Here is a 71,078-nt window from a genome sequence, read left to right as displayed (position 1 = left end):
ATATGTGTATATATAACATTTTATATATATATATATTTTTTTAACAGCCCTAATCTTCTCTTCCCCACTCTACACACAAACACACGTGCACCAACTCATGATCATTGACAGGTTAATTACAGAGGCCCAACTAATGTCCCACATGTATGAATGGCTCTCCAATCACCTCGCTTGTGACCACCTTACTAATACTCTCCCCAGCTCTCCAGCTCTCCTGCACCAGAGACATCAAATCGTCCCGGGCAGATGGCACCACCTGGTGGCCATTACAGGAAATCCTGACCGCACACCTCTGCACTACCTCCTCTCTCGCCATTCTTCCCTCTTCTTCCAACTTCAGGGCTCAGTTAATTCTATAGTTGAGGTGATCTCCAGTTTATACACATGCACTCCCTTTCATCTCTCCTCCAACTTGCCTCAAGTCTTCCTCTACTGCTGCTAAATAGCTTAAAGAACTGTAGATTTAAGTCTACATGTGAAAATGGAAAGAAACAAATCTTAAAGTGGATAGACAAAAATTAGATCTAATAAAGAAGCAATGCATCATATTAACAAATATTTCAGAGACTAAGAAAAGCAAAAAGCTATATAATAGGAAGAGATGTTCTGTTTCATTGGTCATCAAATAAACACAAATAAAACGAAATGCCATTTTTGCCTATCAAATTAAAATACTTTAAAAAGGTAATACTTATAGTTAACAAGTGAGACAAGACACCCACAAACGAGTGAGAGAGAAAGCACAGCCATATAAGTCCAACACTTACAGAAAGCAACCTGACAGTATGTAGGAAATGCAGCCTAAACAATAGGTACAGAGCTTGACCCAATTATTCTTCTTTTCATAGAAATATATACCCCAGAGAATTTATCAAGACTGTACACAAACGTTTATGCACAAATATGTTCATTGAAGCTGTGTTTATGATGGGATAAACTGGAAAAACTCTAAATGGCCATTTGCAAAAATGCTTGAGTAAATTGAGGCATAAACATAGGATATAATGCAGCTACTAAAAATAATTACATTGATTTTAATATAGGGATAGGTTCTTGATATAATATTAAGTATAAAAAGAGATAAAAGATTTACTGTATGATTTTAAAAACTACCTATGTGTGCACAGAAAACAGACTGGAAGAAAACATAGCCAAATGCTGAAAGTGGGTATCTCTAGGTGGTACGATTCTAAACAATCTTTATTTTATTTTCTAAATGATCCACAACAGCTTTTATTATCTTCATAAGAAAAAATACTGAAACATAAGTTATCCATATAGCATCCTTAAAGTTACCCCCAAATTTCCCTCCGAGTGTGTGATGGCAGAAAAAACAAAGCCTCTAGAGCCGTGGGTCTCCACAGCGGGTCTGATTTTGACCCTCAGAGGACATTTGACAATGTCTGGAGATGTTTTCTTTCTTCTCTTTTTTTTGTTGAGACAGAGTTTCGCTCGTTGCCCAGGCTGGAGTGTAATGGTGCAATCTCGGCTCACCGCAACCTCTGCCTCCCGGGTTCAAGTGATTCTCCTGCCTCAGCCTCCCTAGTAGCTGGGATTACAGGCATGCACCACCACAACCGGCTTATTTTGTATTTTTAGTAGAGACAGAGTTTCTCCCTGTTGGTCAGGCTGGTCTCTGAACTCCCATCCTCAGGTGATCCGCCCGCCTCAGCCTCCCAAAGTGCTGGGATTACAGGCATGAGCCACCGCACCTGGCCTGGAGACATCTTCTGTTGTCACAAATGGGGGAAATGCCACTGGCATCTAGTGGGTAGAGGCCAGGGATACAGCCACCACAGAGAATTATCTGACCCACATCTAAATGGTACCGAGGGTGTAAACCCTGCTCTGACTTGAATCCAGGTTCTATGCCCCTTCTGTTCCATCTTGGCATGTTGCTCACCTGCTCTAAACCTCAACTTTCCCTTGTAAAATAGAATCATCTGCATATGATTTCTAAGGGCAAAATACAATACATAAAGTGTTTGGCACACAGTAGATACAAAATAAATATTTGCTTCCTTCTCCTCCAACACTATTACTCAATTTTGTATTTCCTTTTGCTAGATATAGCAAACTTTTGCAGTTATAGAAAGAATATATTCTACCCTTTAAATTATATCTCAATTATCCATTCCAAATATAATTGTGGAGTCAGTCAGGTAAGCTTTGCTGTGCTCTTCCCAGATTCTAGAGCTTTAATATCAGATTGATACCATGAAAAAATTAAATTACTGGCTGTACAATATTGATTACCAAAAACTCATGAAGGCAAATCTTAAGTACTAGGGGTAATCGAGGTGAAAAGCTGATCTCCTTTTGGGGTCTGCCCTGCAGTCAGAAGGGCTGACTCTGGAGAGCACCTGAGAGGGGTGCAGGGCACCAAAGGACAGGAGCAGGGATATCATGCGTGCATCTCTCATTACTCACCAAAGCTACATGTGAATGACCTAGGCTCATGTAGTCATCTGGGTTAGTTGAATCATTTTCCTTGGCTGAATGAGCTCTATTAATAGATCTAAGGTAGGCTCACTCTTTCTGCTTCTCCATCAGAATAGTGCTGGATACCTGATACCTTTGGGTAGACTGGAGAGAGGCTGATGGTCATTCACACAGTCTCCTTGATGTCCAAACCGAATGAGGGAGGTGATCTGACCTGCCTGGGAGCATGGACACATTGAGGCAGTGTCAGAAGATGGCCTGGGTGGGTAGGCAGGCTGCAGGAGGGAGCTCTGTAGGTACTGATAACTCTCTCATCAGAGTCACTGACCTGGCAAGCTGAGAGCAAGCTGACCACTCCCTGCCTGCAGGTACATCTCGCCTGTCCACAGCCCAGACCCCTAGGCACCAAAACTCTGACCGTAAAAAAAGCCAGAGGTCCTTACCAGGCTCCAGTGTGCTCTATACAGACCTAGTTAAATGATAGACGACTGCCAAAAATTCTATTCACTGACCACACAGGGAAAAAATAATCCTTCCAATATTAGTATTATGTATCATTTACTGTCAGAATAACTGCTCTTTCCTCTCCTTCCTTTGCAAACATTTTCAGACCATAGCACCTGCATTGTTGCCAAGTTTTTGCACACTTCAGTGACCAAGGGCTATTCAGAGTCTGGACAAATTCAGCAAATAATTCCTCCCATCATCTGCTGAGGATTTTTTTTTTTTTTAAAGGAAAGCAAGCAAGATACAGAGAAGGGACCCGCTGGTTCAATTCAGGAGCCAGGCGTCTTAGGTAGCTCACAGCAAAGGGATTCTTCCCAGCAGGCCCATCCATTCCTGCTGCTCCAGAGGAAAACGTTAGTCACTCACATCTTGTCAAAACCGTGCAGGGCTTGTTGACACAGGCCTGCTGAGCTGTCATACCAGAAAGATGGCATCAGGAAGGTCCCCTGGCCTTCTGCAGGGCAGGCTAGCCTCCTGGCCTGGCTGTTTCCTCAGCCATAACCTCTGTCTCATGCAAAGAAAAACTTGAACAGGCCACTGGGGGAACTGACCAGTAGTGCCAGGAGCCTGCCACAGATCCCTTCTGGCAAGGCCTATTGCTATGGTCATTTTAGGCCCTGGATAAGTATCACTCTGTCTTGGTCGGACCAAAAGCCAGCAGGAAAGTTTTCCTCCTGCCACTCACTGCACTGCCACCCACTGGGCACCTGGGATCGTCTAACTTGCCATGAGAAGTCCGTGTCTGACACTCTGGGAGCTTATAATCAAATATGTCCAAGTGAACAATCACCTGGAAAAGATGGAGCTCCCAGAGGAAAGATCCATTTCACAGATGATCCGGCACATGCTGTGCAGTGCGAGTGCAGGGGCACATTTCTCCTATTATCTCTCTGACAGTTTTTTTGGTTTTTTTTGTTTGTTTTTTTTTGAGACAGAGTCTCGCTCTGTTGCCCAGGCTGGAGTGTAGTGGCGCCATCTCGGCTCACTACCAGCTCCGCCTCCCAGGTTCTCGCCATTCTCCTGCCTTAGCCTCCCAAGTAGCTGGGACTACAGGTGCCCGCCACCATGCCCAGCTAATTTTTTGTATTTTTAGTAGAGACGGGGTTTCACCGTGTTAGCCAGGATGGTCTCAATCTCCTGACCTCGGGATCCACCCTCCTCGGCCTCCCAAAGTGCTGGGATTACGGGCATAAGCCACCACGCCCGGCCCTCTCTGACAGTTGTTAAGTGCTGAGTGACTGAAGAAATACCTACCTTCATCTCCAGAGATCCCCGTGGTGTTGGTGCCATCTGTGCATGTATTTGACCAATACAAAGGGAAATATCCAACCCACCGTCCCATCCAATGCCACTGCTACTACCCCTGCCGCCATCGAGGGTATCGCTAGATTTGGGGCAGCCTATTTATCTGCAAGGACAGAGAAGTGTTACAGAACATTCTGTGGGCAAGGTGCAGAAGGGAGGCTGGAGCTTCTCAGGTGAGCTTAGGGCCCTGAGTAATATAGACCATGTGCCACTGTGCCCAGATGCTCTTTAAGCAGAAAAACTTGGCGACAGCCTTAAATGCATCCAGCCTTCCCTTCCACCCTCGCTTCCCCATAACCACCCTCCACTCAACACATACTGGTTAAAAAGTATGTTTCTTTTCACTTCTTACTGCCTGAAGCTGAATCTTTATCATCTACATCCTACCCGTCCTCAAGGAAGTCTAGTTCAAGTTTGATCTGTGATGTCTTCTCTGGGGGCCAATGCCTTATCCCCCTCCTGAACTCCAGTAGTGACTGCCTGATCCACATATAGGGTTCTCAGCTTCTATCTAGTAGGTTGCAGCTGTGCATTTTAAGTTTGATGTCCCTTTCATCCACCTAGACTTCAAATTCCTTAAACAAGGGCTGTGAGTCATGATAAGAGATGATGGACAGGCCCAGATACTCCTCTTTGCCATTCCCTGGATATCAGTTTGTATCACATCCTTTTAGCCAGCCCACCTCACTGGGGTGCGGCACTGCATGAAAACACTTCGTTACTCCTAATCTTTGTTGTGTTTGGTTATTCTTACACCTCTGGATGCCTCTAGACTCGAGTACCAATGGAACATGCTGTAAGGGAGTGGGAAGTAAGGGGAAAAGCAGTCTAATTCTGTTCCATCCCTGATTTTCTGTAAACACGCTCAATTCCTCTGGTCAGAGTTTAACCTTCACTGGAAAGGTTAAAAGAAGATAGTGCCTGATGGAGATCCTACATAAATAAGTCAGATGCATGTTTATGGGTTTTGAAACATATCAGGGCCACAGTTCCTGGCATGTAGTAGGCACTCAGTAATTACTCATTGAGTAAATAAAAGTAGAAATGTATTAGATAATATTTTGATAGGCTATTTGGTTCAAGGAAGTGTACCGATCATGGGCTGCCAGAGACACCCACAAGAGGACAGTGTGTTCTCAAACCACGGAGAGCAAGCTTTTCAATTCTGCACACCTTTCTTCCACTGACATCTGTTATATCCACATGGACAGGTTTCACTTTTGGTTTGGCAGCTGAATCATAGTCTCCTTCACTTTAAACCTGCTTCTATAACCTATTTCATGGCAGAATACAACACCTGTAAAGTCACAAGGGCAAGAATGGAACAGAGCAAATTTCAGTATGAAAAGGTTACTATTTATGAGCTTTTAGAAAGCATCCATCCTCATTACAGTCACATGTTTCTCACGCCTAAGGTCAACACCAATACAGAGCAGAGCACTTAAGGCCAGGTGGGAAACTGACTCTGGCAAAGTTTAACATGCAACTACTGGGGGCAGTTTTCTGAGGCCACGTGAAGGAAACTTAAAATTGAAAGATATGACTATCTTCCAACCCCAAAGCCACTTACACCTGGAAATATATATATATATACAGGAGGATGAAAGAATTAAGGACCACGAGAATGATGCTTTGCACCTGTGTACCATTTTATGCTTTCCAAAATACGTTTATATATATTATTTAATTTGACTGCCCTATCAAACCTGTGAGATGGACTGGACAGTTTATCTCCATTTTTAGATTGGGAAGCTAAACTTTGCGGAACTGAAGGGACTTGTTCAGTGCCACGCAGCTGGTCTGAGCTAGGACTAGAACCCCTGGGCATCCTGCCTCAGTGCTCTTCCTGCTATGCTGTACAAACCAAGTCCCCCCAGCCTCCACTGCCAGTGCCCCTTCCTCTACTAACATCACACAGCACACCATGGTCAAAAGTGCATGCTCAGTTATATTTGCGGTGCGAAATTGTGGTCTGCTAAACCCTTCCAGCCGCCTTCAACAGTTCTCTTTACGAACTGTGGTGCCCAAGGTATTTGCACCAATTGGTTCCAAGAAGGCAGTTTGTCAGAACATTTGCTTCCAGAAGCAGCACGTCTCTGAAACACCATCCACCCAAATCCACATGTGGTTTACCACGACTCCCAGCACATTATAGTTTCTCAGCTAAATATCACAGGATTGTACTAGTCTACCAGGATAGAAGACAGCTGGTTGGGGAGATGCATTTAAACCTAACACAGCTGTCCTGCCAACAGGACATTTAACTCGTAAAGCTTAAGTAGTGTGATGGCGGGCAATGTTAAACATTTTTAACCTTTTTAAAGGCTGTATCAAATGAGACAGAATATAGAAAAGTATTTCTGCAAACCATAAAATATATAAAATTTAGTTACCACAATTCCACTTCCTACATGTGCCTGATCCACTTTGTCAATTACCTGTGGGAAATTGTTGATTGTGGCTTCCCTGGTGACTCAGCACGCTTCCTGTTGCCTCCCTCTTTTTCCAGATGACATGAAACAAGGTCCCAGCTTGAACACTCTGAGTTTTGAACAGATATGTCTGAGAGGACATCTGCCAGAAGCCTATTTGCATGAGGAACTTAGAAACCTCCAGGAGAAAGCTCAGACTGAAGGAAAGAGGAGTCGGCTTGCCAACTGCAAGGCACCAGACAATAAATAATGCCTTAGTGGTCAATAGAAAGGTTGGGATTTTTTAGAACCTATGGTTCCCAGTGCTTAGCTTTGTCTCCATGTCCAACACCCCCATGTGAATCCTACAGAAAGTTGTGGGGCAGAGGGGCAAAAAAAATAAAGCTATGTTTCCCTAAAAAATCTCTAGTATTTAGGGATGTCAAGGCACACTGTCTTGGTCCATTCAGGCTGCTGTAAAAAATACTTTAGACCAAGTGATTCGCAAACAGCTGAAATTTATTGCTCACAGTTGTGGGGCTGGGAAGTCCAAGATTAAAGTGCCTGTAGATTCTGTGTCTGGTGAGGGCCTGCTCCTCACAGTGGCTCCGTCTCCTGTGTTCTCCCACGGTGGAAAGGGCAAATGAGCTTCCTCTGGCCTCTTTCATAAGGGCATGGATCCCATTTGTAAGGGTGAAGCCCTCAAGGCCTAATCACCCCCAAAGACCCTATCTTTTAATACTATTGCAGTGGGGATTAGGCATCAACATATGAATCTGGGGGAGACACAAACATTCAGACCATAGCATACACTGAGGGGATTTCCCGTTGCCCTCCCAAGTCAGGACCCACTACAACAGAACACCCTGAGGCTGCATAGCTTGGGGGCACCCACCAGCTGTAATGGGAGACAATCATAGCTGAAGGGCATGGTGGTGCCGAACTTACGGGGACAAGGGGAGGAAAAGGGGAAAATGGGTAACTGTCCCACGGAAGTGAACCAATTCATTTTGCTCAGGATCATATATGGTGTTTGCTCTATGATCTCCAGAAATTTTTTTTTTTTTTTTCCAGACAGAGTCTCGCTCTGTTGCCCAGGCTGGAGTGCAGTGGCACGATCTCGGCTCACTGCAAGCTCACCTCCTGGGTTCACGCCATTCTCCTGCCTCAGCCTCCCGAGTAGCTGTGACTACAGGCGCCCACCACCACGCCCAGCTAATTTTTTGTATTGTTAGTAGAGACGGGGTTTCACCGTGTTAGCCAGGATGGTCTCGATCTCCTGACCCTGTGATCCGCCCGCCTCGGCCTCCCAAAGTGCTGGGATTACAGGCATGAGCTACCATGCCCGGCAATCTCCAGAAATATTTAAAGCACTTTCCAGGAAATTGCAGTCCTAAGTGACCAAGTGTGAGAAATGCCGGTGACTTTTAGGTTATTACCGTCAAAATGCTCCAGATATATTTACATGTTGCGAAGGCTGGATAATCTTGACTGGAATAACACGAGTCCCACTTGCTGGTGTCTCAGAGGTCAATGGCAATTTCAAGAGAGCAAATATGGCAAGGTTGTTTCAACAAATATTTAGTGGGTGTTATTTGCCTGGCCTTGTCTAGGCACTACAGACACAAAAAGCGAGGCAGATACTGTGTGCGCATTTGCAAATCTCATAGTCTAGTGAGGAAGGCAAGCCCTTCCTCATCATCAATGCCAATTCACAATGAGGCTAAAGAAGCAAATACAAAGAAGTATCAACAATGAGCCCAGGAGTGAGGATCATCCTTAAGGATAAACCTTGTGGTCAAGGTTTAACCCTTTCTGCATCTGTACAGTACCTATAATCAACTAGATCAACTAGCCAAAGAAGCAGTGTGATGTGCTGGACAGACAGAAGAGGAAAACACCAGGGTCCAGCTCAGGCTCTGATCCCACAAATACTAGCTGGGCTATGGATGGAATGTATGTGTTCCTCTTAAAATTTACATGTTGAAGCCTAATCCCCAATGTGATGGTAATAAAAGAGGCCCCAGAGAGCTCTCTCATCTCTTCTGCCATGTGAATACAATGAAAGACAGCCACCTATGAATCAGGAAGCAGTCTCTCCCCAGGCACGGAATCTGCCAGCACCTTGGTTTTGACTTCCCAGCCTCCAGAACTGTGAAATAAACCTTTGTTATTTAAGCCACCTAGTCTGTGGAATTTTTGTTATAGCAGCCTGAACAGACCAGAAGACAAGCTGTATCCCTAGATAAGTCTCATCTCTGAGTTTCTTTTTCCATATTTGTAAAAGGGGGCAAGGAATACTCACCCTCCTTGCCTGCCTCCAGTAAGTGATTGTGAGGGTAAGCATGACACTGTGCATGAAGACAATTTGAGACCCAGACTCTATTAGAGAGATTCAAAAGCAAAATACCATATTTATGTGGATTATAATAATTTTCCTTAGAAAATGGGGGCTTGATGACAACTCTGTTAATTTTATTCCCCAACACCCTATTAATTTCATGTGTCAGACTGCCTAAGTTATAGTACCCAGTTGTGTGATCATAAGCCAACACTAGATTTTTCTGTGAAGGTATTAAAGTGAGTAATATTTAAATCAGTGAACTTTAAGAAAAGCAGATTACTCTCTATAATATGGGTGGACTTCATCTAATCAGTTGAAGACCTTAAGAGAAAAGACTGAGGTCCTCTGAAAAGGAAATAATTCGGCCTCTGGACTGTCTTCAGACTCAAAATAATCAACTCTTGCCCAAGTCTCCAGTCTGTCTTACAAATTTTCAACTTGCCAGCCCCCACATTTATATGAGCCAACTCTTTAAAATAACTGTCTGTCTCTCTATACATTCTAATGGTTCTGTTTGTCTGTTTCTCTAGAGAACCCAGGATTTACATCTGGTTCTAGTGACTTCCATGAAAATACACTGGGGCTCAGACTTACCCAGGCTCCAACCCATATAGAAGTGAATATTTCACAAGGATTATTCTACAGTCAGACAACTGGCAGAGCAATTAGTAGTTGCCATACAGCAAACTTAATTTCAGGAGTTGTTATCTAGTTTTCTGTGTCCCTCTTTGACATTCTAAGATAGTCACATTTTATTTAAGGAATGGACTAAAGATCTCACTCGTGATTGAAAATTCACAAAATTCAAGAACAATCCTAATTGAGGATGATGACAAATTCTACCGATCACTGTTTAGAATTACTAAGCCTACTACTTTGAAACTGTGATTCTTGACAAATTGTTATTTGGGGAAGATTCACATTATTTCACATTTTGTGCATGCAATAAGACTGTGCTAATTTTTTACATTGTACTGTTTCAAAGACACATGAAGTGTTCACATAAAATTCCCCAACACCCTATTAAGATTATTTTCTATTTTTGTTCTAGGTTTATGCTTCACTAAAACATTTATTACTATTAAACAAGATATAAAATAGACAAAGATGACACTTTAGATCTTTTGATCTACAAGACATCTAGGAGTTATAAAAAGTAAATATTAAAAGTTTATACTATAACTAGTAAATAACTAATAGTTATAGCTGTAAAAGTTAAAAATAGTGCTGTCCAAAATTTTAAAACATCAAAAGACATATCAGTGAGGTGTATAAATGTATAAGCTGGCAAAGAAAAGAGATTTGGGAGACTGCATTTCATTCTTGTATTCTTATTTTAATTGAGAAGGTGGCTAGAATTAGTACAGTGCTTGCAAACACCTGAGGCCAAAACCTCCAAAGCTCTGTATCCCAGCACACCTTTGCCACTTTCCTTTTTCCCCAGTGGAGGAAGGAAAGACCTAAGACACAGGCCAACACCTGTGCTCCAGTCCTCATCCTCTCCCACCTCCTCAGTTGCTGCTCCCCATTCCACATCTTCAACTCTCCCTCTCTGCTGGTTCTTAGCAATTAGCACTTCAGCAAGTTCAATTTCTCACATCCTAAAACAACCTTAACAGAAATCGTCCTCAGCTCTAAATCATTCACCCTTCCCCCAATCCTCCCACAGCTATTACTCATCTCCCCTTTACCTGACATTCTGGGAACACATTTATACGTTGCATTTCTTCCTTGTTTATCCCCTCAATGCCCTGCAGGTATGGTGGGCCCCCACTACTCCCCAGAGCCGGCTCTGCCCAAAGCCCCCACAAAGCAGTAACTTCTGTGTTGCTAGCTCCAGTGAACACCTGACACCCAGTGGTTTTTACTATTTCATGTGACCTCTCTGCTGATCCTGACAGTGGTAACCACTGCCCCTTCTCAGAACACTATTTCCTTGTTTTCATTACACTCTATCTTTCTGGTTCTTCTCCTTTCTGGCCGATTTATCCCATTTTCCTTTGTGGATTCTTCTTCATCTACCTGGCCTTTGTCTTAGGTGCCCTGTTGTTCTCAATACCCACCCAGGGTGACCCCATCCACCCCTACAGTATCAGCCACCACTAACACGGGGATGACTCTGAAACCCTTCCTTCTCCCAGACTTCTCTCCTGTGCCATATACATCTAAGTGCCTTCTGGATACCCAGGACACTGTAAACACACACAAACATGTCATCGTGTTCATCTTTCCTATCCTTTTCCCCTCCCAAAAAGAACCTCCCCCTGTTTCTTTTGAATTTCTCATTACTATCCATGCAATTGCTCAACAGAGAAAAACTGAAAATCATCCAGAGACTTTAAGGATTGAAGTTCAAGGTGGACAAAATGCAACCCCAAAGGCATGGGCCCATTGGGGGGTCCCAGTCCATTCATAGATGGCCTACGAACCCAATGTTCTCATTGGTTCCTCCAGGGTGAGGATAACCTAGAAACAGATTTTAGTCAAGACACATAAGAGTCAGCTGCACTGCTTTCTCCAACTGCAGAGAGAGACTAGCCAGAAACCGAGTGTCCCCTACAGTTCAAGGTTTGCTTCACCCCGCCATCCTCAAATGGGAAGCAACTGTTGCCACCCTGTGGCAAAGCGGAGGCACTGAAGCTCCTTTACCAAGGCCAAAGCTTGGCAGAGTAGAGGCTCCTAGGATCTGCCTCTTCAAGTAGCCTATCATCCACAGGACTCTTTCTCCACTTGATATTTATTAAGAAAATAACCTTGGGTCTCTATTTCTAAGTGAAAAATTTGAAGTCCAACAGTCAGTGTTATAAAAAAGAACGTATTTTATTTTATTTTTCTGAGACAGAGTTTCGCTCTTGTTGCCCACGCTGGAGTGCAATGGGCGATCTTGGCTCACTGCAATCTCTGCCTTTAGGGTTCCAGTGATTCTCCTGCCTCAGCCTCTCGAGTAGCTGGGATTACAGGCACGTGCCACCACGCCCAGCTAATTTTTTGTATTTTTAGTAGAAACGGGGTTTCACCATGTTAGCCAGGCTGGTCTCGAACTTCTGACCTCAGGTGATCCGCCCACCTTGGCCTCCCAAAGTGCTGGGATTACAGGCATGAGCCATCGCGCCCGGCAGAACGTGGGTATTTTAATGTTTGGCAATATGGATTTAAAATTACTCAGAGCCATCAAATGCTAATGTTTATACATTTCTATGTTAATGGCTAGATACCTGGTGTTATCACAGTGCTAGATAGCTGGTGGCCTAGAACTGTGGGGAAAATGAACAGCTGGCACTGAGAAGCCCATCATTTACCTGAAGCTGTTAATGTTCTGAAAACAAAAGCACATTTTCTGGTTGGATTCATCCAAGGCCATCCAAGGCCATCATCAGTGTCAGCTGGCACAACCAGTTCTAACTCCCAAGAGCTCCCATCTCACAGCACATGGTTCTCCGAATCAGTCCCCTGGACAGTTGGTGGCTTTATTTGTTTCTGGGGATAATACAACAACAGTAGCCATTTAGCTATGTCTTGGAGAGCAGTGAGCAACCGTGGGCTTGGGAGAAGATGGTTACTGCTGAAATATATGGTGCACAGAAGCATATCTGAACTGTATTGCTAACTGATGAGTAATCAAAAATAAGACTGGGGCGCCGGGCATGGTGGCTCATGCCTGTAATCCCAGTACTTTGGGAGGCCGAGATGGGCGGATCACGAGGTCAGGAGATCGAGACCATCCTGGCTAACATGGTGAAACCCCGTCTCTACTAAAAATACGAAAAAAAAATTAGCCGGGTGTGGTGGCGGGCACCTGCAGTCCCAGCTACTCGCAAGGCTGAGGCAGGAGAATGGCATGAACCTGGGAGGGCAGAGCTTGCAGTGAGCTGAGATCCCGCCACTGCACTCCAGCCTGGGTGAAAGAGCAAGACTCCGTCTCAAAAAATAAATAAATAAATAAGATTGGGGTAAGCCATTAAAGACTGAAAACATGTTGTTGATAATCCACAAAGTGAGAGGAGGAAGGCCTGCAATTCAGTTACTAATGGCACCCAATGATTGCATGTAAGAGTGGGCTGGAAACCCCATTTTATTTTATTTTTATTTTTCAAACACCAACTCGAACCAGACAAGCCCATTTTATTTGGGCCCATTTTATTTGAGAGAACTAGGCTTAGAAAGTTGCCAAGATTACACATAGCTAGAAAATAGTACGGCTACGGGTTAACCCGAGTTCTCTGCCATAAACATACACACTCTTTTTTTCATGTAATGCCAAGTAGGTCCCTGTTTGTCTTTGTGTTTTTATTTGCTTTGGACTAAGAATTTACACATTTGAAAGATGCTCCTTACCAAGCTGTTTTTAAGGCGCCCATGGAGAAGTTAAACATAACCCCCAATCCTCTCTGGATGTTTTGGCAAATGCTTCTACCCCAGTGACCACTTAAAGCTGTTAACGACCAGGAGGCTGGCTACCAGGGTTCAGGAATCTTCCAAAATAAACTTCTAGTCTAGTTGGCCCTCTGCTGGTTTAGTCCCAGGACTGCAAAAAGTCCTTCTAGCTCCTTGGTAGGCGCTGTACAAAGGGCACAAACCTTGCACCATGGTGATCACAGTCATAGTCAATTCTAGATAACAGACATTTTTGCTCACCACATTATCACTAAGCTCATGGCAAGAACTTCTAGGCAGAGATTTTTAAAAACACAGAATAGAAATGGAATATTTTCCTTGAACTAAAAGGCAGAAAGTCTTGACAGATCCAGATGTAAAACAGTATTTACATACTTATTGCCATTAGGTATATTTATTTCCCCCTGATATTATACATTAATTCCTCAAATATTTACTGAATGCTTACTATGTGCCTGGAATATAATGCAGTTAATAAGCAGATATAGCCTCATGGAGCTTACATTCCAGTGGAGAGATAAACAATAAGCAAGAAAACAAACAATGATTATAAATGACAAAAAATGCTATGGAGCTTTAAAAAAAAAAAGGCTGGACACGGCGGCTCACGCCTGTAATCCCAGCACTTTGGGAGGCCAAGGCGGGAGGATCATGAGGTCAGGAGATGGAGACCATCCTGGCTAACACGGTGAAACCCCGTCTCTACTAAAAACACAAAAAATTAGCCGGGCGTGGTGGCGGGCGCCTGCAGTCCCAGCTACTGGGGAGGCTGGGGCAGGAGAATGGCGAGAACCCGGGAGGCGGAGCTTGCAGTGAGCCGAGATCGCGCCATTGCACTCCAGCCTGGGGGACAGAGCGAGACTCTGTTTAAAAAAAAAAAAAAAGGAGACTGCAACAGAGAATGTAGGGGGGTGCTACTCAGGCAGGGCAGTCAGGCAGCCCTCTCTGAGTGGGTGACTTTGAAACTCGCTACACAAGGAATGGGAGGAACAGCCTGTGTTGATAGCCTTGAGGTGGGAAGAGGCCGGTGTGACTCAGGGCCAGAATGCGTGGAACAAAGTAGGGAGTACGATTGACTGGAGCTGTGGATCCTCGTAGGTCATGGCAAGAAGGGTTATTTTTATTCAGGGTACGATAGGAAGCGACCAATGGAATTGTAACTACGGAGATGACACTAATATGGTTTAAACTTTTCAAGTTTAACTCCTGAAAAAAGTTTAACTCCTGTTCTTCCTGTGAAGAACAATCGAAAAGGGATCAAGAATAGAAGCAGGAAGATGAGTTAGGAGGCGATTTCAAAACTCCATGCCGGACATGATGGTATCTTGGACCAGGGTGTTTGGAGTAGAGCTAGAGAGAAGCAGACAGGCAAATTGCACATGGATTTTAGAGATAAAAATGAAATAAATTACTTAAAATTGAGGCATGAAGTGTGATGGAGAAAATCAAGGGTTACTGTAGGTATTTAGTTTGCATATATGGCTAAGCAGGGGCACTACTCATTTAGACAGAAAAGACTGATATAAACAGGTTGGGGAAGGTGGTGGTTTGAGAAATCAGGATCGAAACCTGGAAATTTAGCAATTAGTGTAAGCCTATGGATATGCAAGAAAGAAATGTGGGCTGAAATACAAACACCGGAGTCACCAGCCAAGAAATGGATTGAGAGTCAAGAGAATGAATGAGATCAAGTAGATAGAGAATTGAGGGAAATAAGAGAAGTGGACCCAGCACTGAGCCCTGGAGAACTTAACTTTTAAAGGCCGCCAGAGAAACCTATAAACGAAACTAACAAATGGGTAAAGAAAAAAAGGAAAAAAGGAAAGCCCAATACTTATTTGTTTATTTAAGGACTACATTTCCTCGCCCTGCTACTTTGCTGTTCACGTTTATTCCCTCAGTACCTAAAACAGTGCCTGGCACTCAATAAATACTAGTTGGTTTGATGAATGAGCGATGAGAACAGTGGGCTACAATGGACCAGGAGAGAATGAGAGGTGAAGAAGTACAATTGGCATGTGAGGAAAGGCTGTGAAAGGCAGCTGTGAAAGGTTGCTGTGAAAGGCAGCAGAAAATTGGAACAGTAACTAGAAGGGATATGGAATCAAAGAAGATATGTTTTTTTAATGGGATATATGATACCTCACTGACCTAACATTAATTTATACTGATACTATATTCCTATACTAAAAGGCCAATTTATAATTCTATATTTGAGAGCAAATATACACATTTGTTAAGATCCATTGATCATACAATTAATTTATTTAAGTAGACAAGATAGATATTTGTCTTCTATGTACCATGTGTTGGGCAGTGAACAACTCTGCCTGCAAGGAACTTAATTAACATCCAGTAATTATCTAAAGTGATGATGATGATGATTTGTTTAGAAATTATTTCATCGTAGCACAGTTATCCATGCTAAAACTTTATTTTTGCTTCTCTGGACTGGAACATTACCTGCTTACAAGTAAGTGAATTTAAATCCTACCCCTAAGCTAAACAGAAGGTTATAGGAATTAAGTAACTTGCCCAAGGTCACATTAGTAATAAATGATGAAGCTGGCATTCAAATTCGGGTGTCTCTGACAATGGTTTGTGCTCATAAGCACCATGTTAAGTGTATTTGAAATTCACACCAGAATACAGTATTACTATAAAATATGATAATATATTACATGTATTCTTTCTGTAACAATTAAAAATAAACTTTCCCAACTTGGTTCTTCACAATAAAATCCTAAAATCAATGTTGGAAGGGTATGGAAGATACTCCATGTGTCTGTCAGAGGGAATTAGCATCAGGGAGTGTGAGCAAAGATAATGCAAATAAATGGATGAGGTGAAACAATAACTAACTCACATGAATAAATGATCAGACCACCCAACAAATTCAATGCCAAGGTCCCAGACTGGGAAAAACCCAGGCTTTTTATTTTGTTGTTTTTGCCCCAAGTATCTTTGGACTATTTTCTTTGTTAGTTTTCATCCTAGCTATAGTATACAATTCTAGGAAGACTCCCAAGATTCCCACCTGCTGGGAATATAATGAGATATCAGTCCCTTGTTATCCGAAAAAGGTCATGGAGTCACTCCCAGGATCATATTACATTATAATTAGAAGTCTAAAGAGATATTCTCCTTCCAGCTATGAGAAGGCATATGGCTTACAACCTGAGGCGGCCTCTAAGAGCTGAGAGGGGCTTTGGTTGGCTGACAGCCAGCAAGAGAAAGGGAACTCAGTCCTACAATATAATTCAAATGGAATTCTGCCAACAGCCTTAACGAGCTTGGAAGAGGACGCAAGCTGCAGCCAAGACAACACCTCTGGTCAGCACCTGAACGCTAATCTGCACCAAACTCCTGAGCAGTGGAAAACTCAAATAATAAATGAATGCTGTGTGAAGCTGCTAAATTTGTGGTAATTTGTTATACAGTAATAGAAAACTAAAATTCAAGTCAGTATTCATCCCTTCCACAGCACTCATAGGGGAGACTTAAGATTGCTATGTTAGGCTGGGTGTGGTGGCTCACGCCTGTGATCCCAGCACTCTGGGAGGCCGAGGTGGGCGGATCATGAGGTCAGATCGAGACCATCCTGGCTAACACAGTGAAACCCCGTCTCTACCAAAAATACAAAAAATTAGCCGGGCGTGGTGGCGGGTGCCTGTAAACAGCTACTCAGGAGGCTGAGGCAGGAGAATGGTGTGAACCCGGGAGGCAGAGCTTGCAGCGAGCCAAGATTGCACCACTGCACTCCAGCCTGGGTGACAGAGTGAGACTCTGTCTCAAAAAGAAGAAAAAAAAAATTGCTATGTTAAGCACATTATTCCAAGGGTAATAAGGGAAACAGAGTTTTTAATTCTGAATTGTCCTAATCCATGATCTTTCATGTCTCCATGCCTTTTTTTTTTTAGTTTTTGTGGGTACATAATAGTTGTACCTCCATGCCTTTACACTTATGGTTCCCTGATGAACTCTTACTCAAACTTCAAAACCCAGGTCAAATGTTGCTTCTTCAAAGCAGCATTTCCTTATAGCCACCCCATCCACTCCTAAGCAGACTAAATTACTCCTGTTTGCTTCCACGGCGGCAGCTTGTGTGTACATCTATCAAAACACCTGCTGGGATGCACTGTCATAACTTTTGATGTGTGTCCCCACTTCCCTCTCCACTCAGACTGTGAATCTTTAGGGCAGAGCTACACCAGTCTCCTGCCTAGTGCCTGGTATATAGTGGGTACTAAATAGTTGGATACTGGAGGGAATGGAGTCTCTGGATAAAGAGGCTTTTGATGCCCCGGGAGTGGCTCTTTCTTTTCCAGCACAGCTGATCAGGCCTCAGGTGTTAGTGGAAACTCAGAGAGCTCCATGACAACAGCTTAGGTGAATAACCAAGCAATTCCTGCCTTAAAAAGGTAGATATTTATTGTTTGTCTCAAAAGAGCTGGCCTGAAATATATAGGTGTGCTTGAAGTAACGGTGACAGATGCTGAGAAGGACTGAGATTCTCCCTAAAAGGGATGACAGGAAGCTCTGTCGGATTTGTTCTAATTCAAGCCATGTGCTAGGTTTGCATGCTTGCCGATTCAACGCATTTGTGTTAATCCACTCCTGAAATCAAATGTCAACCTAAACAGACTACAATCTCACCGAATTAGTTTTACTCAATGGCTTAAAACTATGGGTAACAAAACAGAAATAAGAATCATCTATCAACAATATTCATGGCATTCACAGAACCCTAGGGCAGATAGCATTTTTAGAAAATCACAGACTCAGGCAAAATAGTGCATAATCAATCTGTAGGGAACAAACAGCATTTGGTTGGGATGCTTTTAGAGATAATTCTCATTTTCCTTCGGACCCACTCCATGGGCAGATCCTTGAACTATAAGGAAATGCTCCCTTGCATTTAACTGAAATTAACCATGCAACTTCTTTAGGATTCTGCCTTAGTGGAGAAGGAGATCATTAGAATCAGAGGATAAAAAGCAAAGCATGGAAATAAGGAATCTGTCTAACGCTGCATCACCAGCTCATAGAAGCTAGATTCTCTTTATAAACAAATCATTAAACAACAAACAAATGAGGTACTGCTTTCTAATACAAGTATTATGACCACGTTGCCAGAAACTTGGAAAACTTCAGGGGGAAAATGGTCTTGCCACCTTAAAACGATTTAATTATTCTTAATTTATTATTTAATAAAATTGTTATATTTTTAAATATTTTCAAAAGCTTTCACGTAAACTCTTAATGTCAGTACCTCTTTTGTCTCCTCTTGGGTATACTGGAGTCATTCCTAGGAATCAAGTCAGATCCTGTAGGTTCTACATTTTGAAGCTCTTTTACAAGTACTGGCTGGCATTGACTCAAAAGGCAGCTATCTGATGACACAATTTCCTGAAGATCAGCAGTGAGGAGAAAACATCATGTCTGGGTTCTAATCTTTCTTTAGTGATAACACTAGATGCTCCTTCATTCATTCAACAAACATTAATTGAGCACCTGTTATGTACCAGACATTGTGCTAGGTGCTAGGGCTACAGCTATGAATTAGATAGATAAGGTCCCTGCTCTCACAGGACTTATAGTCTCATGTGGGTGTGTATATGTAAGTATGTAGACACTGTGTAGAAGAAGAAAGGGAAAACCATGAGAAAGTAGAGTCTCTTAAAAATTAGCTTCCTCCTCTGAAAAAAAATAGGATAATAAAGGCATCTACTTATAAGGTTGTTATGAGAAGTGTGCAAATATATTATTTAAAATGCTAACGGAAACTTCAAACCATCAGAACACAGTAAATACCTTCAATGCTCTGGGGGCCCACAAGATTCATGGCCTGGTGAGCTGGATATTCCACTCGGGGCCTGGCAATGCCCAATTGCTCCATAACACCATGAAGCAGCCTCTGGATATCTGCTTCTGAGACCCGGTCAGGGGTCCGGGGGCTGTAAGCAAATGCTGGAGTCCATCCAGATGCCAGCCAAAACAGTAGGCCAGATAGCATGGTAGAGACCATCCTGGAGACCATTGTCAACCTGCAGATAAAAGACCAAATGTATACTGATAGGCTACAATCGGCAATTGTGATAATACAATTATAATGATGCAACCACTCCAGGTTGTGGTTCGAGGACCACCCAGAAAGGGGTTGTAACAAAGAATCCTTAGGAGGTTGCTTTTGTCTTAAGTTTCCATGCTAGGCAGAGCATCATTGCAGAAAGGTATTAAACAAAACAGTTGCAGGTATCCAATTCCCTCTGTTTGCATTCTTGAGAAAGCTAGGCTGGAATGGCGGTTCTCACTCATAATTTTTATCCTCCTTGTAGCTCCCTGAAAGTTCTGCATTACTCCTAACTTCATCACTCTCTCCCTCTCTTACTAAAACAAATAAACCAAACTTGCTTACATTTTGAGAAAGAGATACTGGCATCTTGGGTTTTCCCAGTCTCTGGGAATAAAAGTCTAACAGGAGGGAGTCAGGAAGACACAAATCAAGAAGCTCAGGAAGGTTGGGAGTGGTGGCAGGGAAACATTTCAGTTTAGCAAACATCCAATACATTTGCGATCCTGAAAGGAAGGAAAATGTTCCTTAGATCCCGCCCTGCGATCTGCTGGGGTAGTTTGAGGTTTGTTTGCTCAGCCACATGCTGAGTGATCGTGGGCAAGTCCCTCAGTTTCCTCCTCTGCAAAACGGAGATAATTAAAGCATTTACCTTTTAGGGTTGTTGTGAGGGTGTGTGCAAATACATGTTAAAGAGTGTTTAGGACAATGCCAGGCACAGAATGAGCCCCTATATTGCTATTATTATGTTGCTAACATTGCCTTAACAGTTCTGGAGGTTAGAATTTGGGGAGGCAGTGGTGGTGAGAGGGAGTAAACTAGCCTGGGGGTGGGAGGGTCCACCTGTCCTAAATGTTGGTTTCTATGGGTATGTCTGCAAAACAAGTGAACATTATCCTTGCAGCTTACCCCACAGCTGCTTAACGTGTTTGGATGCATGCTTCAGGCAGCGGCCTTGCAAACCCTCTTTTTTTTTTGAGACGGAGTTTCATTCTTGTTGCCCAGGCTGGAGTGCAGTGGCGCCATCTCGACTCACTGCAACCTCCACCTCCCGGGTTCAAGTGATTCTCCTGCCTCAGCCTCCCGAGTGGCTGGAATTACAGGCGCCCACAACCAAACCCGGCTAATTTTTGTATTTTTAATAGAGGCAGGGTTTCACCATATTGGTCAGGCTGGTCTCGAACTCCTGACCTCTGGTGATCCACCCCCTCCCCTCAGCCTCCCAAAGCGCTAGGATTACAGGCGTGAGCCACCATGACCGGCGCAAACCCTTCTAATCATTCTTCTACTGAGGATGGGGGATGGAGAGGTGGGAGGAGGCAAAATCGTGCATTTCCTTTACTGAAACAAAAATTTTTATACTCTCCAATTTCTTTTTCTGCAAGGAAAAGGCCTTTTCTAGCCACTAGATATAAAACCTCGCTCTCCAAAGAGCTGAGAGTAGCTGTTTAACAGCAAAATCTGCAATTCTGATGGAAAAGGCTGGAGGCAGGCACGAGGCTCTCCATCTCCATCTTTCCCTTGTCCACTCTGAATGCAGGATGTCATCCCAGCAAACGCCGCTCTGATTTGATGAACTACACAATCTCCTCCCTCAGTACTCCCTTCCCCTTACTGATAGCCAAACATTCTAATCCCCTACGCATCCTTTGTCTGACCCCAGCCTCCACCTCAAGGATTTTAGCAGGACGCCCTCCCCCAACTGGCAATACCAAATCTCGGATTGGCGGAAGGCGGCCGCGCCGACATCAAAACTGTACTCACCGAGGGGCAGCCCGAGGAGCCTACTGCGGTATGGGCCTTGGTGGGGGTCAGGCCAGGAGCGGGCGAACTGGAGAGCTAGTACGTCACCCTCCTCCGCAACTTAGCTCCGCCCCGGCCCCTCCTCCAGCAGGTGGAAGTTGCCTCGCCAGGACTCCCCAGACTGCATCCCAGATAAGTGTGCCTCTCACCAGGAGCCGCACAGCTCTTCAAGCCCCACATTCTGCATACAAACCTCTTGACTATGACATTTCCTAGAGACCCTCTTCAGCTCCATCGACCTCTTTGGAAGTCATTCACCTCCTTTCTCAGTCTCAATTACAACGTGCCAGATCACCACTACAGCACACCTTTAATTTTGTCAACTTCTAGAATATGTTTTTTGTTTTTGTGTCTAAAGTCTTTCAGCTTCAAGAGGGAAGAGGCAATGAATGGTAGAGAGACAAAAGATGAAGTCCTAAGAACTTTTAATGGTGGCTATGATAAGGTATACCCTGCTCTGAGGGGCCTCTTACTAATCAGGAAAACTATGGGGATATTTAATACAAGAAGCCAGAAACTTCCATTAAAGTGATAAACTTGAAAATCTGTAGAAATATCAGCTCTGAGTGTTATTTCTAAACTTCCACACAAACCATCAAGTAAAATTCCACTTTGGCCTGAAGAGAAACCATACTCCCAGCATACTGTAGAAGTATGTCCAGGTAGTCCCAGATTCTTAAATAAGGGTTTATGGAGCACCTACTATGTGCAATCTTGAACACTGAAATTTATTCAAATACTAAAATCAAAATGTAAAGCCATACAATAAATATGGCACTACAAATTTGATCAAGATGGAGGATGAGTAAAGAACCTGGGGGTCTCAAAACAAGTAACCTGATGAGGTTAGAATCCAGATCTATTTATCTTAGCTCTAGAGAGCAAATCCATTATCATCTACAGCAATTTTTATGCAATGAATAGAGGCTGGCAAAATTCATTTATGAGACACATGGCCTTTCATTTTGAAGCCAAGCCTCTTTCCCAGTACTTTTTCTTCCACGGATGCTCATCTGCTTCTTGCTTCTTGTTTCAATGCATGCTAAATCAACAGGATAAACACTATCCATTAAATGGCTCTAGGCTCACTGGCCATGCTGGAGTTAGTATTTATTATTGATGCACAGAGACTTTTTTCAATTCTGAGTTTTACTTTAGCTTTGTTCATTGTTATCTTCATTTTGTGGTTGAAAAAAATGAAGTCACTACAATTTACTGCTTTTGTGTTAAATTTAACTGAAATACATCAAAATGCCTATGCTTCATTTGAAATTTGGTGTTTCAAAAATAAAACTTCATATATATTTAAGAGATCACAGAGGTTAGGTGCAGTGGCTCACGCCCGTAATCCCAGCACTTTGGGAGGCCAAGGTGGGAGGATCACAAGGTCAGGAGTTCGAGATCAGTCTGGCCAACATGGTGAAACCCCGTATCTACTAAAACTACAAAAATTAGCCGGGCGTGGTGGTGCATGCCTGTAGTCCCAACTACTCGGGAGGCTGAGGCAGAAGAATCGCTTGAACTCGGGAGATGGAGGTTGCAGTGAGCTAAGATTGTGCCACTGCACTCCAGCCTGGACGACAGAGTGAGACTCCGTCTCAAAAAAAAAAAAAAAAAAAAAGAAAACAAAAAACAAACTAACTAAAAAAGATCACAAAATTAAGGTTTAAATTCTGCCACAATTAAGAAAAACATGACTATTAAAATCCTACATTAAGTTCTTAGTGATCATATTATAGAATGTGGCCGTGCAGTCTACTAAGTTCCATGTATTAAGTTGTTATTAGATAACCAAATTAATATTAGATCTTTATTTACATTTATAAGACAGTGAGAAGAACCCATGAGGTTACTGCACATGTCCAGACACTTTCATATCATTTCCTCAAATATCCCATGAAGTTAGCAACATTATCTCTATTTTGTATAAGAAAAAATAAAAACACATTAAATCAAGTTTAAAACAAAACTTTTCTGGCTCTCTAGTTACCGTACCTTCAAGCTAGTCACCTTCACATTCCTGTAATACTCTGTATTGCAGCTTTCAGCTAACAAAAATAGGAGTCACATGTGGTAGTTTTTAAAACAGACATGTTTCATTATTGATTCATCTCTCAGAAAAGCCAGTTCAGGTAGTATGTACAGTTAAACCCCTAGGACTTCTTACTGAATTAGTCTTCAAATTCAACATTTCATCCTTCCCTTGATGGATATAAAAAGACGTTAATGCATTTTTAAAATTTAAAAATTGTTTAAAGCAGACAACATATATCTGGGTATATGAATATTTTGTCTCTACTTACAATTAGAAATGCCATAAACATCTACAAACCTATTTGATATCAAATAAACAAAGTAGAACCTAGCCAAGCAAACATCTGATGATTTGAAATTCCTCGTACATACTTATGCTGTAAGTCTGGTTGCTCCGAGTGGCATGAATGCTGCTCTAATCTGCTCCAACATCTAAACATGACATTCTAACAACCAATCTGAAAAACTACCTTTAGTGGTTGATTCTGTCTGCTTATTCCTTCCTCTACAACCTAGAGAATATGTTCGTTGTTCATAATACTCTTTCCTCAAAGATGTGTAATTTGTAATAATTTAAAATATAAATTTAGACAGATTTACTTGACAATTTGGTGCATGTTCTAAATGGCACTTTGAATTTCATGTGAGCCTTAGTCAAGTCATTTTCCAGAGAGTTATCTTTAATGTCTATGCTAAATAAATAACATTTACACACAGGACAAAATCATCATAGGTTTTTATCCAAGTAAAAAAGGTAAAGAGGTGCATCTACTATTTCAAATTCCAAAATCGAGCATCTACATATAAGAAATCACCTTGGTTAATTTTTTTCAAGATTATCCCTCTTTAAATAATTGCCAAATCTATATTGGACAGAACAGACACAAACGTGTTTGTGCAAATTATCTTTAAAAACATAGTATGGCTTAAAAGTTATCAATTATTTCCACATCATAATATATGAACATATTTTAGTCATTATTCCGCCTTAACCATTGTTCTTAGTTCGAGTGAACACATGGTACACCTATTGGCACTATAAATGAAATTACTCCGCCCCAAATAAAAATAGAGTTTTAGGATGCTATTGAAGGAAATTAATTTCTAGGAATTTTGGCAAGGACAATAAACATTAATATAATTCCAGACATAAGATTTGCAGAGTTTATCTCTACCCTTTATATGCTAGAAATTTATTTATTTTAGAAACCTTATCTGACTTGGAGGAAATAGGCACAACTTGCTCCATTCTTTCTATCACACAAAAATATCATGTCATTTTCAAAAATTAACTTCTTATAAATCCAGTAAACAATTTCTTTAGAAAGGTAAAGTCTAGCCAGGCGTGGTGGCTCATGCCTGTAATCCCAGCACTTTGGGAGGCTGAGGCGGGCGGATCACAAGGTCAGGAGATCGAGACCATCCTGGCTAACACGGTGAAACCGTCTCTACTAAAAATACAAAAAATTAGCTGGGCGTGGTGGCGGGCACCTGTAGTCCCAGCTACTCGGGAGGCTGAGGCAGGAAAATGGCATGAACCCAGGAAGTGGAGCTTGCAGTGAGATTGCGCCACTGCACTCCAGCCTGGACGACAGAGTCAGAAAGGTAAAGTCTAACCTCTGCTTTAAGAGATCACAATAAAATTAAAGTTTAAAAATTGCCATCATTAAGAAAAACAAAGAAGTAATTTGTACAAATAAAAATCTAAGTTGCTTGTACAGTGAAAAAAATGAAATATTTTCAATAGAGCAAATCTATTGCTTAACAATCATCCTGAGCTACAAACTAACATGTAGATCATCCTGCAAGTCATACCAATTGCTCACTTTATTTACATTAATGACAAGTATAACATTTACCAATTACAAATCTACAGGTTTACTTGTTGGTAGTAATTGAGTTTTTCCGATAGGATGTTTTGGAGAACCTTTGTACCAGGCCCTTCCTCTTTCTGATGGTCTCCTAAGGACCCTGTTATTTATCCCAGAGGAAATGCCCATATTGTTATTTACAACTGGTTTTACTATATCATGATTAGTCAGATCATCCAAGGGAACCTTAACTTGGCCATCAGATAACATCTTCTGTTTATAAACTGTAGTAGACCTAAGAGAAGCATTCACTGAATCTGGGTGCTTCCTCATCTTTAAGAAAGATTTCGAGGGTAACTCCATGCTTGACTTTGAAATTGCACCAACATTTGACTCTTCACATGACATGGACTTCTGTTCTTTAGGACCTGATTTGATACATGAAACAGAGGAATCTTTTGATGCACTTTCCATACAAGAGGAAAGAGCACCGTCACAGCTCACTGATTTGACCAGAGGAGAAGCTGTATCACCAAGACTTGCCAACTTATGCCCTGTAGGTTGTCTGCTATACTCCAACAAAGAATTAATTCTTCTGACGGACTGACGAACAGGAGTACGCTGAAACTTAAGAGGTGACTTGACTTTTATTCTATTTGGTTCATTTAAAGAAAGCTTGTTAAACCACTGTATGTGATCAGAAACCTTTCTATGTTCTGTCATTTGTGAACTTTCAGAAACTGTTTTCTCACATGTTTCCAATGACTGCTGTTTAGCAATTCTCATAGGCCTAGGTTTTGACAAGTTTGTTACAACACATGTACTCTGCTGTGAGAAAGAGGATCTAGCCTCGTCCTTGCTATGTGCTGCACACTTCGGTAAGTTACCTTCCATCATATTCTCATTCTCTTTTAATTTATTATTTAGTTTATCCTTTGGGGACTGCTGTTTCTTTATTTCTTCATCACTGGAGAATTCTTGCTTGCTTAAATAATCTTTTGGCATATTTGAATGAATGTCTTTTTCATGTTCCATCTTCATCTGAGTTGAATAACATTTTATAGTTGTTTCTCTATTAAATGTTTGAGTTTGAAGGGGTGAAAAGTCCCTCTCTGAAAAACATTTTTCACCTTTACCAGTGTGGTGTTCATATTTCTCCTTTGATTCTACTATAGTCAAATCATTAGTTTCAAATAGATTTTCCTCTGGGCTATCTTCTAAATAAGATGGTTCAGTTAATTTTACTTTCCCCACATTAGTTACTGATGACTGCCTCTGATTCATCAATGCGTGAAGATTACTTCCAGATTCAGAAAACGCTTTTTGAACTTTCACCAAAGTCTCTTTGGTCACGTTATTTTCATCCCCGCTAAGAGGGCTACTTGTTATGTTGCTATTATGCTTATTGTTTAAATTGGAAGGGGTGAGTTCACATGAAGTAGCAGGTGACTTTTCTACCATAATATCAGGCTCCAAAGAGTTTTCTACCTCAAGATTTTCCACCATTGAAGAAGCTTCATTTGCATCTACTTCTTGAAAACTTGAATTATTAGGTCCTGTCCAAGACATCCGGTAATTTGTTCCAACTAGTCGCTCTGGAGTTAGTAAGGTTTCCTCAGACTTACTGATCTTTTCTGAACCTAAAATAAAGCAGTTCAGTGCTTAATCCTTTGTATTTAACCTTGTTTTGAAATAATACCCAAGCACATGGCAAATAAGTCACTAAGCATTTAATTCTAATAAAGTATTTGTGTTACAAGAAATAATTTTTAACATAAGAATGTCAAACATTTTCACATTTACATGTATAAGCATTTCCCAATTGTTGATAGAAAAATACGCTGCCAATTCTAATATTTTCACTATTCAAACATGAACTTTTAATCTCTAGAACAGTAAATTAATTAATATGTTTTGCCATTAAAAAAGCAACTAAAGCAGGATTTTTAGGTAAAACTCTAACAGTAGTATGTAAATGTACCTTTCTTTGGTAACTTTTCATCAACATCTGGGCTAAAAAGCAAACCTGTTTTTACAGATTCAATTCGATTTTTTAAACTTTGTTGATTTGCAAGTCGCCAACCAACACTTTCATATCTATTGACACCAGAACATCCATTCTGTACAGAAAAAAAAAAGTTTTAGTTAAGAAATAAGCCTAGTTAATTCAAAATATAAAGACAGAATAATTTTTTGTAGTTATCAAAATCTTTAGCTGATTTAAAAAGGGATATATAATTGAGAAACAATTCTTAACAATGACAAATATTCTTGCCTGCTAATGAAAACTGTAATCATTTGATTTTGCTATTAGTTGATATTTTATGATCTATTTTTAAAACAGTCTCACATATTAATTAAAATAATTTCTGTGTGTGTTCTGACTCTGTGCTAGGGCCTGTTCACAAATAGTTGGGGCAGTGGGGTACCTAGACCAAAATCTTATCCTTATGTAATTTACATTCTATTTAGATGGGGAAATTTAGACTTAAGATAAACAGTAAATTATATTGCATAAATACAATATACAAGGTGAAAAGTGCTACGGAGAGAAGTAAAACAGAGTAAAAAGGATATGGAGTGGTGAAGAATGGAGGTTTAGTTTAAAATAGGGTGATGAGAAGATAATTTGTGAGTAAAACAAAACAAAGGTGAGAGCTATGAAGATTTAAGGGGGAAGAACACTACAGAAAGAGCAGAATGCCAGTGCAGTCTCTGAGACTGGAGCAGAGTGAGCAAGGGGGACTGGAGGAGAGCTCAGAAATGCAGCCTGAGAACAGATCATGTGAGGCCTTTGCAGGTCAACATGAGAACTCTGGCTTTTATTCAGAGTGAAATGAGGAGTCACTGGAGAGTTCTGAGCAGAAAACTACATAACCTAACAGATTTTAAAAGATAAATTTCAACTACAGAACTGCAGCAAGGGTAGGAGAAGGAAGAACTATTAACAGGAGTTTACTAGAGTAATCCAGCCGAGAGATGACAGAACTTAGAGAAAGTGGGAAAAGTAGTACTAGTGAGAACTGGTCAGTTTGGAGATACTCTAAAAGCAGAAGTTAGACAAGATTCTCTAATGGATTAGACATGGTGTCTCAGAGAAAGTGAGGAATCAAGGATTTGACCATGGTTTTTGGCTTAAGTGACTGGAAGAACGATTTGCCATAACTGAGATAGGGAAAACCACAGGTAAAAGTGTTGTCTGGTGCAGGGCATAGCAGCAGCAAAGAAATGCATCTGCTTGGGACAGGTTACATTTGAAATGCCTATTGGATTAGATATCCAAGTAGGAGAGTCAAAAAAGCAGATGTTAAGAGACAGCGGAGTCATTCAGAAGAGCATTTGGGACTAGAGAACATAAACTTGGAAGTTTTAAGTAAATACAGGTTGGGCATTCCAAATCTGAAAAGCCAAAGTTCTGGATGCTCCAAAAATCCAAAGCTTTTAAGTATTTGACATGATGCTCAAAGAAAATGCTCACTGGAGCATTCCAGACTTTCAGATTAGGGATGCTGAACTAGTAAAAATAATGTAAATATTCCAAAATCCCCCCCAAAAATGGGGAATCTGAAATACTTCTGGTCTCAAGCATTCTGGATAAGTGCTACTCAACCTGTATATAATGTTTAAAACTGATGATCATCTTGAGTGAGTGGAGAGAAAATAGAGAAGTCCAAGGACTAAGCTTTGGGTACTCCAGTGCAAGGAAATTTGATATCAACTCAAGTGTAAGAGTTTTGGATAAAAAGAACAGAATGAGACAGTCACTGGAAGGAAGGTAGGGCTATGAGTGTTTTTTAGTATCAAGTTTATAGCGTTATGCTAATATAAAGATCAATAAAATGGTAAGAAACTTACTACTTCTCTGCCATTTTTCCCTAGATTGAATTTCAAACGCAGAGATCTTCGAACCTTTTCTTTATGGCTGATTTTAGGAGAAAAGCAGCCTGCTTTTCCTGATTCCACTCTAGAAGAAGTGGAATTAAAAATGTCAGTTTATAGTATAAACACCAGAGAAATACTTGAAATACGAAATTTGAAATAAAGTCCACAGCAAATCATATTGATAATAATCGGATGGATTAATAATTCTTTAAAAACAGTTCAGCTTTAAGATACCATACATGAACACACTGCATTTGCATAAAAAATGATCTGCTAATTTTTTTTTTTTTTTTTCTTTTGAGACGGAGTCTCGCTCTGTCGCCCAGGCTGGAGTGCAGTGGCCCAATCTCGGCTCATTGCAAGCTCCGCCCCCTGGGTTCATGCTATTCTCCTGCCTCAGCCTCTCGTGTAGCTGGGACTACAGGCACCCGCCACCACGCCTGGCTAATTTTTTGTATTTTTTTTTTTTTTTTTTTTTTTAGTAGAGACAGGGTTTCACTGTGTTAGCCAGGATGGTCTCGATCTCCTGACCTCGTGATCCGCCTGCCTCGGCCTCCCAAAGTGCTGGGATTACAGGCGTGAGCCATCGCACCCGGCCATGATCTGCTAATCTTAAAAGTTAGTCAGTCAGTTATAAATCAGAATTGTTAGAATAGGCTAGCTTTTTAACCTAACAGGAATTTTTTTCTTTGTTTTTTATTTTTTGAGACAGGGTCTCACTCTGTGGCCCAGGCTGGAGTATAATGGCATAATCACAGCTCACTGTAGCCTTGACATCCCTGGGCTCAGATGATCCTCTCACCTCAGCCTCCCAGGTAGCTGGGACTACAGGCATGTGGCACCATGCCTGGCTAATTTTTGTACTTTTTAGTAGAGATGAGGTTTTGCCATGTTGCCCAGGCTGGTCTTGAACTCCTGAGCTCAAGTGCTCCACCCACCTCAGCCTCCCTAAGTGCTAGGATTACAGGCATAAGCCACCGTGCCCAGCCTCTAACAGGAAATTTTAAAATTACACCATCAACATAAAATAGGATTTTAAGCAAGCAAAGTGGGCTCAAATTAGTAATTTTTCTCTGGTGGGTATTGAAAAGGCAATTGATTAATAAGACTATAAAGGCAGAAGGGATTTTAAAAAATTATGACTCAAATATGATGCTTGACAGAAAGACAAAACATTTTATTAATTATGTGTACACCAAATATTTATCCGATGAAAACAAAATGTCCTGGATAAAGTACCTGCAAACTTTTTTGCCTGCAATTCTTTTACTTCGCCTTGGCACACCTGCAGTGATCAAATGGTTTCCACCAATGAGTACAGGAGAGAGTGAACTCTGAGATGACCCTTCTGAGCTTGTATCAATGTGAACTACAAAAATAAGCACATGTAATATACCACACATATCTATTTTCCTTTTAAAGTATAAAATAGTAATAGCAGCAATTAGATTCAAAGCCTTAATTTCTATCCCAAGCAACAACCGAAATCACTTAATTTCTGGTTAGAAACTTCAAGTGTCAAATAACCCAACTCAGCTAAGAAAAAGCATTCATTTCTTACTTTTGACTTGCCAATTAAAGGTCAGCTTAAGCATTACTTTTATATTAGAGCTTTTCTTTAAACTCTGTTAATAACACAAGGCAGGGATAGGCACCATTGCAGACTGGAAAAAGAACAAGATTTGGAGACAGGCTTGAGTTTGCTCCATCACTTACTAAATGGCTTTAGGCTCTGAAAACGGACTTCTATGATGAATATTACTGTTATCTATATAAAATATTTAGTCAGTATCTAGTACATAATACTAATTAATGGTATTATAAAAAATAAGCTATTGGCAAACAAGTTGGAATCTGAGTATTTGAGATATACCTGCTGGCCAACTGCAACCCACCTGACTCCGGAATGTAATTTGTTCAATATTTTTGGCAAGTAAACAAAAACTAATTATTCTATAACACATTCCTAATCCCTTGGCTGCTGCTGTGTTCCATGCAAATAATTACTGGTACAACAGAAGCTCAATTATTTAACACCATTTATATTATGAAATCAACTATAGTAAACAATTACGAAAGAAGTAAAATAGTTATGAACAAAGGCTCCATATACATTTATGTTTGAATCACGCCCAGGACACATTCAACAAACATGAACCCTCTCAATTCATCTGAGTTATTAATAAAGAATTCACAAAGTTTCCCAGAGACATTCACATTTTTTCAATTATGAAAACGGAAAAAATACAACCACCTTAGAAACTTTTGGGTGCATTTAGCTAAAGAAAATTTTGGAAGCCAATATTATACATCTAAAGTGACATAAGTAGCTTTATTCTAGGGCTGCAGTCTAGTCACTTTAAAAATGTGTCCGGCCAGGCACCGTGACTCACGTCTGTAATCCCAGTATTTTGGGAGGCTGAGGTGGGCGGATTGCTTGAGGCCAGGAGTTCAAACCAGCCTGGCCAACATGGTGAAATCCCATCTCTACTAAAAATACAAAAATTAGCTGGGTGTGGTGGTGCATGCCTATAATCCCAACTACTCAGGAGGCTGAGGCACAAGAATCACTTGAACATCGGTGGTGGATGTTGTAGTGAGCCAAGATCATGCCACTGTACTCCAGCCTGGCAGACAGAGCGAGACTCCGTCTCAAAAAATAAAAATAAAAAATGTGTCAATGGTCGCAGGAGGCACAGTCAGAATATATGGAACAATGCAAAGTTATCACATCTGTAAGAAAATTATGGCCAGGCATGGTGGCTCACACCTGTAATCCCAGCACTTTGGAAGACCAAGGCAGGTTGATCAGCTGATGTCGGGAGTTCAAGACCAGCCTGGCCAACGTGGTGAAACCCCGTCTCTACTAAAAATGCAAAAGAAAATTAGCCAGGTGTGGTGGTGGCCACCTATAATCCCAGCTACTTGGGAGGCTGAGGCAGGAAAATCGCTTGAACCTGAGAGGTGGTGGCTGCAGTGAGCTGAGATTGTGCCATTGCACTCTAGCCTGGGCAACAAGAGCAAAACTCTGTCTCAAAAAAAAAAAAAAGAGACAATTATGAATAGATACTCTATGGACTACAGACTAATGTTGCCTTTATATATTTTTAAAAGCATCATATTTTTTATAATCTAAACTTAGAAATCAATCTATTTTCAATTTTGCAAATGGAATTTGTTGAATTGTGGCTGAGAAGGTAGGGTCAAAGAAAAGTGGTGTAAAAATAATACGATTACTATTGTTGAACTTTTAAATTTTTTTATAAAAAAATTCATTGATCAGGCAAGCTCCAACTAAAAATAGCACAAGACTGTTTAACCCCTGTTTTGGGAGCTTGGAGGAGGAGAAGAAGGAATCAGTATGTTCATTCCTTGGGGAAAATGTAATGCTAATAAGCAAAGGCAGGTAGAACTACAACTCCCATTTGCCATTTGGAAAAAGTCCTCCAAACTGCAAAGGCTTTTAAATATTCAAAAAAAAAAAAACTGAACTATGTTACTTAAAAAAGTTTAAGTCTCCAACCTGTGAACACTGCAAAAGCTACAGACATAAGCTTCAGAGTTACTATCATCACATTTCAATGAGCCCTAGAGAACCTGTGAAGAAGTGTTTTCTTCTGGAAAACCTCAAGTTGCTATTCTGTTCAACTTCTCAATAAAACAAATAAGAACCCTTTTGGACAACAGAAAAAAGAGACAGGCTTTGGGAAGGAACTCATATTACTCAGATAATGAATCAAAAATGAAACTTAACATTGTCTGAAACCAACAAAATAAAAATCTAAAATAATCAGAGATCACTCACATTTTGACTAAATGTAAGATAAATGAGATGGAGGACCCTGGGCTTAGAGTTTCATTTCATTTTTGGTTGATCGTAAGGTTAATATGAGCCAACTTGAATTCTGTATATGCTAAAAGAGCCAATTGAATCTAAGACCCAGACTAATCTCCGGATTAGCATGATCATACTCTATTACTCTCTGAAGGCTCTGGTTGGCCACATTAGAACTTGTAGTTAATATGGAAGAAAATGGCTGGGCTGGTAAGGGATCTGGAAGCCATGGCACAAGGAACAGCGTCAACAAAATTCTAAAGCTTTTACAAAAGGTACTTGAGTCTAAAACTTTAAAAATACCCTCATTTTCAAACCATAACCTGCAATAGCAACACTCCCACTTGGGAATCAGACATGATCAAATATCTGGCAACCTCAATTCAACAAATGACAGCAATAAAGCCACAGCTATAGACCCAGATGTAACTATAGCAGGATTCAGGATGTCTAATCACATAAAACCTAAGCATCAATGCTATCACCAGAAGCCCAAACTACTACTCTGGGTTATCACAACTTTCAATAGATGTTGTCATAAAACACACACACACACACACACAAACACACACATACACACACACACACACACACTATATTGAAACAGTGTCTATTTTAAAAGGCAGGGGGTTTTATAAAAATTCATAGGTTGGATAAAACAGAATAAAGTTCTAGTTCCTAAGGGTGGTATTATTAATATGAAATTGCACTGTGCCCAGAATAGGCACTCATTTTAATCTTTACAATCCATTTATATAAATTCTATTTGCTACCTGATACCGGTGTAGAACTGCTATTGAAGAGATTACTTGGCAACAGCTCAAAGTTAAAATTGTGCTTGATGGACTTCCTTTTCTTACTTGAGAAACCATGAGAAGAATCTACTGGCAATTTACGCTTAGCATTTGGTGTAAGAATCACTGGTGATTCAGATAGCTGGGCTGAAAAAATATCAAAACAAAACCAACTTGTTTCTACTGCAGAGTTGACAACATATAAAAGCTTTACATAATTTCTTCTTATAAAGCTATTACTTAGAGCTAAACAAAAAAATGAGAATATATTTACATCATCAGTTAAGTAGATGTTGCTTAACTAAAACACTCTGCAATTACTTAAATGAAAATAAGGAAGTCGCAGAGGCAAGACTCTTAAGAGACAGCAGTTACTTAAATCTAACAGACTAAAAGATGCATATGATATACATTAAAGAATATTAATGTAAGGAAGAAATTACAATCAAGGAGTTCAAACAAAAACTAATCTAAATATTATTTTTGCTTTTCATCATAAGTGAGTATTAACCAGTTCATTTCTTCACTCTAGAAAACAGAAGATCATGTTGACTCTTACTGGCTGAATAATTTCAGCCACAAGCAAATTAGGATAAAAAATTGAAATATACAATAATGAACTTCTAGTCCTAAGATAAAAATGAGGTTGAACTATTTTCACACGCTCAATAGCATCTAAATTACAAACAGAAAAGCATGATTAAGAAGATTAAAGACATAGGAGACTAAAAAAATTTTTGCCTACAATTTTGGGTTCATTATAGCCTATGTAATTAGCAATGTCACAACATAGTGTGTATAGTACAGTATGACTATTAAAAATAATATTTGATTTGATTAAACTAAATTTGATTACTAAGTTAGGTAATTATTATTGTAATTGTATTTTATAGAATACTATACAAATTTTAATTTAAATAAATGCATATAATAAATACCTACCAATTCTTTCTTGTTGAGGTGTAATAGAAGGTGTTCTGTTAGGTTTAAATTTATTTAGTGCTCCACTAACAAAATCTGAAATGCAAGCCATAAGCAATTACAACTTCACATTTACTTGTCTTTCACCAATAATTCATATTAATATTTGCGGTCTTCTTTCAACATGTAACTTTACATTGGCTTATAAATTTTAAGTTATTTAAGAGGAATTATTTCAAAATAGGAAAAATACTAAAGGATATATTTTTATTCCATTCCCCACTTATACTTCCATATCCCTAAAATAAAAAAGACACAATACAGAAAGAAATGTAATACAAATACATATAATGTACGGTAAGGGTAGGGAAAAAGAAATCATTACATGTTAAGGCAAAAGATGAAGGTCTGAACTGAGGCAAGAACCATGGAAATGGAGGCACGAATAAAAGTATTTAAAAGATCAGTAGAGATGGAAGTAAAAACATTATATCAATAAATAATGTAAGCAAATGAATAAAAGTGTCTGGAAAATAAATAACATAGTTTGACTAAAGTTGCTCGAAGACAGGAAATAGTAGACAGGTATGCTAGAGCAATCCTATGAAAGACCTTTAATGCCAAGCTATAAATATCCCTATTACCAATTAAAATTTCTGAAGGGTATGTGTGTGAGATACTTGAGTAGTTATACATTTAAAATGTAAGCCTTGGCCAGGTGCAGTGGCTCACACCTGTAATCCTAGCATTTTGGGAGGCCAAGGCAAGCAGATTACTTGATGTCAGGAGTTAGAGACCAGCCTGGCCAACACAGTGAAACCCCCTTTCTACTAAATATACAAAAATTAGCCAGGCGTGGTAGCGTGCACCTGTAATCCCAGCTACTTGGGAGACTGAGGCAAGAGAATCGCTTGAACCCAGGAGGTGGAGATTGCAGTGAACCAAGATAGCATCACTGCACCCCAGCCTGGGTGACAAAGACAGACTCCGTCTCAAAAAAAAAAAAAAAAAAAGTGAGCCTTAATAGCAATATGTAGGGTAGATTCAAGGAGGAGGCATAAAGACCAAGAAGATTCTTTTTTTAATTTTTATTTTTGAGATGGAGTCTCGCTATGTTGCCCAGGCTGGAGTGCAGTGGCCCGATCTCAGCCAACTACAACCTCCGCCTCCCAGGTTCACATCATTCTCCTGCCTCAGCCTCCCAAGTAGCTGGGACTACAGGCGCCCGCCATCACGACCGGCTAATTTTTTATATTCTTAGTAGAGACGGGGTTTCACTGTGTTAGCCAGGATGGTCTCGATCTCCTGACCTCATGATCCGCCCACCTTGGCCTCCCAAAGTGCTGGAATTACAGGCGTAAGCCATCGCGCCCGGCCAAGAAGATTCTTACAGTAACAATGCAATAAACACTATGGAGATAGAATCTTATATGACATGAAAACTGTCTGATTATAGATGGTAGAGGAAGAGGTAGAACCCATGGTTAAAGCCTGAGTTATCTAGGGAATAGTGGTGCTGTTAGAAGAAAATGGAATTCACACAGAACCAGGATAAAGAGGATAAAGATGGTCATTTCAAAACGTTAAGCTTAAAGCACCAATGAAAAGCAGATGTGATGAGGTCTCCCTAGCAAGCCATTAGTAAAGCAGAACTGACATTTTCAAGATAACGGTGGTACAGATGTGGTGGTTATCTATTTAGATGTGATAACTGAAACTACAGGACTGGTGATAACTGAAACTACAGGACTGGGAAAGAGGGCAATAAAGATGATCTGCATCTGAGAAATATCTCCATTTGGGATAGGAAGTTTTATGGGTTGCATTGTGTTCTCCAAAAAACCTATGTTTAAGTCCTAACCCCCAGTTCCTATGAAGGTGACCATAATTGGAATTCGTGTCTTTACAGATGTTGAGTTAAAATGAGGTCATTTGGGTGGGCCCTAATCCAATGTGCCCTGTAAGAGGGAAGTTCTGACACAGAGCAACACCATGGGATGACATAGGCAGGAATTGGAGTGACACGGCTGCAAGCCAAGGAATGCTAAGGACTGACAGCCACTACTACCAGGAGCCAGGAAGAGGCAAAAAAGGATTCTCCCCTGCAGGTTTCAGGCATTCTGCCAACACATTGATTTCAGACTTCTAGCCTCCAGAACGGTGAGACAAATTTCTGTTGGTTTAAGCCACCTAGTTTGTAGTACTTTGCTACAGTAGCCCTAGGAAAATCATACATAAGTCATCAGTATTATCCTACCTACAAAGGAGGTAAAGAAGAAACACAAGTATGCAATAACAAATAAACCAAAAGATGAAAAAGGGATTGGGATAGTTAGTAACATTTGGTTCTGATATTCAAAAGATAATAAATTTCCTAAAGTAATTGGAAGAATAATGGCCTCTGACTTCTTGATCAAGGAGATTGCAAGTTTTATTACCAACTCTACCATCTTATGATGGTCTTTTGGTCTTTCTGATTCTTCCTTGATAATATTTCCTTCATTATTTAGTTCGTACTCCTAACTAACTAATCCATGTCACTAACAAGTTCAAACAATAATCTCATGCCTGGACTACTGACACACATTGCTGACCATTCTCCCTACTTCCAAGTCTCAATTCTTCAAATCAGGTAATTTTCTAAAATTTTTAAATCATATCATGCCTCACATCATAAATCTTCAATGATTCACCAACACCCAGGTTAATATTCTAATTCTTTAGCCTGGCATTAAGTTTACCATAATACCATCCTTTATCCTTATGCTGAACACTTCACTCAAGTCATACTGCGCTATCTACATTAGACATAGGTTACTTCTTCCCTACACAAACCTTTCTTCATAGCATCCTTCTCATCTAGAATAGGATACAAGTATTCTGATCCTCCACCCAATCCCACTAAATTCTATCCATTATTCAAGAAGGTTCAGTTTGGCTCCTCTTTGACAAGTCCCTGATAATTACAATCCAGGGAACTTTTCTCCTTTTAACACATTTTATGTTTGTGCTAAAGATGTAGCACTTAACATTAGATTGTACTATCGCTTTAACTTTTTACACACATACATCCTATCTTTCCAGCTGTGCTTTCAGCACCAAAAAGGCACATACCACAGTTCATGCTTCTTTATGTGAAATGTACTTTCGATTACAGCAAATCACTGTACCTCCATAAAATGGGACCGCCACTTACCTCCTACACTTTGTCTTCTCTTTCTCTTATATTCACCAGGAGTTTCATATTCACCTTCTTCAAAGCCTTCCAGTGATGGAGTAGCACAGAGACCATCAATACCCAACATGGCTGGTATCTTTTCCAGGATAAAATCTGGTACACGCCCTAAATGAAAATGTTCACAAGTAAGACAATTATTATCCTTCCTCCACTCTTCCCCAAAAATGTTTAGATAGTAATATACCAATTTCTTTTCTTTTTTTCTTTGCAGGAGGGGCCGGTACTGTAGGGTGGGGGTGAGGTCAGTAATATACCAACTTTCTAACAGTTGCCTTCATAGTTCCTTTGAAAGAAACAGAGATTTTCCTCATTTAAACAAATTCTGTTAATAATGCAACTACATCTTACCAATATCTGATGCATAATCGATAAGAGTCTGTACTACTGCAGCCTGTAATCGTAGCTTCTTTTCTGTGTTAGAAGACATCTTTTCATGTCCTTCACTTGTCTGAAGAAGATTCGGTGCAAATATTACGGCAAGATTGCTGCTATCCATCTTATTCTCACTGGATCTTAAGTGAATAAACGCTTTATTAGATGGAGCCAAACGTGAAAATACAGAAGAGTTAAAATAACGTATGTAGTACATTTTGAAGACCTTATTATCAGTCATACACAAGTCAAAATAGTTACCCTTCATCTACATGATTGGCTTGAACACAAGAAAGAACCAGAAATATATAGCCTCTCTATATTTAAATATGTATTCTAAAAAACATGCTAATCTTAGAGTTCATACTTTGCTTTTCCACACAAATTGAACATCTTTACCTGATTTTCAGACCTACACATAAAAAGTTGGAAGTATCAGAAGGCAGCAAGTATGTCTAGAATAAGCAGGCTCACTGACAGCAGGGAGAGGGAAATTTTGAAAAGCAAAACAGAAATATTTTAAAAACCCAGTAAACAAAGGCTTTCAGTGGACAATGAATCTTATGAACACCAATGAACCATTAAGGCATTCATGATGATGACTTTAAGATAAGGAAATATTAAATCACTTGGTATGCTGTTTCTTAAATTAGAGTATACTCCTCATAGTAATGAAATATGTAATTTTTAAAGAAAAATTTCCATTCCAAATGAAATTTTACATATCTACAAGCATAAAACGTTAGTTGAAAAAGTCAACTATTATTTGCCAAGAGTTTTAATTACCACTTACCTAAGAGAAACATTCCTGAGAAAGTTGAAGAAGTATCTTAATACATGAACTGTGTGGTCAGCCAGAAGACAGGAGAGCAACAGGGTAGCTTTATTCTTTTCCTCTGTGCCTAACTGTTGAGCTTTCAAAAGTGCTTCATGCAAATCAGCTGGGAGAATGGGCTCTGGCAGTTCCCTAAAAAACTGCTTAAGAAGTCCCGCAATATCACAAGGAGGTGCAGAAGATAGGCAACCTTCACCATGATCAACTTTATTCTGAAATAAATATAATAATCTTGAGTATTTTGGCAACTTAAGAGTTTATTGCAAATAAAGTATCTTTTGTTATACTCTAATTACACTTTTATTTCATAAATTTCTCTTAACTCTTATTTTAATATATGTCACTACTTTATTTTTAATGATTTTTGAATTTATTTTTATTTTTATAGAAATGTGGCACAGACTATGTGGCCTGGGCTGGCTTCAAACTCCCAGGCTCAAGCAATCTTCCTGCCTTAGCCTCCCAAGTAGCTGGGACTACAAGCATGTGCCACCACACTCAGCTATATCACTCCTTCTAGAAGGCTAACAACAATATAACTTAACACATTTTTTCATTTTACATAATACTTGATAGAAATAAGGACCATGAATTTAAAAGTACCCTATTAAATTTTTAAAGCATGATAGAAATAATATACCATTTCTTTTGGAAAAAAAAAAATCTGCCATGAAAAAAATGCAAATTCAATTTCTGTCAACTATTCATATTAATAGTTCTAAATATTTCAGTTTTAAAAACCAAATCAGAAAATGGCTCAAATGAAAAATTATAGTTCAACAATATGCTCACCTTTAGTGCTTTTAGGCGAATCACAGATCCTGATTTCCGAAAAAGCCCTTCGGTATGAATATGTTCTTCTAAAGATGTGCAAGCATCGACAAGAAAGCTGAAAGAGATATTTTTTCAGGTGGCTAGACATACATATCACATCCTATTCCTCTGCTAACATACATGAGCAGGCCAAGCACTACATACCTTTCAGAGGCTCTAAAGCCACAAATCTCTGTAGTCTTTGAGATGAAATGTTACTTTTAGTTGTCTACTGGCTTCCCAAATTCTTCTCCAAGGCCCATCTTTTTACTTCTAACAACTCCAACGTGCACACTAAATTTTATCTTTCTCAATCCTACTTCATTTCTGCTTCCCTTCAGAGCGTAAGACTTGTCTTTTTTTTCTGCCTCTACTTCTTCATATCTCAGTCTCTACTCACCCCATCCAATCATTCTCATACCTCATTACTCCAAAGAAATAGCTCTCTTCAAGCTCACTAACAGCCTCTGCCTTGCCAAATCCATGGTCAGTGTGTTGTCCTCGTATTGCTCGATCTATCACCATTTGACACACCTGATCCCTTCCCTGTTCATCTCAAAAATACTTTTTCACTACTCTTTTAGTTTTCCTGCTATCTCCCTGCCTGCTCCTTCTCAAATTCCTTTTCTCACTCCTCTTATGTGAAACCTCTACATGCTGGAACAACCCAGGGCTCCGTCCAAGGCCACCTTCTTTTATCTACTATCTTTTCATGGGTGATTTTCTCATCTCCTACATCACCCAAAAACAGGGGGAGGTTTTTTTTTCCTCACCCCAACATTATCCCTCAGAAAAGTAGGATATATCCCAGTCCTTACAAGCCTTTTCATATTAAGGGGAATGTGCTCAATTTCTTTATTTTGAACAATGTTCAAATAAATCTCAATGTTGGCTTTAGATACCTAGATATTGAACAGCTGGGACCCACAAATTAGAATGAATATCGGCTACCAACAATTGATACAGCTGTATTGGTGCACAGTGGCTGAATGTCAGCCTTATTTACAGAAGGTAACTTGACAAAACAGTCTTTTTAATTAAATAAAAAGTAGGCCATGAAATTACAATGAAGATTTAGTCATGATTCCTGGGAATATGACTTTGCAATTCCAGACGCCGAAAATCTGCTTTTTTTTTTCTTTTAGTTTTTATTTTGAGACAGGGTCTCGCTCTGTCACCCAGGCTGGAGTGGTGCGATCACTGCTCACTGCAACCTTTGCCTCCTGGGCGCAAGTGATCCTCCCACCTCAGCCTCCCGACTAGCTGGGACTATAGGCACACATCACTACGCCCAGCTAATTTTTCTATTTTTTGTAGAGACAAGGTTTCACCATGTTGCCCAGGCTTGTCTTGAACTCCTGGGCTCAAGCAATCCACCACCTGGGCCTCCCTGAGTGCTGGGATAACAGGCATGAGCTCCTGTGCCCGGCCTGTTGAAAATCATTATAGGTGTTCATTATAAGAAAATCAAGCCTTTCATAGGTCATTTAAAGAGCAAAATGGTTAAGCAGTTACCTAAGAAGACAGTGAATCTACACCTATAGGATGAATGGGGGGAAACTGTCCTAAGGCAACCAGGTGTTCGATAATTGCTTTTGGATGACATGTCAATTAAAACCTAGATTATTGGTCTATAGTAGCCCAAATGAACCCTACTTTAGATGGAGGGGAAATGAATTAAGGATAAGTTTCATCATATGCATTTTTAGATTACATTCCTTTTTTTTTTCTTTTTTTTGAGACGGAGTCTCACTCTGTTGCCCAGGCTGGAGTGCAGTGGTACAATTTTGGCTCACCGCAAGCTCCGCCTCCTGGGTTCATGCCATTCCCCTGCCTCAGCCTCCCGAGTAGCTGGAACTACAGGTGCGTGCTACCACGCTCAGCTAATGTTTTGTATTTTTAGTAGAGACGGGGTTTCACCGTGTTAGCCAGGATGGTCTGGATCTCCTGACCTCGTAATCTGCCCGTCTCGGCCTCCCAAAGTGCTGGGATTACAGGCGTGAGCCTCGGCGCCCGGCTAAATTATATTCTTAAAACATAAACTTTCCTAGTAATTTCTGATGCAGTTAGAATAGGCCAGCAAAGTGGCTCACGCCTGTAATCCTAGCACTTTGGGAGGCTGAAGCAGGTAGATCACCTAAGGTCAGGAGTTTGAGACCAGCCTGGCCAACATGGTGAAACCCCATCTCTAGTAAAATACAAAAATTAGCTAAGTGTGGTGGTGGACACCTGTAATCCCAGCTACTCGGGAGGCTGAGGCAAGAGAATCACTTGAACCCAGGAGGTGAAGGTTGCGGTGAGCCGAGCTCACGCCATTGCACTCCAGCCTGGGCGACAAGAGTGAAACTCTGTCTCAAAAAAAAAAAAAAAAAAAAAGAATAAAAGGTTATTTATAAATAGTAAGTGGCATAGAAAAGCTAAGTGATACATAATACATTTTCACAAACACTCTAATATCTTAGCTTAAATATTCTTTTATCCAATATTTGTTTTCAAGAGACAGGGTCTCACTCTGTTGCCAATGCTGGAGTGCAGTGGCCATGAGCATAGCTCACTGCAGCCTCAAACTCCTAGGGTCAAACAATCCTCTGCCTCAGCTTCAGGAGTAGCTGGGACTACAGGTGCACACCACCTTGCCCAGCTGATTTTTCTTTAAAATTTTTTTTTATACATGGAGTCTTGCTTTGTTGCCCAGACTGGTCTCAAAATCCTGGGCTCAAGCGATCCTCCTGCCTTGGCCCTCAAAATGCTGGGATTATAGGCATGAGCTACTGTGCCTGGCCAATATTTTTTTAACAAACAAAAAAAAGTCAAAATTATTACTGAATTGGTAATTCAGTATATTACTTAATCTGAGTTGTGGCAAAAGAATTCACATAGAACTGAAAACTGACTTAACAGAACAAAAATTTTTTGTGATTTCTAACATTTACTCATTACTGGACTTTAAAATTCAATCCTGGGAATGAGTACAAACTATAAATTTAAAATATGTAAAAGTTAAAAAAATATTTTTAACATTATGAGAGATTAAATCATTTGCTGGTTTGAAACAATTATGTTTTAATCAACTATTTCTTTTAAACTCTCTAAAACCAGTTTGAAATGCTTACTCTCTTCTTCTTCATTTCCCTGGCTAGAAGGCTCACTGCAGCCTCCACCTCCTGGGCTCAAGCAATCCTCCCACCCCAGGCCCCTGAGTAGCTGGGACTACAAGTGTGCTCCGCCAAGCTAATTTTTCTATCTTTTGCGACAAGGTCTCACCATGTTGCCCAGGCTGGTCTTAAGCTCCTGGACTCAAGTGATTTGCCCACCTCGGCCTCTCAAAATGCTGGGGTTACAGGCATATGCCACTGCACCCGGCCTTCTTCATTTCAAACTCTGCTTACCTTGGAATGTGTCCATATTCTGGTACAGCAGAATGGGGCAGTGCATTAAAAGGTACTCCAAATATTTTACCCTAAAATGACAAATTCAGTTACTCTAACACAAATATTAGGCATAATATCAGTTTTCTTAAACTTTAGGCAAATTAAAGAACTCAGGAAATTAAAAAAAATCATAAATAAATGATAAACTATCAATCAAGACAAAAATAATCATTTCAAGTGCATTTGATAACAAATAATTACTATATTAGACAGTATGCTGAGTGCTGGGAGTACAAAGATGGCCAAGATAATGTCATTCCCCTCAAATAATCTAGTAAACTCAAGTTTCCAATCTGATCATAAAGTCAATTTGGTTAGTGGTTAGTCAGTAAATTCTTAAAACAGAATTTGGTCCAAAACACTAACATTTACCGCAAAATACTATAGGTTGCTTTAATGACCTTATAAATACTTACTAGATACTTTCTTTTGGTCACCTTATAAATACTTACACAAAAGACTAAGTCAATTGAAAAGCAAAACACTAATTCCTGTCATTCATTGAGTCTTCCTAAAATTACATCAGAAGAGGTTATTTTTATACCTAATACATTTTCCACCTTCTATAGAAGAGTGCTTTTCAAACCATGCCCTGCGGTAAGCAAGGCAGGAGTGTGCAAATATTTAAGTCAAACTTCATTTAACTAGCTGGAAACCCATTTTTAAAACCTCACATTCAAATTTTAATACACTGAAGATCCCAAGAGTAAAGCTGTGTGTTGGTTAACTTGAATGTTTTTGCACAATGAAGAATAAAGAATCTGCCACTATCTTTGTGCATGCATTCGAACCTCTTAAAAATGTGTCGCTTTCCACAGCACTGAAAGGTAAATTCAAGCCTGTAAATGTCTAGTTATTCAAACTTAAGTGGGTATGCATAATCTCACATGTTAATTTAGTTTACATGCATCTGCTCTGTGAATGCTGAAGTACTTTTTTTGATGTCACAAGTTATCAACCAAGAAATATTTATGTTTTATGAGCATTATATTTAACTTTATATTTACAATAAAAATCACTCAGCATTGTCAATGATGCAACACAGTAACAAAATTTTACTAATTCCCTTTCAAGCACCTGGCTCCAATTAATTTACAAATATTGTAAGCTGACAAGACAGTATAGTATAGTAAGTGCTTAAGAGAGTAGGCTCCTGAAGGCAAAAATGACAGGTGTATTTTTTTTGAGACGGAGTCTCGCTCTGTGGCCCAGGCTGGAGTGCAGTGGCACAATCTCGGCTCACTGCAAACTCCGCCTCCCGGGTTCACCCATTCTCCTGCCTCAGCTTCCCGAGTAGCTGGGACTACAGGCGCCTGCCACCACGCCCAGCTAATTTTTTTGTATTTTTAGTAGAGACGTGGGGCGGGGGGGGGGTGTTTCACCGTGTTAGCTAGGATGGTCTCGATCTCCTGACCTCGTGATCCACCCGCCTCGGCCTCCCAAAATGCTGGGATTACAGGCGTGAGCTATCGCACCCACAAAAATGCCAGGTTTTACATCTTAACTCTTGCTTAACAGCTGAGTGACCTGGATCAAATTAACATTCTGCTCCTCGGTATCCTCACACAGATCCTAAGTCATAGAGGTGTAGGAAGAATTAAATAAATTAAAACATACAAAACACTTGTATCAGTGTCTGACACACAGTAAGCATTCAAAAAATATTTGTTAATATTATGATCATCATTTTAAGCTGAACTATTTTAAAAAATGTTAGTATGGGCAACCCCTTTATTGGGTAAATCAGAATTTTCTTGATACTGTGCAGCCAAACCAAATGTAAAAATAAACCAGATACTTAAGCTGGTAAGTCTACTTCTGTTATACATAACTAGAATTCAGCGTGTTTTTTTCCTTAAGTCCTATTATTTAGAATAACTGGCTTCACAAGTAACCACTATAATTTAATCTCATAAAATGTTTTTAAAACTTAAAACTACAGTTAGCTAACAAACACCAGTCGGCTAAAGAAATTGTTTTCAAACAAACTATCCCATTAGATCTCCTAACACAATGATGTTCTATATTTCTTCATTAGAATATTCTTATAAGTGTTTCTAGCTGAATTTATATGGCATGATTACCAATTAGGAGGCAGACCAATGATATGACAACTATCATTAGATGAAGAAGTGGCATGTGACCCGCACTGTGCTAAGCCTACATAAAGAGCTTCACTTTTTAAAAATCCCTAAATAATCCAAGGAGAAATACGTTCCCACTTTATATATATAAAACTGAAGCTTAGGGAAATCAAACAAGCAGCCCAAGTTTACAGATGTAGTAGGGGTGGAACAGCACTCAAACTCAGGTCTATCTGACCCTGAAAACAGGCAACAGTTGTTCTTGTTAAGGGGTGAAAAGGCCGGGTGCAGTGGCTCACGCCTGCAATCCCACCACTTTGGGAGGCCGAGGCGGGCGGATCACGAGGGCAGGAGATCGAGACCATCCTGGCTAACACGGTGAAATCCCGTCTCTACTAAAAAATACAAAAAATTAGCCAGGTGTGGTGGCGGGCGCCTGTAGTCCCAGGTACTCGGGAAGCTGAGGCAGGAGAATGGTGTGAACCCGGGAGGCGGAGCTTGCAGTGAGCCAAGATCGCGCCACTGCACTCCAGCCTGGGCGACAGAGGGAGACTCCATCTCAAAAAAAAAAAAAAAAAAAAAGGAAAAGAAAAGAAAAGGAGTGAAAAAAAGTCCATATACAAACTCTTCCATATACTTACAAAATCAGCTACATTTGAGATCTTGGAAAGCCAGTTTTACAATCAGAAAAAAATCACTGTAGCTTTTTAAATGTAAGTACATGTATTGCCATTAATTTGCTACCAACAAAAATAACTTCTCCAAAGTTTATCAGCGATTAAGAGGCACACATATTACTTTTGTTAGTGGTTTTCTTCTCCAAGCACTTTTTTTCAGAAACCATAAACTATTAAAAGCAACGTATATTAATTTTATTAGCTTGTCTCCAAGTACTAGGAAGTACCATATAAATTAGGCACATAAATTTAAAATAAAATGCTTTACATTCAGCTTATTTTTCACAATGGAATTCCTGATTATGTGGCAGAGCTATTAAAATCTCATTCAAAATCCCTTTATTTCAACCACCAAAACATCAACAACTTCTCAATTATTCCACTCTGGCTTCTCAATTTACTCATACAAAAAAAAATTTACTGTCCCAAAAGTATGACATGGCCAAGCAGCAAATCTGTTTCCCAAATTAGTGAATATGCAGTCATCATTTGAAGCCTATTTCTAATGTTCTGTCATACTTCTTCATCTACAGATTCATGTAGAAAATGCACTGGTCTCCCTTGTCCCTCTACAACCTTACTCTAAAACAAGGGTGGAGGGGTACAGTTTTTGTCCCTCCCAACGTACTACCTGTTCCAAATACAGTAAGCTGGCAATATCCGGAGACATTTTTAATTGTCACAACTGAGAGATGCTACCAGCATCTAGTGGGTAAAAGACAGACATCCCGCTAAACATCCCACAATTCACAGAACAGCATTTCGTCTTCCCCTAACAAAAATTATCTAATCCAAAATGTCAATAGTGCTGAAGTTGGAAAATCCTGCAACTTTCTCTCAATGATCAAAAATCCTTGGGGAAAAAAAAAAACAAGAATGTCACTTTTTAAATATCAGCAATCGACCATCTGAACTGAATTACACACCTAACCATTCTTTTTGATACACAGAGTGAACATTTTAGCACGATCTGGTAGTAAGTGATGATAAAGGGTGTGCCCTTTCTTTTAAAGCTAAATCCCTTTTCACAGAACTTACCCCTATTTCCGTGGCTGCTGTTTCATGTCTCCTGCGATCGCACTGCCCACGGACACCCTTCACCTTAATACCATAGAAGGCCCGCAGATGCTGCAACAGGGCCAACCTCACCAGCCTCTGATCCCACATTCCGGATACGTCGATAACTCTCTGAGGCAGGATGCAGGTCCTGACCCTCGTTCGCCACCAAGTCTTCCAATTTCCAAACGCTCTCAAATTTGAACTCCGCTCGGCTGCTTTCCGGCCCCGTCTGGCACTTCTGCGGCCCCGACCCCCGGCCACTTCCACGGCTTTTCCTTGATCCTCACTCACATCCACTTACACAGACCCGCTTCTCTTAGCCCTTTGATCCAGCCACACCTCACTCTTCCTTCACTTACACCGACCTTCTTTCTGGTCACCCAATGCTTTCAGCTACTCACATAGACTTCTTTCTGATTCTTTCGGTTTCTCGCCTATTGCCAGATTCTCTCTACTTCCTGCTACTTCCAACGATCCCCCTTCCTCCAAACCTTACTGTCCGTCTGGTTCGCTCTGAAATGTGAAGAGAACCCTTCTCGCTCCTCCAGCCCCAGCAGGCTCAACTGGGCGCTCGCCCCCGCCCTAGCCTGGCCGCCGGACCAGCCGGCTGCTCAGGCAACTCTTCCAGTCCCGGTGCCCGCCCGGGCTGGTCGCCGCCGTCACCCCGTCTCACAGGCTGCTCGTTCCCTCCCCCATCAGCCTGCCTCTACCTCCCGGCCTGCACATCCCGGTGCGTTCACTGAAGCCAAGCCGTTAGCCTCATGCTTCCGCCCCCAGCTCCTCCGCAGACACCCGGAGCCACCACGGGGGGTCACACCCGCAGTTTCAGCCCAGGCTCAAATGGCAGCGCCAAACAGCGCTCCACATCTGATTGGTCCACTCCTCTTTTCAAAATCAGGACCCCGGAGGGTGGCCGAGAGCTGCCTGTCTAGGTAGGTGCGGGCGAAGGGGTGTAACGGGCAAACCCAGCAAACATGAAAAGCAGGATGAGTTTCACTTGTTCCTTCAAGGCCAGTTTTTGGGGCGGGGGAATAGTGTTTAAAGGTTTTTAAATACACCTGACCTGCGCCTCAGACCATTCACAGTATTTGAGGAAATGTAAAAGACAACTTATTCCCGTTCTTTTCCGAGCTCGGCTGTCGCTGAAGGCCCTCTTATGAAGAAACCGTTCTTACGGAAGCCCAGATGAGACAACTTGAGACAGGATTCAGAAACGCTGATTTTAGTAACCTTAACCATCGGCCCTTGGTGGGAACTTCGGCTCTGTGGGAATTAGTCTTTGGGGGACTGATGGTGATGCTGAAATCTTATTGCGTAGGAAATTAAGTACAACAAAGAAGACCCGTCGTGAGAGGAGAGTGCGGAAGAAATGCGAAGTCTACGGGAGGTGGCAGCTGCAGAAGCTTGGTGTTGGATTTGGAGTTAGGAGACCCGGAGGAGCCCAGCTTCCGGTCCAGACGGTTATCTTGTTGACTTGCAGGACTGCAAACGCCCTGAGCTGCTTTTGCAGTCTGAAACATCAGCGATCCCATCAAAATATTCTCTGTTTCTTGGGATATAAGAAACATCCCAAGGCGGGCTGTAGAGCGAGAGATTTGGACTCGATTTAAATACAGACAAAATAGTATGCATTTACTAACACCACATCTCACCCCCACGAAACTTGGTAAGGGCAGCAACGGAACTTTATCTGCCATATGCACTCCTGTATTCCTATTACCAAATAGTGCCAGGGACTAAGTGAATATTTGCCCAATGAATGAGTTTTAAGTAGGAAACGTTTGCATAGAATCATTTTGTTTCTTTTGGAGTTCAAATCTTCGGATATTTTACCCTTCCCAATCCAAAGAAAAGTCTCTGAGTGAAGAGATGGGAACAAAATGTAAGTTAAATATGTTGCTTTAACAACTGTTTATTGAACTCGTGCTATATACTGTAGAATGATGAGCAAAACCAGGCACATTTTCGGCCCTGGAAGAGGAAAGGCAGGCATATATTTATCAAGTAAGTACATTAATGGCGACACTTATCAGTTGAGAGAAGTGCGCTAAGGAAAGGAATATGATTCTATGATAGCGTATAATAAAACATCCTTGACCGGGGAGGGGAAACGTACCAGTGATTAACTGATCTGAAGAATCAGTATGAATTGACTTTGTAGAAAGTATAGGTGGATGGCTGAGTGGGACCATCATTCAGGAAGCAAATGCCTGCAGAAAAAAACATCAATTTTAACAAGAAACGGTGTATCAGAGATGAAACTGAACCTATTCCTTGTCTTTTCTTCTTGCTTCAGACATAACTTTAAAAAATTGCTTACGCTGTCTTTAGCCACATCTCTTCCCCAAACTCCACACTGTTCTGCGTTTTAGCCGTCTCAAATTTCCTTTTCTTAAAGACCCATGACAATCTTCAGTGTTGTGTCTTTTTATACGTCGTAATCCTTTTTTAAAGCTGAGCTCTTCTTGTTTTTCGTCTCCTTTCTCTTTTTTTTTTTTTTCTGACGGAGTCTCGCTCTGTCGCCCAGGCTGGAGTGCAGTTGCACAATTTCGGCTCACTGCAAATTCCACCTCCCACGTTCAAGCAATTCTCTGCCTCAGCCTCCCAAGCAGCTGGGATTACAGGCGTCTGCCAGCAGGCCCGGCTAATTTTTGTATGTTTAGTAGAGACGGTGTTTCACCATTTTGGCCAGGCTGGTCCTGAACTCCTGACCTCGTGATCCACCCGCCTCGGCCTCCCAAAGTGCTGGGATTACAGGTGTGAGCCACCACATCCGGCCCTTCCTTTCTCTTAAGATGAAAATATTGGTTCTTTTTTCCTACACACAAGGAGGCAATGAAAATATTGGTTCTTTTCATTGCCTTAATTATTATTAATGTTACTATTAATAAATATTAATATTAACATAATGGTTATTTGCTTCATCTACCTATATTCACAGGTATATAAACACAACAATAGCAATAACAGGATAAAGAATAAAAACAGAATAACAATAGAGATATTGCTAACAGATAAATGAAGTTTAACTTTGCATGTACTTCCTTTTTTCTAAAATTGTATCCAACTAGGGATGTACAATCAAGATACTGTGTTTTAAATGAACTGGGCATAATTATTCTTTTTGGTTATATATGGATGTACTGTAGTTTATTTAGCCAGGCCCTTAATAGTGGATGTGTGGACTATTCCCAGTCTTTTGCTATACAAAAGTTTCCTTGTGCATATATAATATGCTTTTGCCAGTGGGTCTTTAGCATAGATTTCTATAAATGGGATTGTTAGGTCAAAGGGTAAAAGAACATGTTATTTTGTTTAATACTGCGAAATTCCCCTTCATAGGGGTTGTGCAGTTTTGTATTCACACCAGCAGCATTTCCTGTTTCTCTGCAGCCTCTCCAATAGAATGAATTGTCAAACTCCTAGATGTTTGCTAAATCGATATGTGGGAAATGTTATCAAAGTATAGTTTTTTTTTTTTAGATGGAGTCTCACTCTGTTGCCCAGGCTGGAGTTCAGTGGCTCTATCTTGGCTCACTGCAACTTCTGCCTCCCAGGTTCAAGCGATTCTCCTGCCTCAACTTCCTGAGTAGCTGGGACCACAGGCAATCACCACCACGCCTGGCTAATGTTTGTAATTTTAGTAGAGACAGGGTTTCGCCATGTTGGCCAGGCTGGTCTCGAACTCCTGACCTCAACCTATCCACTCACCTCGGCCTCGCAAAGTGCTGAGTTTACAGGCATGAGCGACTGCGCCCAGCCTCCAGTATAGTTTTGTATTTATCTTTTTGTCAATGAAGTGGAACATTTTTTCAAATGATGCATGCATACGACAAAGTATTATGAAGCTGTTAAGGAATGTGGAAGATATATGACTATGATGTGAAGTGAAGTGAAAAAGCAAGGCATAAAAGAGTGTATATAGTATGCTGCCTTTGGTATACGGGGTGGTAGAGATACATATACAAATGGATACTTACTTATATTTTCAAAAATAAACAATAGAAAGGTAAACCAAAATCTAATAAAAATGGTAAACAATAGGAGAAGATCAAGAACAGGTGAAGTCGAAAATAGGAATGGAAGCTAGACCTCTCTGAATATATCTTGTTTTATATATAAACTTGGAACCCTGTAAATGTGTAACATGTTTAAAATACAAAATAAGGTGGTGGCTCACGCCTGTAATCCCAGTACATTGGGAGGCCGAGGTGAGCGGATCACCTGAGGTCAGGAGTTCGAGACCAGCCTGGCCAACGTGGTGAAACCCCGTCTCTACTAAAAATACAAAGATTAGCCATGCGTGGTGATGCATGTCTGTAATCCCAGCTACTCGGGAGGCTGAGACAGGAGAATCGCTTGAACCTGGGAGGCGGAGGTTGCAGTGAGCCAAGATCCGGCCACTGCACTTCAGCCTGGGTGACACAGTGAGACTCCATCTAAACAAACTAATAATAAGTAAAATAAAATGAAATGTAAAAGCAACTCCTAAAATGGAAAACAAAGTGCAATAAATCAATCTTTTCACCTGTTTAAGAGCTATTTGTACTTCTTTTTATTTAAATTGTCCATCTTTTACTTTCAGGATGGTCTTTACAAATATTTTAGAAGCTTTTTATATATTAATCCCTCATGATATAAGCTGCATATATTTTTTAGACTTTTTGCCTTGCTTTTTTGTTTGTTTAAATTATAGTTAATCTCTTCCCTTAATGCTTCTGGATTCTGATCATAGATAGGAGTATTTTCCCCACTTCTGAGTTATAAAGGTATTCACTCTTGTGAATTCTAGTACTTAATTTTCTAGTACTGCTATGTTTTCATTTGTTAATGTTAGATCTCTGAGGCTGGAGTGCAGTGATGCGACCTCTGCTCACTGCAACCTTCACCTCCCGGGTTCGGATGATTCTCCTGTCTCAGCCTCCTGAGTAGCTGAGACTACAGGTGCATGCCACCACACCTGGCTAATTTTTGTGTTTTTAGTAGAGACGAGGTTTCACCATATTGGCCAGGCTGGTCTTGAACTCCTGACCTTAGGTGATCTGCCTGCCTCTGCCTCCCAAAGTGCTGGAATTACAGGCGTGAGCCACCGCGCCCGGTCCTTAAATTTGGAATTTATCCAGTGTAGAAAGAATGGATCCAATTTTATGTGTTACCCCACACAGCTATCCAGCTGTAGATATTGTAATTTTATTTCATTTAGTGAACTCCCACACCTACTTCTAAAAGTAGGAAAACACTACTGAAAACCTCACTGAGTTCCCTGACCGTGAAAAGGGAAATCTTTCGTTAAGCATTAGGCTTTGCTTTTAGTGCCACTAGATGGCACACATCCTTTTCCTTAGATGTTAGTTCACCTAGCCCTCATTTCCGTGAAATCAGTCCATAAAGTGTCTGCCAAAGGGCCTTCCTGAACCTTTTACCTGCATCCCTGCTTGAAATAAGATGATTTGTGCAACTTTCAAATTAGGTCCGAGTTTTTTTCTGTAAAACCAATATGATTGTTCCTAGAATCACTGCCCCTAGGGCCTGGCACATTCCACAGACACATTGTTCCATTTATTTATTTATTTATTTATTTATTTGAGACGGAGTCTCGCTCTGTCCCCCAGGCTGGAGTGCAGTGGTGTGATCTCGGCTCACTGCAAGCTCTGCCTCCTGGGTTCACACCATTCTCCTGCCTCAGCCTCCCCAGCAGCTGGGACTATAGGCGCATGCCGCCACGCCCGGCTAATTTTTGTATTTTTAGTAGAGACGGGGTTTCACCGTGTTAGCCAGGATGGTCTCGATCTCCTGACCTCGTGATCCGCCCGCCTCAGCCTCCCAAAGTGTTGGGATTACAGGCGTGAGCCACCGCGCCCGGCCACATTGTTCCATTTATTAATAAAACAGAAATGTCTATCGTATTCTGTCCTAAATGTGGACTAAGATGGAAAATAGTACAGTGATTTCCTGAGGTCACTGGGCTATCACCAGAATAGTAGACACTGTGGTGCTTCACCTAGATCCCCCTCCAGGCTGAGGTGCTCACTCGCCCCACTTGCCGAAGTGTTGGTTCCTCACGGCTCACAACAAAGTCCCCCTCTGAGAGCTGCTCCATGAAAAGGACCTGCCTCACCCCAAGTGATGCCTTCCTCTGGGCAGTCTACATTCCGTGCCTGGTTAATACGGGGTTTCATAGGCCTGGCCCCCATATCTCAAGACAACGGAAGGACCTCCCAGCTCTAGAGCTTCCTGAAGGAGCAGCTGAGATGGTGGCAACTGTTTCACAGGCTGCCCAATCCTGTTTCTTTTACTCCTTTACTTGTGTTGTTCCAAGAGCCTTCCCAAGTAAGCCTCCTGTGGGGAAATCTCCATCTCAGTACCTGTTTTTCAGGCAACCCAACTTAAGATACAGGGCTAATGGATTTCCCTAAACAGTGCTCTAAACTAGAGCCTTGCTATTCAAATACGGCATAGGTATTGCCTGGAAACTATAGCCATGTGTCTCTTAATGACAGAGATACCTTCTGAGAAATGCATTGTTAGGCAATTTTGTCATTGTGCAAACATCATAGAGTGTACTTACATCAGCCTAGATGGTGTAGCCGACTACACACACACCTAGTTATGTGATATAATCTATTGCTCCTAGGCTACAAACCTGTACAGCAGGTTACTGTACTGAATACTGTAGGCAATTGTAACACAATACCAAGTATTTATGTATCTTAACAGATTTAAAATTTATGATATAACATTTAAATTTTTTTCTTTTTTTTTTTTCTTTTTTGAGATGGAGTCTTGCACTGTCACCAGGCTGGAGTGCAGTGGCACAATCTCAGCTCACTGCAACCTCTGCCTCCCGGGTTCAAGCGATTCTCCGACCTCAGCCTCCTGAGTAGCTAGGACTATAGGCGTGCACCACCACGCCCAGCTAATTTTTGTATTTTTAGTAGAGATGGCGTTTCGCCATGTTGGCCAGGGTGGTCTTGATCTCTTGACCTTGTGATCCGCCCACCTCGGCCTCCCAAAGTGCTGGAATTACAGGTGTGAGCCACTGCGACCGGCCACAGATTTAAAATTTTACCTGCGTAGGGTACTTATGAGTGGAGCTTGCAGGACTGGAAGTTGCTCTGGGTGAGTCAGTGAGTGGTGAGTGAATGTGAAGGCCTAGGACCTTACTGTACATTGTTATAGACTTTATAAACAGCATATACTTAGGCTACACTAAATTTATTAAAATGTTTTCCTTCAGTAATAAATTAAGGTTAGCTTACTATAACTTTTTAATTTCTTCAGCTTTTAAATTTTCTTAACTTTTAACTCTTTTGTAGTAATAGCTCAAAACACAAACACATTGTACAGCTGTACAAAAATATTTTCTTTCCATATTCAGTAAGATTTTTTTCTATTTTTTTTACATTTTAAACTTTTTTGTTAAAAACCAAGACATGGCTGGGCATGGTGGGTCACACCTATAATCTCAGCACATTGGGAGGCCGAGGCAGGTGGATTGCTGGAGTCCAGGTGTTTGAGACCAGCCTGGACAACATGACGAAACCCCGCCTTTACAAAAAAATATGAAAAATAGCCAGGCATAGTGGCACACACCTATAGTCTCAGCTACTTGGGAGGCTGAGGTGGAAGGATTGCTTGAACCTGGGGAGCAGAGGTTGCAATGAGCTGAGATCGCACCACTGCACTCCAGCCTGGGCGATAGAGCGAGACCCTGTCTCAAAACCAAACAAAACCAAAATGAAGATACAAACTCACACATTAGCCTAGGCCTAGGCAGGGTCAGGATCATCTATATCCACTGGTCCCATAAGATTATAATGGAGTTGGGGCCCGGCGCAGTGGCTCATGCCTGTAATGCCAGCACTTTGGGAGGCCAAGGCAGGCGGCTCACGAAGTTAGGAGATTGAGACCATCCTGGCTAACACAGTGAAACCCCGTCTCTACTAAAAAATACAAAAAAATTAGCCAGGCGTGGTGGTGGGCGCCTGTAGTCCCAACTACTAGGGAAGCTGAGGCAGAAGAATGGCGTGAACCCGGGAGGTGGAGCTTGCAGTGAGCCCAGATCGTGCCACTGCACTCCAACCTGGGCGACAGAGCAAGACTCTGTTTCAAAAAAAAAAAAAAAAAAAAAAAGATTATAATGGAGTTGGAATGTTCCTATTGCCTAGTGATGTTGTTGACGTAGTAGCATCACTGTAGCACAGTGCATTACTCACATCACATATTTGTGGTGGTCTGTGGGGAGCTATTCCAGAAAAAAGCCTTGTTATCATAGGAGATGATAGCTCCTTGTGTGTTATTGCACCTGAAGACCTTCCAGTAGGACAGAATGTGGAGGTGGAAGACAGTGATAGATATATATGTAGTCCATTGTTGACCGAAACATTGCTATGTGGTGCATGAAAGGAAATAACTCAGGGCCGGGCGCAGTGGCTCACGCCTGTAATCCCAGCACTTTCGGAAGCCGAGGCGGGTGGATCACGAGGTCAGGAGATCAAGACCATCCTGGCTAACACAGTGAAACCCCGTCTCTACTAAAAAATACAAAAAAATTAGCGGGGCGTGGTGGCGGGCGCCTGTAGTCCCAGCTACTCGGGAGGCTGAGGCAGGAGAATGGCGTGAACCCGGGAGGTGGAGATTGCAGTGAACGGAGATCGCGCCACTGCACTCCAGCCTGGGTGACAGAGCAAGACTCCGTCTAAAAAAAAAAAAAAGTAACTCAGGCCCCACCCTAGACCTACTGAATCAGAATCTGCATTTTTATGATTCTCAATGATTCTCTTATGATTCTCATTTTATTTTTATTCCATGACTTTTTAAAAAAAAATCCCGTAACTTCTTTTTCATAACTTTTTTGTAACTTTTCATAATACTGTTTTCTACTTTTTTCCCACAAGTTTTTTTGCCACAACTTTTTATCCCATAATTTTTCACCCCATAACTTTTTCTAACCCCATAACCTTTTACATCTTGTGTTCTTTTGAGAAACACTTGCATAGTTATATTACAACTTTGTAAAAATGAAACACATTATCTCATGCCAAGCATGCCCAGCATTTGCACAGTATCAATACCTTTAATACTATAGTTTTCAAGAAACGCAAAATAACATTTTAAGGCAAAAACAACACATTGAAACAACTTAATAATTTATTACATTACAGTGGCATCACACCAGCAGTCAATAAGGCCACTCTAGGGAAAAATCTTTCAGTATTTCCATGACACATTCTGTTTACAATAATTCATAAACTGGTAAAATTCATTCTAAGAAAACTTGGCAAATAAAACTTTGGACTGGAATTGGCATTTCTTTCTCTGCTTTTCGTTCCCACCATTTCTTTCTTTTATACTACGGTATTCGTATTTTAAAATGTTTTAAATTATTTCAGAACATTAAGATAGCAGTTACATTTTTTAATAGTTATATTATTTTAAAATGACTCTTTAAGATAAAGTTTTAGAGAAACTATATTATGGATAGGGCTGATTTACATTTTCAAATTATCTAAAATCAGCTTTGGTTTTAGAGCTTTTTTTTTCATTTCTGGAAAATTATCAGGTTGAATCAAATATTTTTAAAATGATTATTATATATTGCCATCTTTAAATAGGTGTTTTGATTCTTCCTACAGAAATTAAAATGTATTCAGTGGAACTCACATTTTAAAATTCTATGTTTCTGATGAACTCTAACATTCCAGTGTTGCCTTCTAAGCAAACTGAAAGCTGCCTTATCCTGAATGAGGAAGAGCACAAATACTCGGCTGAATGAGGTATCGCAAAAGACTGCATGCACTTTGGAGAAAGACTTAAGTTATTGTCATACAATTTCCATTCTTTTTAGCTTTTTCTTAAATATATGACAAATGCCTACACAAAGAGTGGTATTTCAGTCAATATAGTAAATTCATTTTCCAGACTGACCTTCAGCTTAAATATGCCAGTGTGTGATTTAATCCATAGGCACCTCATGAACACATTATTGTCAGATTGGTTACAGATGCTAAACGCTATCCGAAGGTCATTCCTAGTCACTGATATTTATCAGGGTAAAAGTGAAGTGATTTCAACGATAAAAGTACCTTTGAAATAATTTATCAATGTATTAGATAAACCCAGTTTCAGAATGATAAAAGAAAAAACGTTAGACCAAATAATGTGGCTGATTAACAGTGGTCCGATTTCTAGCCCGAGGGTTTAAAATGCTCTTAAAGTAACTGTCTTTAAACTGAACTCAAAGAATGCAAAAGCGGCAAGTTCAGAAAATAAAAGGCGAGAACAGGACTTTAAGTGCATTTTAAACCCACGGGCTAGAAATCGGACCACTGTTAATGAGCCGCATTATTTGGTCTAACATTTTTTCTTTACCATTCTGAAACTGGGTTTATCTAATACATTGATACATTCATAAAATTTGGAAGAGTCAGTTGAAGTCACAAGGACCGAATATTTGCACCCTTTCAGTGAATGCCAGCAAATCTGTTATTCCATCGGTAAAATCATATTGTTGCTCTTCTGTTAATGTCATATTTATAGAAGTATCATGAGGATGCCAAATGCTAAAAATGGAGATGATCTAGTAACTAGAAATCCCCACCACAGGGAGCACACACACCTATCTCCCTGCATCCTAACAATGTGATGTGTTTTGGAACACAGACATTAGAACTTCATGAAGTTTTAACTGTTGAGTCTTTCCCAAGCATCATCAAGTTACGATTTAGGCAATATATAACTGAAATGCATTCATTCATCATGCATAGGCACAATCACATAAATATTGCACAAAATATGTCCCTAACAGAAACCCAGAGGTACAAAAACATATTTCACTTTGTAAAGAAGTCTGTGAGAAAATATAACTCTGTGATTGTATAGACACATTTCCTGATAATATAATACATTGACATTCATGAACAGTAGATTGCACTGCAGTTTGTACACATTTTAAGTTTCATAAACTTCTCCTTGATTTTCAAAGATAGTATAATACCGTCTACTAAAACTCCTTTTTGTTTCAACTAAGTATCTCACATATATTAGTTTATAATAATGTTTCTATTATTTTTTAAAGTGTTTTCCATTCAAAGAAAAAGAAGTAAATTCCTATGTCAGAGTAACCAAGGTGGCTGAAGAATAGGTATTAGCCAAAGAGGTCTAGATGGTAAAATCAATCTTCAAGCCTCAAAGAATCTCCGTGAACAGAGAGGAATGCCAGGTGTCACACAGCTTTCCTTCACTCTAATTCATTCTTGACTAGAGCCTGTATGCCTGTTCCAGGGACATTTGAGCTCGTAAAGGATTTCTTATGATCTTCACTAAATACATCAAGAGGAATGCCAACCAGTGCCCTTTTGTGTACTGGGGCATGTAGTCATGTGATTAAAACAGGTAACATGAACTCTGACTTTAAAATGTATTGTAGATACAAATGCTCTAAGCTAGGAAAGGTTTTCCACATCCACAGTCAATGATGGGAACCTTTCATTCCTCAGAAATAAGCCCTTTTTAGGTCATCGAAAAACAGTGCAACTGCTGCAGCTCATGATGCAATATCTTCATGAGCCCAGAGCACATACAAATCCTAAGGGCACCACCATAATACACCGCTAATTCCTGGCACCGGAACAGATGAAACACACTCTATCCTGGACATACCTGCCAGAGGAGGGCACTTTCCTCTTCTGTGAGATTTAAAAAGCTCCCCCAAAAGGTTTCACTCCCATCACCAATACACAGAAAATGGAGGAAAGGCTGTTTCCAGTTCTTGGCCTTTAAACAACTCTAAATGTCAGTACTCATGATGGCATATTACAAAGTAATAAACAGTGCACACTTGGGGGCAAACTACATATTGAGCTAACGAAGAGCTCACTGTGATTAAGATTAGATCAAACAACAGCAGAACATAGGCAAATTTTGTCTGAATGCTGTAGTGAATATACATGCTGCAATAACATTAAAAAAGCATGGCAGCCTATTCCAAACCAGCGAGAACAGTTCTGGGCAAAGGGTGGGTCTTTGTGTGTTTGAACTCCCACCACGTAAGGGCAAACTCGATATGCATGCTAATGACCTACAATTATGAAATTAAAAAAGAAAAATGCTAAAGGATGCCAGAGTGAACATCAGTGAGAGCCACAGAGACCCACTCTCTTTTAACTTTTTACGAATAAACTTAAACTATAAATTAGAAACACAAATAATCATGAGTGACTCTAACATTCAAAGGAAGTAAATGAATTGTGTAGGAGATTAACCCCATAACTTGGTTTCCTATTTAAAAATTTCTTGAGCAGCTTTTTGATGATGGTGATGTTTATCTCCTTCTTCTTGGCAGCCAAGCCCAGCAAAAGAACGGCACACAGCAGTTGCTGCCCAAGCCTGGGTGCTCCTGGTGGTCCTGCACGATCGGCTGTGCAGTAGGCTTGTCAAGGAGAGGATCCTCCCTGGCCTCTCCTTGGGCAGAGGAGGTGAGGCTCACCTCACAAAGATCTTTGGAGAGAGGGAGGCAGGGATCTCAGCACAGTGGGAGCCCCCCTCTTCCTGCCTGCCCACCCCGCCTGAGGGCTCTACTCACCACCATGCTTGTCTGCAGCCCCAAGCTCCTGGGGGGCTGGGGCTCCTGGACCGGGCTCATCAGCAGGGTTCTGGGCAGCGGCCAGGAATTTTCTGTGCCCATTGTTGTAGTTGCTGGAAGCCGCAATACCATCTGCTGCATCTCCAGCAGCTTCACCTGGAGGGAGGGGTGCTCAGCTGCCATGCCGCTGCCTGCATCCACCCCCACCCCCACCCCCACCCCCACAGAGATGTTGCACACCCTACCTTCATCTCCTCCCTGAGCTCCAGCCTGATGGTGTCCTCCTCCCAGTGCCGCATCTTTGGCACGGCCCCCTGGTTCTGATAAAACGTGATGGATTTTCCTGCGGGAGGACAGGGCTCAGACGCTGGGGCCCCTTCGACGGCCCTGCAGCTCCCCCTGCCGTGCCCTGGCCTCCCACTCACTGATGGCATCTCTCTCGCCAGTGGTGGATGAAGCAAAGTTCTTTTTTCTTCACCAGCTCACTCAGGTCTGCCTTCTCCTCCAGGTGGTCCATAAAGCTGCCCTGGAGCCAAAATATTGCAGTCACATCTCGGCAGCGACCTGCCCTCAGGTGGCATTTTCAAGTCATGGAGAAGGCGGAGGTGAGTCCTGGCATGGGCCAGCTTCTCCATGACCTCCTGCAGGGCCCAGTGGCTCTCCCCACTCACAGACTTGCCCCCAGGCCCTGGGGCTCCAGGGCCTCTGGCCACCTCTGGCTCCTTCTGGGCCGAGGCCACCAGGTGAGCCAGGCGCTGGCAGCACACCCTCTGCTCTTTCACCTGCTCTTGTAACTGTGCCTGCTTCTCCTGGGCACTAGCTCCAGCGGACTTGAGAAATGCCACCTGAGGGCAAGATGTGAGCATTCTTCTAGGGGCATACACAGAAGAAATGGGGCAGAGAGGTGGAGCGCAGCCCCTTCCCTTGGGGCCTCAGAGAGTGCACCTGTTGGTCGCAGGTGAAATGGTGTCTGACCACTGGCTCTCGGAAGGGGTGAGGGTCCAGAGAAATCAGAAGGCAGGGAAACGAAGAGCATAAAGGGGTCTTGGAGGGACCACAGAGAAAGGTGGCAAAATGGGTGCAGGGGGAGTCAGGCTCACCATGGCCTCCCTGTTCTCCAGGTCCTCTGGGACACTCGGCACGGGCTGAGGTGCCTCCTCCCCGTCACTGTCCAGATGTTCTCCTCCGTGCCCTGTGGGGGGTGGCCAGAGGGGTCTTCAGACAACCCAACAAGGGAGGTACTGTGGGCCCACCTCTACCTCCACCCTCACTGTGTAACCCTGAGCCAGCCCCTCCCCAGAGAAGAATGAGCTGTTGTTCTTTATTTTTACTTTTAAGAATCAAGATCTTGCTATTCCGCCCAGGCACACTCCCACTACTGGTCGATGTGGGAGTTCTGACCTGCTCCCTTTCTGACCTTGGCCAGTTCAGCCATCCTTAGGCAACTTGGTGACCCCCCGCTCACAGGAGGTCACCACACTGATGCCGAACTTAGTGCAGGCACCCGGTCGGCATAATGACCAGCTGTTCTAAAGGTCTCTTCCAACTCCTCAATCCTATGCTGCTAGCAGTCCCCCCTTCCTCCTGGGGCTCTCTCCTCTTCCTCTGAGCGGTCTCCCGTACCTTCCCCAGGGAGAGCCATGAGGCTCAGCTGGGCTGTTAGCTGCTGGTTCTGCTGGCTGGCAGCTTCCAGGCGCTCCTAAGGGGCCAGGAAAGAGTGAGAAGGGATGGAGTTTACCAGGTCGTCCCCCTCACAGCCCCATCCTCGGCAGCTCCCTCCCATGGGTCTCCTGCAACTTTTGGCAGGCCATCTCGGCCACTGCTTTGCCCCAAGCTTCCTGCTGCTGCAGCTGGTTCATTAGCTGGGTCTGTTGCAGTCACTGCCTGTACAGCGCCTCCTTCTCACAGGTCAGCTGCTGATAGGCGGCCACCTGCTGCTGATAGGTGGCCACGGACTGCTGCAGGTGACCCAGGTAATGGTCTGGCTGCTGCTGCAGACTCTGAGCCTCTTAGCTCTTCAGCTCCACGTGCAGGAAGACCCTGGGTGTGAGGGCACGTGGTGGCTGGTTTCCAGATTCTGGGCCCATTAATACGGTAGCGGTAGCGAGGGCACTGTGGGGCTCTGTCAGCTACCCAGGCCCCTGTCCCCTTACTCCAGGCCTAAGTGACTGCCTCCCTTTCCTAGAACCCCATGCCTCCTTCCCCAGCCTCAAATCTCATACCCTCTTCTCATTTAATCCTCAGCACCTCTGTAAGGAAAATGCTAACTTCCCTTTGAAGTTAAAGAAACAGAGACTTAGAGATGCAAAGTACTTGAATGGTGACCAGTGGAACCGAGGCTGGAATCCAGTTTTAATCTAAGGAGTCTTTTTGTTTTGTTTTCAGACAAGAGTGTCACTCTGTGGCCCAGGCTGGAGTGCAGTGGTGCAACCTCAGCTCACTGCAACCTCCACCTCCTGGGTTGAAGCAATTCTCATGCCTCAGCCTCCCGAGTAGGTGGAATTACAGGCATGCGCCACAATGCCCTGCTAATTTTTTTTTTTTTTTTTTTTTTTTAATTTTAGCAGAGATGAGGTTTTACCACATTGGCCAGGCTGATCTCAAACTCCCGACCTCAAGCGATTCTCCTGCCTCAGCCTCCCAAAGTGCTGGGATTATAGGCATGAGCCACTGCACCTGGTATAAGGAGCCTGTTATAGCACTGTCTCTTCCCCTGTGATTGGGGGCTCCATGCCTCTAGCTGGGATGATGATGTCCAGACCTGAGAGGAGCCCAGGGCTACCCACCTTTAAAAGTCAGAGGCAGGAAGCAAGAAACAGTCACAGGACTGCCCTGGGGGGTGCTGTGGTCACCAGCCCCCAGGCTGGAAGCTGCCTCTGGCCTGGCACCTCCCCTCCCAAGAGGCTGCTGCCCACCTCCCAGCCCTTCTTGGATGGGGTGGAGGTTTCCGTCTCCTTCACCTCACCAAGCTTCTCCTGTAGCTCCTTTACTTGCTGCTCCAACTGCAGTGCGCTCTTGTTCTCATTGTTCTGGACAGTGAGAAGCAATCGGCAGCCACCCACTGCAGCTGGAGACCCCAGAACTTGGTGTCTGCCTCCCATGGCACTGGGAAGGCTGGAGGCAGGTTAGAAAAATCACCCCCTCTCCCACAGCCACCTGGCTCACAGGTGCCTTTAGAAGTAACCTTTCACGTGAGGGCTACACTGCCCCATTTTAGAGGTGGGGAAACAAAGGCCCGGAGGGCTAGGGAGGAGGGCAGGCTCCCCAGTTGGGGCAACGCACCGGCTCCTCAAAGACGCTCTGTGGCTTGGCCAGCTGCTGAAGCTTCTCATGCTGCTCCTGAAGCCTCTCCTCCTGCTTCCGAAGCCTCTCTTCCTGCTCCCGAATCCTCTCTTCTTGTCGCCGGTTCAGGAGACTTATGTGCTGATTGTTTTTGACCTGGGCCTGGAGCTCTCCTGCCACTCTCTCTAGTTCCTTCCTCAGGTGCTGCAGCTCCACCTCAGAGGGCACTGCTGGGGGCTCCGGGGGCAAGGGTTCAGCTGAGAAAGGAAGCAGATAATAAGGGCCTCTGGATTCTCGAAAAAGAAAAACCCCCCTCTTGGCGCACAGCTCCTCTCAGGCTCCTCAAACTTGGCCTCACTGCTAATGATTCCTCGCACCCAGATGGTAGCCAGTCTTCCAAAGCACTTTCAGAGAAAGAGCACTGCGGTTGGCTGACAACGGGCCCTCTTTGCTGATGGGGACACTGACACACTGAGACTCATTGAGATGACAAGACTCGCCGTCTCCTGGCACAGATCTCTTTCCCTCTGCCTCAAAGCCCTTCCATCCACCCACCTCCCTGGGGCATTCTAAGCCACCCTCACAGCCCTCTGATGCCAGTCCTGCTCCCAGGTCATGCCAGCCCCATCTTACCCATCTGGTTTTTAAGTTCGGACAAGCTCCTCTCCAGCTCCTCTACCCGATGAGTATAATGCTCCTTCTCTGTCTTCAGTGTGTAAACCTGCCCAAAGCACAGGGGGAAAGGGCCCTGGAGAGAGGGGCTGGTGGCTGGACAGGCTGCCCTCTCCCTCTCTGCCCCCACCTCCACAAAGCCCAGACCCATGACCACCTCTGGCTCTACTATTCCCATTTTACAGATGCCCAGAAAGATCCAGGGACCTATCTAATGTGGGGGGGCTGAAGGGTCAGATCTCACCTCCTGCGACATTTTTCTCATCCTCTGCTGCCACAGGGCCCTCTCTCCTTTTATACGATCAGCATACTCATCTTTTTCTAATTGGACTTGTTCAAATGACTTCTTCAACTGCAAGAATGGGCACAGAAGTTAGGAAGGGCTGTCACTGGTCCTCACCTGCTCCTGGCCACCTGGGGTCATCGTCCTTCCACATCCCTCCCTCGGAAAACCTCACCTGTGTCAGCTGCACTTTCAGTAGTGCCTGCTCCCGCACGGACTGCTCTAACCACCACTCCGTACGTGCTTTGCTGCGGCTGGACAACTGGATGGTGAAGAGTGAGAAGTTTCAATCTGGAGAGCCTGGGCATTTCCACACAGTGCCCCTTAAAGGGGCTAGGGCTAGGCCCAGTATACAACTCGGTCAGTAAAGATCAAGGCATTTCCCAGCCCGTGGTCTGGTTTTTAAAAGAACACAGTAAAGTTGGAACGGACAGGGAATGAGATTGAATTTATAGCTGGCTAACAGAGGCCCAGAGAGATCAGATAATATTGCTATTGTTATTACTGTTATTATTACCACTGTTTGAACCTTTGTGGAATGCTTCACCAGGTACCGTGCTAACAATCCCATTTAATCCTCGCAACCACCATAGGAGACAGTTACTATGATTCCCTCTATTGTGGAGATGAAAAAACATGGAGTATTTGAGGTTAAGTGCTTGCCTAAGTTCACTTAGGCAGAGCTGGGATATAAACACCCAGGTCTATCCAATTCTCTAAGCCCATTTTTCTTGCTGGGGATGGGGGCACAGATAGGAAGGGGAAAATTAATCTTTTGTTCACTTTTTGAAAGGATGATACATTCACATAGTCCAAAACTCAGAAGGTACAGAAGGGAAGTATCTCCCAGCCATCTTGTTGCTCTCTCCTGAATTTTTTATGAACGCTTGCAGACATGTTTTATGTATATTATCATAGTATGTACACACACACACACCCACACACATGCACGCGTTTCCTCTTTCTACAGAAATGGTAACATACTAAAGGTACTCTTCTGTACCTTCACAGTACAAGTACCCAATACCCCACCTAGGACTTGCCCAAGACCACAGCCAGGTAAGGGCGGGGCAGGCACTTGGCCTCCAAGCTCTGCGTCCAGTGCTCACTCCGCACAGTGCCCCCCAACTCACCCACAGCAGCTGACTCGGCCCCAGGCTGCCACTAAAAACCATACAAAAAAGTAGCAAGAAATGGCCATGCTGCCTTCTGGGCAGGACATGCCATCCTGCAGAAGGGACCTTTAGGCTCACTCCTCCATCTGCAAAACCAGGCTCCCAGGGGATGGGGCAGGTGGCTGGACTCACCTGGTTTGCCGCCTTCTTCTCTGTGGCGATGACAGCAGAGAGAATCCTCTCTAACTCTCCTTCACACTGCATTGAATGTTGCAGGCGGACAGCCAGGTCCTTGGACTCTTCTGTAATGAGAGAGTTGAGATGGGGCCCAAAGGACTCCCCCTGAAGACCTGTCAAAGTGCCAGGTTGAAGGATGACAGGGTGCCCAGATTCCCACCTTCAAAGTATCTGAGAGAACGTTCCATGTGGTACAGGTCTGTATTTAGTTCTTCCTTCTGTATGATCGATGTCTGGATTTGACCCTTTGGGAGAAAAGCCAAGCAAGTGCTGAAAGAGAAGGAAAGAAACCTTCTCCGGAGGACAGGAGGAAACCGCACACCCTCCACTCACCTGTAGCTCCCTTTCGGCTTGCTGTCTGTCGTTGTTTGCTTTCTTTTCCTATAGGAAGAGGAAGACAGAGCTCATACCAGGGGGAGGCAGAGATGGCACAGCAAGAGACATGCCCCCAGAATGCCACCAATGCCCCAGGACAGGCCCACCCATGGGACCAGGTTATCAGGGGCCCTGTGGGGATGGGGTGGAATCTGAGGGGTGAGGCTTCTTCCCCAGGCTGGGAGTGGGTGAGACGAGACTGGGGCCTCTATGTCTGAGTGCCCCCCAAACCCAGCAGTCATGTCGCGAGGAAACGAAATCACGTTACTTCTTCCAGCTGATGTTCCACTTGCTTCTTCTGTTGTTTCTGTGGGGAGAGTCAAATAAGGTGATGGAGGGTGGCCCCCTCAACTCTATTCCCCAGACCAGGAAGCGGTAGGCAGGGGCCAGGAATGGATTTTAAAGGCAAAGTTCTCAGACATAATGGGAACACAAACTGGTAAACTCTTCTCAAGCTCCCAAGGACAGAGGATTTGGGTCTTTGTTGGCTTTTGCCCACAGCCACAGAACTCAAAGTCTGAATCTGGAATCTCTTGAGAGGACAGCAACATAAACCTCTAGAGATGGAGTTTCAGAAAGGCCCCTCCTTCTGGCAGCTTGTGATTTAGAAAAGTGGGTTCATTCAATAAACACTTACTGAGCACGTATGGACCAGGTACGGTTCTTCACAGCAGATATAGGATGGAAAAGGACAGACAGGAGCCCTTAGCCCTGAGGTTTCCATTCTCGGGGGCCTTTAAATCTCAGACTCGAGAGCTAACAGAGACCTTTGATACTCACTACCTCCTCTGGAAACACGAGCCCAAAAAGGAGAGGTGGCTTGTCCAGAATCAAAGAGCAAATTAGGGACTGAGTCATGGCAGAAATACGGGGCCCTTGACAACCAGTCAGGCTAGCACTTCCCCAGGAGGCAACAACCCCAGGGCGTGTGTAGCAAGGACTCGAGCAGGGGTGTCTGGAGAGGAGAGAGTCGGCAAAGAGGGCAGCAAAAGAAGAGCCATGCTGCATGCTCTGGGGTCCCTCCAGGTGAGGCCTGGGCACCCAAGCTCCCTATTTGTCCCGGGCACCAGGGACCCCCAGCCCCTTTCTTCAGGGCCCCAAGGGGAAACTGGAGCCCAGGATTGGCAGCGTGGAATCAGGGGACCCCACCGGACTCTTACCAAAGATTTGATGGTTTTCTTCAGCCGACTGATTTTGACGGACGTTGAATCCAGGACTACTGCTCGTTCTTGGCACGGGCTCTGAGGTGCATGCAGAGAGGAGGAGGTGGAGCAGGAGTGGGGGGAGAGGTAGAGAGAACGATCGTTAGGGCTGGGGTGTGTGGGCTGTCTCAGCTGGCAGAGGGGCACCCAGTCCCACCTGGAGGAGGAGGTTGGAGGGTTGACCCGAAGGGTCACTGCACCTCCACCCAGAGCCTCTTACCTCCAGATCTTTCAGGGTGGCAGATGATGTAGGGCCTTCCCTGTGGAAACCTGTCGCTGACTACAAGAGATGAGAGTGCACATGGAGATGTTCTGTCCCCCACAGTGTCTGAGCCCTCTGACTTCCTTTCTTCCCCATCAACTGGCAACATTTTCTTTTCTGCCTATCTTGGACCTTTTGTCCCATAACTCCTTTGTGCCAACTTCTCTCATGGTTCTTATCTCCCCACCATCCCATCCTGGGGCCCCTTCAGTGACTCCTGATGGCAAGTGGCTGTTCCCATTGTCCTGGTTTCCCCTTGAGACTGGGGATGAGGAAAATCAAACCATATCCTGGGTGTCCTGAGTGTTTACAGCAGGCCATGTACTAGGGATTAACATAAAAACAACAATAACAAATCTCATTTAAACTTCACAAATGGAAGTGAAACAATACCACCTCTATTATACAGATGTGAAAACAGAGGCCCAATGAGGTCAAGCAACTTGCCCTAAATCATATCCCTAGCAGAGCAGATGGAGAGGCAGGATTCAAACCCAGAATTCCTATTCTTTTTTGAGACAGAGTCTTGCTCTGTCACCAGGCCGGAGTGCGGTGGCATGATCTTGGCCACTGCAAGCTCCACCTCCCAGGTTCACACCATTCTCTTGCCTCAGCCTTCTGAGTAGCTGGGACTACAGGCACACGCCACCACGCGTGGCTAATGTTTTTGTATTTTTAGTAGAGACAGGGTTTCACCGTGTTAACCAGGATGGTCTCGATCTCCTGACCTCATGATCCGCCTGTCTTGGCCTCCCAATGTGCTAGGATTACAGGCGTGGGCCACCACACCCGGCTAAAGCCAGAATTCTTAACCAGTACCCAGCAGTCCATCCACAATCTTAAGAATTACCCTCTATTGCCCCTTGGGCCCCCTGTCCCCAGAAGCCTGGTCAGCCAAGACTCACATCCCCAGGTGGCTGGCAACCACCAGAAGTGGCTGTCTCAGGGATACTGCCATTTGTTTTTCTGTTCCTGTTGGTTCCTGCTGGAACTCTAGGGCTGTTTTTCTGCCAATATTCTTTTAACTGTTGGAAAGAAGAGCAGTAATATTCATGAGAACCGTCAGCCCCTACAGCCACATCCTCCTTTACAGTTTTTACAAAATACACTTACACATCATCTGATTTAATGACACCAACAACTGTACAAGGTGTTGTCACACTCATTTAGCGACTGAGAAGGATTGCTATCATGGCTAGAAAAAAAAAAAAGGCAATACTGGAACTTTGAAACTCAGTCTTCTGACTCCAAGCTCTGAGGTTTTGCCAAGAATCAGCAGCTGCCGGGGACCAAAACCAGAGGCAGAGGTAGAAAAGTAAACATTAAGTAGGCAGGAACTGTATGCCCTGTGGTTTAGTCGTGCATCCTCACACGTCTGTTAGTGTGAAGAAGTGCACCAGTACCTCTCAAACTTTTCTATCAATGTGTCCTCATGGCAGAAGGCAGCCTTTCTCTTAAATCAGAATTTATCAGAAAGAGGACAACCCAAGCCTCATTTCAGAGAGAGGTCTGGTATACTCTTAGAAACCTATGTGACTGTCATCCCTAAGTACATTCATGTTTTTTCTCTTGATCTCAAGAGAATCAAGGGAAACTGACGCTTCAGAACGATGTCCCACATTTATCCTGTGGCACTCCAAGTACCCAAGGTTGAGATAATATGAGGAAGATTCAAGGTGTCAAGTTCAGTTTCCCAAGATCTATTCCACAGAAGATGAGCAAATGTCACTTCAGAGACCACTGACTGAAGGAGAGTCTGGTCCCAGAACCATGGAGAATTAGAATATGAGGTGGAGAACTCAGAAAAAAATGTTAAAATCTCTCTGGAAAGTAGAAGCCTGGGAGAAAACCAAATCAAACCCATTCTCTCATTGCCACCCAGAGATACTGTCAATGTTTTGAGTTCATGGGGGAAGTGCAGGCTTTTCCCACCGTCAACATCTGTAAGGGAGTGAGGCAGCCTGGAACCTCTTGCTCCTAGGTCCCATAGTCTCCATTCCCCTTCCAGCTGGAAATTTGTGCTGTGACCAGAGGAACCAGAAACGGGGTGAGAACGCTTAGGGGACTGGGTCGTGAGGTCAAAGGCCAGTCTTGCAGTAACGGCAGTTACTAGGTGGGCTGTGACATCACAACATTCCACTCCTCCTGGTCGGGGGGAGGGACCATGTCAGCACCATGTCCAAGTCGCCGCTCCACGATGGGGGAGGGAAGCACAGGGTTGGGACCCAGCTCCTTGGAGACGCCAGCACAAAGAACCCAGGGAGGTCAACCTTGAGGCAGCAGGAGGGGAGGGCAGAGTTGGCAGCAGGGAGTCCCAGGAGTCACCAGTCCAAAGTCACCCAGGGATGACTGGCGAGGGTGGGGCCTGGCTCCTTGGAGATGAGAGCCCAAAGAGCCCAAGGAGATCAAGCTTGGGGCGGCAGGAGATGAGGGCCCAGTAACGGAGCGGGAAGCCCCAGGAGTCACCCACCCAAAGTCACCCTAGGGTGATTGGCGAGGGCAAGGACTGGGCTGCTTTCTGAAGGGGTGGGGCTGACTGACAAAACTTTGGTGGGGGTAGCCCAAGGCACCGGGGTTGGGGGGACCAGTCCAGTGTGCCTCAGGAGTCGTATAGACTCTGGCAGGGGTCTTGTCATCAGAGGGGATCTGTGGCTGGGTTGAGGGGCTATGACCTAGTGCGTTGTTACCTTTTTCTTGGCTGCAGCCAATTTGTTGTGTTGAGTTTCTTCTGCCATCGCAGGTTGGGGAGGGAGGAAGGGTTGGGGAGGGAGGAAGGGTTGGGGTCACAGCAGCAAAATCTCAGTAAGCACCGATCAATGCTTCCAGTCACCTACCAGACAGCTGTGTGACTGAGCCAGAGGAGGCGTAACCAGGGCCCCAGTAGAATGCGGAATAGGGGCGTGGCCTTAATGCTCCAAGCCCATTGGTCAATGAGAAAGATGAAAGGGCAAGGGGGCGTGGCCAGACAGCAGCGTGTCCAGAGGGCCCTGTGACTCACAAGGAAAGCTGCCCATGGCAACCGCTCTCCCCACCCACTCTAAGAGAGCGGAGAGGCCTCCCACTCTGGAAGAGAAGAGGGGCCGGCTTTTGCTTTAAAAGCTTTAAACCTTTAAAAAATATATGTGTGTATACTTTATATATATGTGTGTCCGTGTGTGTGTATCTATGTTTTTCTCCATAGTTGTCTTCATTATCCAGCTTCTATGCAAGGTCTATGATTTTGGCCTATATTTTTCATCTTTGATTACAGTACAAAAATTACCAGTATTACCTTAACTGAGATACAGATCCTATAAAAATGGAAAATGCATAGCATGCTTGATGATTAATGAAGCAGACTATATTATCCAACATTCTAATAAGATAAAATCATCACAATGATTTCTCTTTTTTGGAAAAATGTTTCTCTTATTCTCCTACGTTTTCGTTAAGATTTTTTTTTCTTAAACAAGAAACATGTCTAATATCTGTAAAAACACAAAGCTTTTGGGCCGGGTGCAGGGGCTCATGCCTGTAATTCCAGGACTTTGAGAGCCCAAGGTGGGTGGATCATGAGGTCAGGAGATCGAGACCATCCTGGCTAACACGGTGAAACCCCATCTCTACTAAAAGTACAAAAAAGGCCGGATGTGGGGGCAGGCAGCTGTAGTCTCAGCTACTTGGGAGGCTGAGGCAGGAGAACGACATGAACCCCCGAGGTGGAGCTTGCAGTGAGCCAAGATCATGCCGCTGCACTCCAGCCTGGGCTACAGAGCAAGACTCCATCTTAATTAATTAATTAATTAATTAATAAAAATAAAAAATTAATAGTAAGAGCAATGTGAACAAAAGATGCAATAAAATAATTTAGAAAGTACAAACTATTAAAAAGTAGATTTTAAAACTTGTGCAACAAAGTCAAACAGCAGCCAACGAAAATGTATACCCTTACACGTTTCTTTAAAAAGCAATTTAAATTACATTGATCCACTAAACTAGGAAAAGCAAAACAAACAAAAAGG

The 71,078-nt window shown here is 42.5% G+C and overlaps 3 protein-coding genes and 1 long non-coding RNA gene across 11 annotated transcripts in view; 1 reads left to right on the top strand and 3 right to left on the bottom strand.

Moving 5' to 3' along the window:
• The window catches only part of SCG5 (secretogranin V), a 55,481-nt gene extending 34,066 nt beyond the window's left edge, over nt 1-21,415 (bottom strand). The window contains exons 1-2 of one of the 2 annotated variants that reach the window (XM_019010967.4): nt 21,242-21,415; nt 19,219-19,451 (exon numbers count right to left, since the gene is read on the bottom strand). In XM_019010967.4, coding sequence (XP_018866512.1) covers nt 19,219-19,444 — 226 coding nt within the window. In that variant the 5' untranslated portion in view covers nt 19,445-19,451; nt 21,242-21,415. The remainder of the gene's footprint in view (nt 1-19,218; nt 19,452-21,241) is intronic. The other variant, XM_004055902.5, reaches the window with a different exon arrangement.
• Nucleotides 21,416-23,973: 2,558 nt separating this feature from the next.
• ARHGAP11A (Rho GTPase activating protein 11A) lies at nt 23,974-48,645 on the bottom strand. 4 transcript variants are annotated; one of them, XM_004055901.5, is made up of 12 exons: nt 47,046-48,645; nt 43,205-43,275; nt 39,795-39,891; nt 38,961-39,214; nt 38,144-38,307; nt 37,754-37,900; nt 34,579-34,653; nt 33,616-33,783; nt 30,247-30,376; nt 28,981-29,089; nt 27,107-27,245; nt 23,974-26,765 (listed from the first exon to the last, which is right to left on the bottom strand). In XM_004055901.5, exons 1-12 carry the CDS (start codon nt 47,172-47,174, stop codon nt 25,177-25,179), a joined length of 3,072 nt encoding a protein of 1,023 aa, XP_004055949.3. In that variant the 5' UTR covers nt 47,175-48,645; the 3' UTR covers nt 23,974-25,176. The 4 variants fall into 4 exon arrangements, with proteins under 4 accessions (XP_004055949.3, XP_055219185.1, XP_055219186.1 ...); XM_055363210.2 differs by having other exon boundaries at nt 30,247-30,292; nt 47,046-47,195; XM_055363211.2 differs by having other exon boundaries at nt 33,703-33,783; nt 47,046-47,195.
• Nucleotides 48,214-64,272, top strand: LOC129527023 (uncharacterized). Of its 4 annotated transcripts, XR_010131160.1 has the most exons (5): nt 48,250-48,948; nt 56,771-56,842; nt 59,410-59,542; nt 60,158-60,254; nt 62,214-64,272. It is a non-coding gene; the product is annotated as an uncharacterized lncRNA (long non-coding RNA). The 4 variants fall into 4 exon arrangements; XR_010131159.1 differs by lacking the exon at nt 56,771-56,842 and having other exon boundaries at nt 48,214-48,948; nt 62,217-64,272; XR_010131158.1 differs by lacking the exon at nt 56,771-56,842 and having other exon boundaries at nt 48,214-48,948.
• Nucleotides 56,199-70,443, bottom strand: LOC115930779 (golgin subfamily A member 8N-like). Its single transcript, XM_055363217.2, has 18 exons — nt 69,765-70,443; nt 67,983-68,102; nt 67,036-67,095; nt 66,774-66,854; nt 65,882-65,920; nt 65,572-65,619; nt 65,399-65,483; nt 65,194-65,303; nt 64,062-64,148; nt 63,848-63,955; nt 63,565-63,652; nt 62,932-63,188; nt 61,273-61,348; nt 60,750-60,841; nt 60,075-60,175; nt 59,895-59,992; nt 59,650-59,805; nt 56,199-59,564 (listed from the first exon to the last, which is right to left on the bottom strand). The coding sequence occupies exons 1-18, from the start codon at nt 69,810-69,812 to the stop codon at nt 59,389-59,391; spliced, it is 1,830 nt and encodes a 609-aa protein (XP_055219192.2). The 5' UTR covers nt 69,813-70,443; the 3' UTR covers nt 56,199-59,388.
• Between the last annotated feature and the right edge of the window lie 635 nt (nt 70,444-71,078).

The sequence above is a fragment of the Gorilla gorilla genome, chromosome 16 (genome assembly GCF_029281585.2).
Source record: "Gorilla gorilla gorilla isolate KB3781 chromosome 16, NHGRI_mGorGor1-v2.1_pri, whole genome shotgun sequence".
Lineage (NCBI taxonomy): Eukaryota > Metazoa > Chordata > Mammalia > Primates > Hominidae > Gorilla > Gorilla gorilla.
Note: the sequence above shows the minus strand (reverse complement) of the source record. Positions and strands in the feature narration are given on the sequence as shown.

Excerpts from the sequence above, each read along its gene's own strand:
- ARHGAP11A (XM_004055901.5), bottom strand. The coding sequence starts at position 47,174 with ATGTGGGATCAGAGGCTGGTGAGGTTGGCCCTGTTGCAGCATCTGCGG. Across the intron at positions 39,215-39,794 it reads TTCGCCTAAAAGCACTAAAG|AATAAAGTTGATCATGGTGA; the intron begins GTGAGCATATTG and ends TATTTATTTCAG. Across the intron at positions 27,246-28,980 it reads GGAAAAATGGCAGAGAAGTA|AATGGATGTTCTGGTGTCAA; the intron begins GTAAGTTTCTTA and ends TTTTCTGTACAG.
- LOC115930779 (XM_055363217.2), bottom strand. The coding sequence starts at position 69,812 with ATGGCAGAAGAAACTCAACACAACAAATTGGCTGCAGCCAAGAAAAAG. Across the intron at positions 65,620-65,881 it reads TGGAACATCAGCTGGAAGAA|GAAAAGAAAGCAAACAACGA; the intron begins GTAACGTGATTT and ends CTCTTCCTATAG. Across the intron at positions 59,806-59,894 it reads AGCTCAGGGAGGAGATGAAG|GTGAAGCTGCTGGAGATGCA; the intron begins GTAGGGTGTGCA and ends CCCTCCCTCCAG.